The sequence below is a fragment of the Ixodes scapularis genome, unplaced genomic scaffold (genome assembly GCF_016920785.2).
Source record: "Ixodes scapularis isolate PalLabHiFi unplaced genomic scaffold, ASM1692078v2 PGA_scaffold4__175_contigs__length_147842914, whole genome shotgun sequence".
Taxonomy (NCBI): Eukaryota; Metazoa; Arthropoda; class Arachnida; order Ixodida; family Ixodidae; genus Ixodes; species Ixodes scapularis.
The window spans coordinates 74,378,321-74,450,409 of record NW_024609879.1 but is presented as its reverse complement, the minus strand read 5'-3'; the positions used below and the strand labels follow the sequence as shown (position 1 = coordinate 74,450,409).

Below are 72,089 nucleotides of genomic sequence, written 5' to 3'. Positions count from 1 at the left end.
AGTTTAGGGCAGTGTTAGAACTAACGCGTCACCTACGAAGCTAGCTAGAGTAAAAGGTGTCTGAACGACCGCGACAGCAGGTGGAGTGTCCCTGTCATCTTGAGCTTGAAAGCTCGTTCACGTTGTGTGTATTTCAACCACAGCAATTCGTCTACTCGCGGTCGCCACTGCAGCTATAATCAGCCCACAGATAGAAACAAAAAAATTAAGCAGGCGTAGTTGACAGCATTTGCGATCGCTTACCATTCTGTGCTTTCCTCAGAATGATTTGGTTCAACCTCTCAAATGATTCAAAGTAATAGAAAAAATCGTAAGGGTGCAGGCGAACTGGTGCATATTAACCATGTTGAATTAACCTGAGACTGGGGTAGAGAAGAAACATCAAAACGTAGAAGGGACAGAAAATAGACAATTCTCTGCCCCTATTACGTTTTGGTGTTTCTTCTCTACCCGCCTCAGGTTAATTCAACATGGTCAAAGTAATAGGATGGCAAATCACCTCCCGCTGTCCCTAAGCCTAATGCTCGGTTGGGGCCAACGTTACTTTGGTAGGGGCGCCGGACAGGCCGACCGCCATCTTTTTTTCCCCGAGCCGCAAACGGTGCTGGCTGCGTTCCGGTGACGACTACAGCGGCCGGAGTGGGAGAAACGGACCAAAAGAGCTTCCTGAAGCCCCCAACGACTCGCACGCTAATACGTAGTGGCGTTGCCGATGCGTTCGAGGTCGAAACGTTCATGTGGAAACGACTCGCTGAAGCTCTTTATTTTCTCAATGTCCCGAACGATTCACGTGCACATGCGCACTGCCGTCGGCGGAGAGTTACGAGACAAACCGTTCGAGTCCAAACAACCCACTAAAGCTTCATATTCAGGTAATATTGTCAAATAGCTTTTAAAACAGGGGCTTAGCAAATTAATTCGTCTTTTAGAGAAGCGTTGCAGTATTAAATGCATAAGAAACTAATATGCGATTTTTTTTTTTTTTTCATACCGAAAGTGAAGGAAGATATGTGGCGTTGAGGTCAGGGTTGCTGTGGTAAGAGTACCGGATTGCTCCGGCATATTCTTTAGTTAGAGCAATTAAGGATTTCATAAAATCGAGAACTAAAATGGCTGTCGCGCTAACAGAATTTGAGCGAGTTTTCAAGCCCACATTACAAGAAGTTTCAACACTAACGTACTTCCAGGAAGTACAAATTGCATACAGCTGTTCGACATTTAGTGAGGGTTACTTTAGGTTATATGAGTAAACACTCTCAGAGGTAACTAAAGGATGAGAAATTGAGGGAAGCGGAAGATGCATGAAAATAGCAGCTGCAATTTGCTCTTGTTGAGCCTGCTTCGTTTATATATATATATATATATATATATATATATTGCAGCTGTTAACGGCGAGGTGAAAGTTTGGTCAATATTTTTATATTTTGTTTTATTCTCCCTGAATATGTTCTATTCGTTAACAAGCGGAGTTGTCTCTTAAAATTTCTCTAAAGGTCAAAAACCGGCAAGATATTGAATTTACATGATGTTAAACCTGCAACACTTAAATATTTAACACTTGTTTAGCGACAGCAGTTTTTGCGTCACAGATGCAAGTACTAAAAATTATTGCACTTTGCAAAAAGCAAAGATTGAAATAATCTTATAAATAACAGGCCAGTTTTCACTCTGCCAGTATTTTCAAAAGCATATAGTAAAACCTTGAACGAGAGACGTTTCAGGTTTATTTTCTCCATAACTAGTGGACGTCAGAGCAATCCTTTTTTTTAACAAATCAAGCGAACTAGCTTTACTTAAACAAAAATATTATATCCTTACACCGTCTGAAAACAAATAAATTGTATTTTTTTCAATGGCTTTTCACGTAGTGGTTCATCATAACATTTTGCAAATAAAAATGAACTAATATTGTATTCGTGGACGCGTTGTATTTCTTCTAAAGCCATGTTGATATTATTACCATATTTATCATTACCAAGCGGATTTTTTCGGTCACGCACCAGTCACATAGCTGTGTTATGAGTTTGTGTTTGTGCTTTGTCCTTGTTGTTCCCCATTCTCCTGGAATTATTATCGCCATTCTTGTTCAACTCGCTTGCGCGTTTCTAATATTTGCATTCTCATCGTCACCTTAAAAATGCTGGCTCTTCACCCTTGTTGATGTTAGACAGGTGGCAGCTGATAAAACCCGTTTGCTCTACTGACGTCTAACTCCTGGTAAGCTAGTTGGTAGAGCGGTTCACTGGAAATGGAAAGGTCCCTTATTCGATATCAGGACCAGGCGGAATTTTTCGGTCGGGCACCAGTCACCCAGTTGTGCTTGGAGTTTGTGTTTGTCCTTAGACCCCCTTGATATTATTATCGCCGTATTTATCTAATCGAAACCAAGCCATTCAGGGAAATGTTAGGCGCTCGAAGGGCTAATCTGTGTTTTGTTGTTTGCCACAGGTTAGGCGTATTAGGGCAAGTACACTTCAATATTTATATTAACTATATTGTAAAACTTAGAACTACAGACCAATTTATTTTCTATGCGGATGATACTAGTATATTGTTTTCAGGCGATGACATTCCTATTCCCAAGCTTGTAGATAAACGTAATGGTACAATGAAAACACAGGAGATCTAGTAAGTCTCTATTTTCTGAAGGTAAATGAAACAAAAACAAGGGCAGTTATATTCCGATCAGAAAACAATAGCCCTTCCCCGCATATGAAAACATCATCCTAAATTTATGTCGCATACAAGAGGTAGATATCTTAAAGTATCTCGGTTTCATATTTTTCGGTGACATGCTGTGAGATGATCACGTAAACTGCTCCCTAACAAAAATTTGATATTACTGGCATAGTTGATGGTATTACATACCTTATTTCTACAAATTTTAAGTTGCTTCTTTCTAATCCACTCTTTTACCCACATATAAATTATTGCCAACTATAGTCAGTTACAGGTTAAAAAGGTAGCGGCAAATGCCCCTCAAAGGGAATCAGATATTCCTCCGCCACCTCCGCATCCAATAGCGTCCCACCGTTTCCGTGACGTCGCGGCCAACGCGCGAGGAGGGTCTTGCCTTTCTGTACATATTTGCTTTATCTTTCGACTTTGACTTAGCATTGTGGAAGCCACGAGAGAGAGATTAGAGTTCTCCCCCACCGACGGAAACAAATACGACTTTCGGGGATTAGCTTCCCCACCGATGGATACAAAGGCTGCTTCCAGGGACTCGGTTCCCTCTCCGATAAAAACAAAGGTAGCTTTCTTAAAAAGTGGGATCGGAGACAAGTGGGAATCCATTGAAGCGGAACAAGGAGTGTTTCCAGTGAGCTCTTCTTTCGACTGCGGAGAGATTTGAAACAGGCGCATCACACATGTGGGAGGAGCTTCTCCTACCTTCTTGACATGTAACCGACTATAGTGTGGGAGACAACTATTTCCAAGCGTAGAACTTGTTCATTTAAATTAAATAATCCGGCTGTCCCAAGTAGCAGCCAGGCTCTTTAAACCGACCGCAAAATTCGGTTTCTTATCCTATCGCGCTACAATTTTGTACAGCGTTGCCCAAAGATGGTGCTTTTTTTTTTTTGTAAATTTTGCGAAAAGCGATTTTACCTGAGGAATAAGTAAAGAAAGAAAAAGGCTGCGACTGCCGTCAGTCGCAAAAACAAAAAACAGGCGCGGTAAGAACAAGAAACTGCAAAGCAGACGCCATAAGTATACTACGAAAAAAAGCAGTTCACATAACCCGAAGACACAATTTTTTAATCAATTATGTGTCCGTTCAATGTGTTTCATTAGTAAGGATGATAAAATAATGCATCGGAAAATGACATAAAAAATGAAAGCCGTTTACAACTCCCTGTAACGCCGAATTAGAGCGCAGCTGTTGAGGAGGAGGAGGGAAGGGTACTGAGGTTCACGTGTTATCGGGGGGGTAGGGGTGGTCACGTGACCTTGGAGGGGTCACACGACCCCCTCGCCAAGGTCACGTGGCGTGACCTGGGGGTGTCACATGACCTCGGGGGGGTTACCTGACCTTAAGAGAAATTTTTCCGCTAGTTTTAGCGGGGAAATATTTCGCTAGATTCAGCGGGGAAAATTTTCCGCTAGATTCAGCGGGGAAATTTTGTCGCTAGATTTAGTGGGAACATGTTTCCGCTAGATTTAGCGGGGAAATGTTCCCGCTAGATTTAGCGGGGAAATTTTTCCGCTAGATTTAGCGGGGAAATTATTCCGCTAGATTTAGCGGGGAATTTTTTCCGCTAGATTTAGCGGGGACGTTTTTCCGCTAGATTTAGCGGGGAAATTTTTCCGCTAGATTTAGCGGGGAAGTTATTCCGCTAGATTTAGCGGGGAAATTTTCCTACACTGGACAAGTGGCGACCCCGCTCGTCCCGTGGGGACGAGCGGGGTCGCCGCCAGGGGGCCGGAGCCTATATATTAGGGTACCGCGCCCCTGTCGGGTCAGTCGCTGGGTTCCCGCCTCACCAGGACCCAGCGAAGCAGGTTTCACTTGGCACCGGATAGACCTAATACCAGAGTGGCAGCCCAGTCCGGAAACCTTGGCGTGTGTTTAGCACTCGCCTTTTTGCTCTTCACATGCCTCCCAAGCAACCTGCCCACCCCCAACCAGGAGACGACCGCGGGACCGATGACGACGACCTCCCGGACCCGCATACTTTCTCTCAAATGTTTGATGAACATTCTCAGCGCCTCGAACAAGTACTCGTGGAAGACCGTGCATCATCGCTACGAGACCTACGTTCGTTGTTACGAGAGAATAACGTCGAAATGGCAGCTGCAGTGGCCGACGCCCTTAGCAGGGCATCCACCATCTCCGCTGGAGCAAGCCAGACCCTCCCCCCCACCCAGCCAGCGGTCTCCGCCGCCCCGTCTGGATCTGTCTTCCCCCCCACCTACTCGGTGGACACCCAGCCCCCCTTCACCCGGGCCACGACCACCGACGCCTGGCCGCCACTTCACGCAGGCCAGTTCGAGCCAAGCGCCGGGACTCAGCACGCCGTTGCCGGGTTCCCCACTAACTTCCCCCCTCACTTCGCCCCTCCAAGACCTCCCTACGACGCCGGGACGCCGTTTGTACAGGCTAAGTCCTCCATCGCTGCCCACGCCGACCCTCGCGGTCCCCATACCACCCGACAGCGACTATTCACGGTCACCGACCCCCCGACCCGCAGGGACATCGCGGAGGCTTTCATTTTCGTACAAGTTGCAAGACATTCCCAACACATTGGGAGAAGAGAGATCCAGGAGCTTCAGCTCCTGGAGCTCTTCGTCGACATTTGGGACTGCAGGTGTATTGGCCTTCACCCCCGCAGTAAGCTCCGCGTCTTTGATCGGGTGCGGCTCCTCTACCACGTTGCCTTGTCCGGGTGGGGAGCCGCACTCGACGGCTATGCCGATCCCTCAGCCACCTTCTTGTTGGGACCCCCCGCACCACGAAGAGTGGCCACCCACCGTAATGGTTCCCCTGACCGCTCCGTTAGTCCTCCCCGAGAAACACGTCCCAACACCCGGTCTCAGCCCCAGCCTCCCAAGTCTCCCCGCAAGAACCCTCCCAAGAAAAAGTGAAGGTTCGACGCTACCCCCCCAACTTCCAGCCTCCCCAAGAGTGCCTGGATCTCCTCGACGCGGTCGACGCGCTCCCGACGGGCCTTCCCCGTCCCCTCGACCTCGTGCTTGGAGAGGCCCAGACCATCGCCGTGGTCGTCGATGGTGTTCCGACTTTGGGACTTCTCCAGGACATCCTCTTGCCGGAGGATCTCCTGGCGCAAGCGTTACGCGAAGCTGGCGTTCCCGGCTCCGCGACCCTTTCGGACCCCGCTGGTTGGCCTTCCCTCCCAGCCGTGCCCGACATTACTCCTGCTCCTTTGTCCGGGGCCTTCCCCCGGCCGGCATCGCCCTCAACCAGGGCCTCCTCCGCTTCGGAACTAACGATAGATTCTGAGGTGGCCGAGGATCTCCCCGAGGACGATAGCCTGGCGGACGCGGCCCTACGCATCCTCCAATGGCTTCAGCGCCATCAGCCGCATCCACCACCCGACCAGGACCAACAAAACGACGACAACGACAGTCGGCGGCCTGCGGCCTTCCCGCTCCTGCCGCCTTACCCGCCTGTTCGACCAAGTGAACCAGTTCCCAAAGTCAGGTGGGACATTGTCGCAGAAACTTTTGGGTACAACCCCCCGTTCGACCCAGGCCAAATCCAGTTCTTTGCTAGGAAGTCCTCTGTTTTTAACGCTCGCTCCCCCCACCCGGACCAACTTCCTGTGCTCCGACTGGCGGTAGCGTCCATGCTTTCTGCTGACATAATTGAGGAGTCTACGCGCGGCCCCTTTTTGTCTCCCATCCAACTTGTGCCCAAAAACGTCCACCGCTTCGCGGTTCGTCCTCGACTGTTCACACTTGACGGCTTCCTTGCCAAGTCCGAAGTTTCGCCTGCCCCCCGCGTTGTTTTGAAACCTGCTTCGCTGGGTCCTGGTGACGCGGGAACCCAGCGACTGACCCGACAGGGGCGCGGTACCCTAAATATAGGCTCCGGCCCCCTGGTGGCGACCCCGCTCGTCCCCACAGTAAGAGTGCGGTGGAGGCGAGAGGGGCCGTCGGCCGGGTTCTGGTCGGTGGGCACCCACCCAACCCATCCCGCTTTATTGAGCATGAGTACAGTTGCTGCTAGAGCTTCTGGTGGCGTGAGGGTGTGTCCGTGTACCCTTGTGAGGGCTTGGTAAACCGCCCGGTTGTCGGTCACAACTCTGGTTCGTGGTGGCGCTAGGAGTAGGGCGAGCAGGACGGCCCAGAGTTCTCGGAGGTAGATGGGGGCTGGTCGGGACGCTATGATGGCGATGTTACCCTCGGGTAAGCAGATCCCGATGCCTGAAGAGCTGGCGTCCGCGTAGACGTCGCGCTCGACGGGCACAATGTCAAAGGGCACGGCAACAGGCAAACACTGAACCACATACTCAAAGAGATGGAGCCAAGGACGGGAAGGGGGGACGCCAGGGGCGGCCGCAACATGAAGGGGCTGTAGGGCATGAAAATGAGATGCATAAAGTGAAAAATAAAATCCCCAGAATCCAGCTGCTCGCTGGTAAACCTTGCGTGTCTGGGGGTAGTGGAGTGCGCGAAGCACAAGGAGGAGATCCTGACGGCTCGAAGGCGTATGTCCAATGGTCCCTGTTGTTCCATTAAGAAAAAAGCCGAGGAACTTAACATGGGTGGACGGGGAGAACATTGAGTCACTAGGATTCAAGCGGATGCCAGCTTCAAGGAGCTGGTCAAGAAAAAGATCAAGTTGTTTCTTCAAAAAGTCCGGGTTGGGGTGCGCAAATAAAAAATCGTCTAGGTGTGACCAAGCCCACAAACCACGGGAGCGTGCCTCACGAGTGAGGGCCGTTGCCAAAGATTGCATAAAAAAAGGGGCGGGTCTAATGCCGAAGGGCAAAACTTTGTACCGATAGTAACGGCCGTCCAACCGAAAGGTGGTAAGGGCGCGTGTGGCGGGTGCCAAACCGAAATGGTAAAACGCGTCTCGCAAATCAAACTTGACAAAAAAAGGCCTCGCCCGCAAAGGACAGGCCTTAAGGGCCTGGGGAAGAGGGGGCAGGCGAAACTTCGTACTTGGCAAGAAGCCGTCAAATGTGAACAGTCGAGGACGAACCGCGAAGCGGTGGACGTTTTCGGCACAAGTTGGATGGGAGACAAAAAGGGGCCGCGCGTAGTCTCCTCAATTATGTCAGCAGAAAGCATGCACGCTACCGCCAGCCGGAGCACAGGAAGTTGGTCCGGGAGGGGGAGCGAGCGTTAAAAACACAGGACTTACTAGCAAAAACTGGAGCTGGCCTGGTTCAAACGGGGGGTTGTACCCAAAAGTTTCTGCGACAATGTCCCACCTGACTTCGGGAACTGGTTCACTTGGTCGAACAGGCGGGTAAGGCGGCAGGAGCGGGAAGGCCGCAGGCCGCCGACTGTCGTTGTCGTCGTCTTGTTGGTCCTGGTCGGGTGGTGGATGCGGCTGATGGCGCTGAAGCCATTGGAGGATGCGTAGGGCCGCGTCCGCCAGGCTATCGTCCTCGGGGAGATCCTCGGCCACCTCAGAATCGGTCGTTAGTTCCGAAGCCGAGGAGGCCGTGGTTGAGGGCGATGCCGGCCGGTGGAAGGCCCCGGACAAAGGAGCAGGAGCAATGTCGGGCACGGCTGGGAGGGAAGGCCAACCAGCGGGAATCGAAAGGGTCGCGGAGCCGGGAACGCCAGCTTCGCGTAACGCTTGCACCAGGAGATTCTCCGGCAAGAGGATGTCCTGGAGAAGTCCCAAAGTGGGAACACCATCGACGACCACGGCGATGGTCTGGGCCTCTCCAAGCACCAGGTCGAGGGGACGGGGAAGGCCCGTCGGGAGCGCGTCGACCGCGTCGAGGAGATCCAGGCACTCTTGGGGAGGCTGGAAGTTGGGGGGTAGCTTCGAACCTTCACTTTTTCTTGGGAGGGTTCTTGCGGGGAGACTTGGGAGGCTGGGGCTGAGACCGGGTGTTGGGACGTGTTCCTCGGGGAGGACTAACGGAGCGGTCAGGGGAACCACTACGGTGGGTGGCCACTCTTCGTGGTGCGGGGGGTCCCAACAAGAAGGTGGCTGAGGTATTGGCATAGCCGTCGAGTGCGGCTCCCCACCCGGACAAGGCAACGTGGTAGAGGAGCCGCACCCGATCAAAGACGCGGAGCTTACTGAGGGGGGAAGGCCAATATACCTGCAGTCCCAAATGTCGACGAAGAGCTCCAGGAGCTGAAGCTCCTGGATCTCTCTTCTCCCAATGTGTTGGGAATGTCTTGCAACTTGTTGTACGAAAATGAAAGCCTCCGCGATGTCCCTGAGGGTCGGGGGTTCGGTGACCGTGAATAGTCGCTGTCGGGTGCTATGGGGACCGCGAGGGTCGGCGTGGGCAGCGACGGAGGACTGAGCCTGTACAAACGGCGTCCCGGCGTCGTAGGGAGGTCTTGGAGGGGCGAAGTGAGGGGGGAAGTTAGTGGGGAACCCGGCAGCGGCGTGCTGAGTCCCGGCGCTTGGCTGGAACTCGCCTGCGTGAAGTGGCGGCCAGGCGTCGGTGGTCGTGGCCCGGGTGAAGGGGGGCTGGGTGTCCACCGAGTAGGTGGGGGGGGAAGACAGATCCAGACGGGGCGGCGGAGACCGCTGGCTGTTCATCAAACATTTGAGAGAAAGTATGCGGGTCCGGGAGGTCGTCGTCATCGGTCCCGCGGTCGTCTCCTGGTTGGGGGTGGGCAGGTTGCTTGGGAGGCATGTGAAGAGCAAAAAGGCGAGTGCTAAACACACGCCAAGGTTTCCGGACGGGGCTCCCACTCTGGTATTAGGTCTATCCGGTGCCAAGTAAAACCTGCTTCGCTGGGTCCTGGTGAGGCGGGAACCCAGCGACCTAGCGGGGAAATTATTCCGCTAGATTTAGCGGGGAAATTTTTCCGCCAGATTTAGCGGGGACGTTTTTCCGCTAGATTTAGCGGGGAAATTTTTCCGCTACATTTAGCGGGGAAATTTTTCCGCTAGATTTAGCGGAGAAAAGTTTCTGCTAGATTTAGCGGGGAAAATTTTCCGCTAGATTTAGCGGGGAAATTATTCCGCTAGATTTAGCGGGGAAATTTTTGCGCTAGATTTAGCGGGGAAAGTTTTCGGCTATATTTAGCGGGGAAAGTTTTCCGCTAGATTTAGCAGGTAAATTTTTCCGCTAGATTTAGCGGAGAAATTTTTCCGCTAGATTTAGCGGGGAAATTTTTCCGCTCGATTTAGCGGGGAAATTTACCCATAATGCACCGCGCGGTTACGCCGACGGCGACGGCGACGGCGACGGCGACGCCGACGCCGCTCAAGCCGGAAACGGGCGCCTAAGAGCTGCGCTCTAAAAAAAAACTCCCGTCGCTTTTCATTCGAAAAGATCGTTTGCTAAAGACCCCGGCAGGCTCGGCGCCGGATGCTCGTTCGGTGCGCCAGTTGGTGTCGCGACCGCTTGTGCCATCTCTTGTCTGCCATGCGAAGCGGCGCCGTGTTGTTTGAAGACCGGTGGCTTCGCGGCGTTTCCATAGGAGCTAAGCCTTTTTCTTTCTTTACTTTTTCCTCAGGCAAGATCGCTGTTTGGAAGTTTTACAAAAAACAATGCACCATCTGTGGGCAACGCTGCACAAAATCATAGCGCGATAGGTTAAGAAACCGAATTTCGATTTAGAGAGCCTGGCCGCTATACTTGGGACACCCGGCATATTTTCGACTAATCTATAACAAGCCGCACGGACTACAAAATTCAGTTTTCTTTTGTTGGTCCCCTGTGGTCAGAGCCCTCGAACAATATAAATATGGTTTGACTCTCCACTATAAATCGAAAATGCAAAGAAATATATATACTCTACTATGTAATCTGGAGAGATTTTTTTACTTTACGAGGCTTAAGATTAACTGGACTAATCTCAAGAAAACGGGCTCAGTTACTCATTGCCATATCTATTAATTATATATGACCTCATTATTTTGATATACGCACTTGTAGGTACAGTGAACTTTGCGCAGCTGTGTATAAGAGCATAAGAACGTAAATATATAGGTGTAATTTTGTGCCACTGAAATTTGTTAAATATAATTTTTTTTAATTCTCTGTTTTTCTTACTTACTTTCAGCTTTCAAATAAATTTAATTCAGGCGGATATTTGTTGATTGGTTTATGGGTGGTACTTTTTGTTCTTACGATTGAACTACAGTGGTCACCAAACTCATCTGCAAGGCAGAATCAGTATAATGCGAGCTACCAAACCTTCTGCCTTAACATTTTTGCCATATGGCATATAAAAAGCCAGAACCTCGCTTGCCTAACCCCCTTGGCGAGGAAACATTATTTTCTCCATGGGCCAATTTGTTCTTTAACCAAGACGTTCAGCGTTATCAAAATGTTAACACGAGTTACAACACAAGTAGGTAACGCGATGAAAGGTGGCAGTCGATTTTAATCGCGTGGAAGGATATCTATCATAAAACCAACAACAGAAATCATGGATTCGTTACTTTGGGATCATTTATGTTCCTATTGAATTCTTTAACTTTTTTTTACTATTGATTTATCGAGGTTTTTTGGCGCAAGCGCTGCTAAGGCCAAAATGTGCCAAAAGCATAAACTATTGTGGAAGCAAGAGTTTGGGAGAAGAAATGGCTATGTTAGCTGAAGATGTGATAAAACTATATATATCAGATTGTATAAGGGTATACAGCGAGAACATTAGTTCAGATAAATAATTAAAATCGAAATCGGTCTATAAGGCCGATGTAATCAAGAAATTTGATCACGAAATTATGCGGAATCAGCGGCACATCGCCAAAAAAATGGCCAAATGAAGCGGAGTATGTTCTTTGTATCATTGCGAAAAAATTTTTAAAACGTTCTTGGTCATATTTGGAGCTCTTAGGAAGGATGTGTGAGATTGTTAGCGGAACGTTACTGAGCTCACATTCTCAAGATTCCTCTCCACGGAAGAAGTGCCCATGGGTGTGACCTGTATGACCAATCGGTAGCCTGCAGAAAACCACTTCATAGAAGCGCTCCTGGTGCCGGCCACTTTCCCATTCTCACAGAAAGGGTTTTACTACATGTAGTTTGTTGTGTGTTTCATTACTCCCATCATCCTGCGAATTTTCTTGACTACAACGCTTCAAATGGTTTGGTAGCCCTTATAGAGTATACAGTGGAGATCTACTTCCCTTTCAGTGGCTGTACTCGAAGCACAATCGGCCTCTTCGATTCCTGGAATGCCGACGTGGCTTCGAAAACAACAAAAATAATCTCAATGTGTTCACTAAATGCACAGGATCTGGGAATGTAGCGCCATTGCCTTTCCGTTTACTAGCCGGACACAACCAATCATCAACATACAAACGAAAAAGCATATGCTTTGTCGCCTGTATGTTGGTATTTGTTAGATCTCAAGGATCTCAAGATGATTGACTACTTGGTATCGACTGACATGCCGATTGCCATTCTGAGCATTTTATATATTAGAAGTTTCGAAAGGGTCGTTTCAAGCAGCAACACCCAGATCGCTACGGAACCTCATCCTACTGAGAGCGTTCCTCGGCGAGTATAAGCGTCTTTGGCAGTGTGCATCCAGAAATACAATTTTCACTTATGCTTATGTCGCCAGATCTCTCACAATTACGTTTCTCTTATTGGGTATTTCAAGACAAGAAAATCATTTTTCAATGCCTCCAAGCACAGACGCGGCGTGTGATGGCGTACATCTTCGTACCGCAATCAGATGCAACGTCACTGGTAAGATGTTTCTTGTGTATTCTGTCCGTAGTTCGGGTCGCCACTGTAGCTGACAACGAAGAAAATCAGCAAAACAATGGTGAAATCAAGAAATACTGACTTTATATAATTTGTCTTAATTTTCAATCTTTGTTTCAGACTTGCACCGCAGACTATCCCATCGCAGTATGCCCCACGGCATCAACAGAGTGCTGCTGTGTGCTTTTTGAAAATCGGACCTATGAGGCAGAGGGGCCTCTGGAAGTTGTAGCACTTTGTTTTTGACTGGCATGGGTTTTTGACCTTCAGTACTTCGTTAAGTGTCGTCGCACATTTGTTTGTTTCGAGAGACTTGCAGGTCCGAAACACTCAAAGCTGCGCTGCATGGGCACAAAGCTGCTGACCACCCTGAGTTCGAAAAACACACAAAAAAAACTGAAGTTTTTATTATTAATTTTTTTTGGGGGGGGGGGGGGCGGGGGGGGCTTTTTTACACATGTTCCTAAACACGTTTTTCTGTGCTTGTGTAATGCATTGAAGGAATGCGTTTTATTTTTATTTTCTTGAGCACATCTATTCATAAAGGTTAAAAACCCATGCCAGGCTTTTTTTTTTAATTTATAAATATAGGGTGACCCAAGCCGGGCTCTATCTGAAATGGACCGTGAAAATCGACGCCTCCACGTAGCAATCGAAACGTTTTCGTCAAAGGTGTATTTCGCGCGTCGTTTTTTTCTTGTATAATCGCAAAGCGTAGCTGTCTTTCTATAAAAAATGGAGCCAAGAAACTTGACAGGGTCTACGGCGGGCAACGAGGCAGACGACCAAGACCAGTAGCGGGGTGTGTTTCGCCTTCGTATTGTAGATGGCGCTACCTCCTCATCGCGACGGCTTACTGAAATGTACCTTTGGTTAAAGAAAAATACATGCAAACAATAAAAGGAAAACTTAAAGTAAAAAGAGATACGTCTGCTCAACGTCGGCACGTTTGCTGCCAACTGATTTCGTCTGCTTTCTTCAGCTGAACGACTGCACCTTCGGAAGCTGCTCCCGATGCCATCTAGCAATACGAACGCCAAACACGGTCCGCCATTGGACTTGGTCGTCTGCGTGGCCGACGGCTGTAGACCCTGCCAAGTTTCTTTGCCCTGTTTTTTTTACAGAGAGAGAGCTGCACTATGTAACTTTACAAGAAAAACCAACCTGCGAAATGCACATTTGACGAAAAGTTTAGTGCTATGTGCGGGCATAGATTTTTAGTCGATTTTAGATAGAGCCTGGTGACTTTGGGTCACCCTCTGTACAGTCATTTTATTAGCACATATTTTCCTCAAGGTCACAAACCCATCCCTATTGAAAATAATTCTAAAGGGCCCATCAGCCTTGAAGGATTATGGGACCGCACAGGACTTCAAAACCCTTCAAAAATACCCTTCAGGTATACCCCTCAGAAAAAACCCTCCAGCCCCACAGCCCATCAACCCGAACCCCTTAGCCCATCAACCCTTTAGACGCCCAAATGACTGTGAACCATAGACAAAAATTCAGTTCAAAACATTTTTGAAAATTTATTGCGGACATTGAGTTTTACATGCGTATTAAAACTCAAAAAGACGATAAAAAACAACGCTTGTTCAAACCTGGGCGCAAGCAGCTGTCTACGAAAGAGATCATATCAAATAGGAACAACCGACTTCTTTATCAGAACGAAAAATATATTTCGAAGTACTCACAATGCCGTTGGGTAAATTCCTGATGTACAGTAGTTCAGCTAATAAAACGGAGCAGGCGCACCTCACGTACACATACACAGTCTCAGTAAGCACGTTTAGCGAAAAACACGAACTCGCAAGCAGATCCCGTCACCGTTGAGAAATTCCGAGCACAGTCACGGTTTCGTCCACGATGTCGTCGGGGCGGCGTCTTCGGAGTATTTTTCGCTGGCTGGATTTTTCTGAGGCCGGTCGGACGAAGATGCGCAAAGAACAAGGCGGGACAGCGGCCGTCATCCATCGTCCCAGGACCCACAGTGCTATGATCCCGGTGCGCAGGCACTACATGCGGTGGGACGCTGATCCCGACTGCCAGGCTTGCTGCGAGTAGGCCGACACCGGCCACCATCTCCTTGAATGCGCTGAACACGCTGGTGCTCGAGAGGTGCTGAAAGCGGCCAACGCCGTACTGGGGTTCACCTGCGGAACCAAGAAAGAAACGGCACGGATTAAAACAGACCAAGGGGCGAGCCCTCAAAGCAGTGCTTACCTTTCTGGATGTAGGAAACGGTCCGTTCCAGATCTCCATGGCGGGGAGAAACAAACCGCCCACGAGCGGAAAGAAAATGGCTATAGCGGCCTCCTGACTTCTTCGGCTTCCTCACACCACTCTCTCCCGCCGACCATTGGAGAAGCGTGCTGTCCGGAACTGGCGGTATTGCACCCTCTCCCCATTGCCGGGGGGAGAGAAGCGCAGTGTGTGTGTGTAGGCATTGTAAAAGGGGGGGCGGGGGATTTGAGTTGCCTGTTCGTGTTTTTGGCGACGGCGAAAAAAAGAGGACTTCCGACTCTGGTGAAAAGCATTATAGTTTTGTTTATTTATTTTTTTTTTTTTTTGGGGGGACCGTCCCCCGCGGGGAAACCGGTTCCCGGCACGAGTCGCTGCCGCTTCGCCCTCGGACGAAGCGGCAGCGATGCTGCGCTGGGGAGGTCCCAGCGCAGCGTCCCTGAACTAGGACAACGCTCCCTGCTCTCGGCTTGCCCTTTATTATTATTATTAGTGCAACAAGTAAAGCTTGTTCGCCTCAAAACGCCGCTCGGCCAACAACACTCGGCCCGCGCCTTGTCAATTCTCCACATGGGGTGATCGAACCCGTAGCCCCCTTGGCGACCGAACACCCGGGCAGTGACAGACGGGTACAGGAGACCACTCTTATTTGATAGAAGAGCGGTGATAAAAATCTGACTGTACACACCTACGATCGGCATTCCCCAAGTACTTATTTTTTTCCCGGCGCGTACAGTAAGCAGCTATGTTCTAAATTTGCGAAATGTGTTTTCTCCACCTAAGCCGTTGCCCACAGACATCTCAAGAAGCCTGAAGGTTTTCCCGATCCCATTAGAAAAGTTCTTGATAGGCTTTCAGACATTTCAAGGCATTGTAAAGGGGACTTCAGACATTTCAGGAGAGCCTCTGACGGGGCCAACGAACCCACCAGGAAATATCAGTGCACCTTTCAAACATCATAAGAATTCCTGAAGTCCCTTTCACACCCTTTAAAGAATTCCTGAAGTCCCCTCAGAGCGATTTTCAATAGGGGCTGCATGGGCACAAAGCTGCTGACCACCCTGAGTTCGAAAAACACACAAAAAAACTGAAGTTTTTATTATTATTTTTTTTTACGGGGGGGGCTGTCCGGAACTGGCGGACAGCCCCCCCCCCCCTTTTTTTTTGGGGGGGGGGGGGGGGCTTTTTTGCACATGTTCCTAAACAAGTTTTTCTGTGCTTGTGTAATGCATTGAAGGAATGCGTTTTATTTTTATTTTCTTGAGCACATCTATTCCTGAAGGTTAAAAACCCATGCCAGGCTTTTTTTTAATTTATAAATATAGGGTGACCCAAGCCGGGCTCTATCTGAAATGGACCGTGAAAATCGACGCCTCCACGTAGCAATCGAAACGTTTTCGTCAAAGGTGTATTTCGCGCGTCGTTTTTTTCTTGTATAATCGCAAAGCGTAGCTGTCTTTCTATAAAAAATGGAGCCAAGAAACTTGACAGGGTCTACGGCGGGCAACGAGGCAGACGACCAAGACCAGTAGCGGGGTGTGTTTCGCCTTCGTATTGTAGATGGCGCTACCTCCTCATCGCGACGGCTTACTGAAATGTACCTTTGGTTAAAGAAAAATACATGCAAACAATAAAAGGAAAACTTAAAGTGAAAAGAGATACGTCTGCTCAACGTCGGCACGTTTGCTGCCAACTGATTTCGTCTGCTTTCTTCAGCTGAACGACTGCACCTTCAGAAGCTGCTCCCGATGCCATCTAGCAATACGAACGCCAAACACGGTCCGCCATTGGACTTGGTCGTCTGCGTGGCCGACGGCTGTAGACCCTGCCAAGTTTCTTTGCCCTATTTTTTTACAGAGAGAGAGCTGCACTATGTAACTTTACAAGAAAAACCAACCTGCGAAATGCACCTTTGACGAAAAGTTTAGTGCTATGTGCGGGCATAGATTTTTAGTCGATTTTAGATAGAGCGTGGTGACTTTGGGTCACCCTCTGTACAGTCATTTTATTAGCACATATTAGCCCACGCCAGGTTTCTTTTTTTTTAATTTATAAATATACTAGTCATTTTGCTGCCTCATACTTTATGATGGAAGCTTTTTTTTTTTTTACTAAGGTGTTCGATTTTTTACAGTCCTTTTCATTACACAAGGAAAAAAAAAGGACATTAGAAAGAGCTGTCTCTTGGTAGGGTATTTTTTTGCCTAGTATTGCTAGTCATGCTAATTTTTGCAATATGCTAGTCATGTTAAATTTTGGCAAGTACTTCAGTGCCAAGATGGCAGTATTTTCTTTTGTATACTTGTCATGTGCAATTGTTTTTATTTTCAGTGTTTTGTAGTTATCAAATAAATATATTTCCACAATGAAAGTGAATTTTTGTCTACAGATTCCTGGTCTAACTTTTTTCCGTAAAATGATGTTGCCTGTTAAAGCATGCCTGAAAGTTCGAGCATATCCAGTCTTTGCAGGTATCATTACCGTTTAAATTAGGGTTCGACATGATGCTGCTTCTTTGGCAACACGGCTTGCTTTTCCCAAATAAAGGTGCGAGACTTTTCGGATGAACTGCAATATTTACACCTTTTAGCTGTGCATGGGAGTAAAAGGTCTGCAGTATTGAATACCTTTCTGTTCTGAGAAGATGCTTCGTGCAACTTTTCAGACGAGATACCAAGTTGCATATTCTACCTTTTCTGAATAGGAACCTGTTCAGTGCTGCAAACTTTTCACTCCTATTCACAGCTGAAGGACATCACTACTAGTAAATTTGTCTCTTAAAAGTGTCGAAAGTCATCCACAAAGGGACGAATGTTACTCTCTTGCGTGACAGCAGAGTCCAACGCTGGGGCGAAACTGACTGCGGCTTGCCACGCGGAGCCCCTTTTGTACACGCGTCGGCTTCTCGAAAAATCGACGTAAAAGGTTCGGGCATAGAACATTCTAACCTCGAACATGGAACAGAGTTCTCTAATTTACCAGAACAGTAAATTCCAAGAATAAATAACAGACGTGTCGCGCCCAGGAATCGCACCCTGGCTCTTCGCGTGGGAGTCAAGCACGATAACCGTTAGGCCACGGCCGCGCTGCCCACTTGGCCAGCTACGCGCGCGGCTATATTTGTAAAACATATTGCTGCAAAAATGTTTGGCTGGCAGCGGACAAGTTTTTCCAACGATAGATGTATTATTCATTATGGAAAACTCCGAGTCTGGGAACAGATAAAAGAATGAACAAGCATACACACTGTTTTAAAACACAGCTATATACTGATTTTATTTTGAGATCCTAACATTTATACAAACGTCCACCCTCCCCGAACGTTACCAACCTCCTAGCAACAAGATTTCAATGAACACAAGAAACAACATCCTTTGCCACGGGGTTAATTTGAACGACGTGTTTTTGGTTTGGGGTCACTCTACAAAAAATCCTCAGCGTGTGGTTGGTGGTTGCTCTATTCTGAGATTTTTAACCCGTAACTATAAACATTCATCCTGCAGTTTACTGATACGCTCCTAAACTGTAGACCATGAAGAAAACGCGCAGCTTTTTAATTGTATTCTTGGGACCAACCCAACAATAGGTATTATAACTCTGTCGGGAGCAAATAGTACCTATTTGAAATCCTATTTAGGCTACCTGTGTTTTTCTGGACATTGTGCGTTTGAGTGCGTCTCTTCCAAATATTTCAATCCTTCAACGACCCAAAACGTTCTCCATTCATCAGGGGCCATCATCAAGTAGGCATCTCTTTGAGTCGCCTACCTTGATTTTTTTTTAGGGCGCAGCTTTTAGGCGTCCGTTTCCGGCTCGAGCGGCGTCGCCGTCGGCGTAACCGCTCGTTGCATGCAACGTTCACGCAACGTGTTGCATGCAAACGGCGTAACAGCGCGTTGCATACCTGTTACATGCAACCCGCGCATAGCACGTGTGGGGACCCTCTCCCTGGCTCCTCTGCTCTCCGTGACCTTGCCGCTCCCTGCCGCCGTACTGTCGGGCGCTCCTTCATTCCCCGTGACTTTCCCGTTTCCCGTCGCCGTCCTGTCGCGGAACGTCCGAGCTCTCCGGGAAGAACGGGGCAAGCGCCCACTCACCCAGCGCTGACGTCGGAGGATCGGCTCGCAGCAAGGTTCCCGATTGGACGGTCGGCGGGACAAGGACTTGGGAAGGTCTTAAGAGGGGAACGGAGACAAAGGAAGAGGGCTTGGGGCTGCCGACTTCACAAGGGACCGGTCATGGAGGCGAGCTCGGACGGCGCTGGACGCTGGCGCGGGGAAAGTGCGGGCACTACGTCGAGTGGCGGACTCGACAAACGGATCGGACAGCGACCCTGGACGACGACGTCCCCATGACGCGGTGTGGACGACCACCGCTGGGACTCGGAGAAGCTGCTCGGGCAGCGGACTCTCCCCCGGCCTCGCTGATGACCGTCCCCCGATCCCGAAACCCCCCAAGGCAATGAGTGAGTGATTAAACCCTTTTGCCGAGAGCGAAGTATTGCAGTGTCATATTCATCCGGAGACAGGGTTTGTGGGAATCGGAGCTAGAAGAAGATGCCCGCATAAACTGGCGCCCAACGTGGAGCCTGATTTTTGATCAGGCAGGCATTCCGATTCCTAACCTGCTTCCGGTTGAATAAGGGCACTGTTTCGCGCTCTTTTTGGGGGTCACCTTTGTTGCGGGAGCGCCGCACGAAGTTTCGTTGCGGGCACGCCGCTCGCAGGTTCTGGCATGATCGCCTGCCTGACGAGGAGGCGCGGACCTTGACCGTTGTCTTTAGGGATTAACCCTTTGTCCCAGTTAGTCAGGAATTCACTTATTCCCCGTTGCGAGACACGCCATGAGAAATTGCTGTTCAGCGCACCGTTCGATGCTGGCAGGTTGATCCTGCTACGCAAGAGCGCTCTGTGCGTCGAAATTACCGCACCCCTCGAGGCCTGTAGCGTCGGGCCTCCCCCCACCTACGCCTCCGGCCGTCCGCGTCCGCTGGGTAAGGTGCCGGCTCACGCTTTGGGGGATGTGATGCGCCTAACCGCCTTTGCTCGCGTATCGATGTGATGCTTTGGAACGCTTGTTACCGATCGGACGCGTTAGAGAGGCATCGCTCTGGGTGGACAACGCTCCCATTGCGGATGGCGGTTGCATGGACTGTGTTTGGAAATTATTCCCGCATTGCATTTTGTCCGGGAGGAGACTAGCGTCTCGGTTTGACCGCATGCTAGCTCCCAGTTGGCCTTGCTTGAGCTGTCGGCGCGGTTTTGAGCGTCGTTAATTGACAGCGTTTTAAGGTACGGGATGCGCTCTTGTGGTTCCGGCCAAGATCGCTTTGAACGAGTACCTTGTGGCCAGAGGCTACATTTAGGGGCTGGGCCCACTAAATTGTGCCGGATACGCGATGTCGGGTGCGCAGACATTGGAATGCAGAAAACCACAGAGTTTTCGTGTTCACTTATCAGTGGCTTCGTGTAATGCTCCGTGGAGTCCAGTCTGACGCGATGGGCATGACCCGTGCGTATCTGGTTTTAGAGTCGCGAGGTTGATTCCGTTTAATTGTGCGCACAGTTGGTTCCGGATCCTCACACCGCCATATCGAAGGTTGAGTCTCCCGGCGGGAGTTACTCTTTAATTTCGTTTTCTCCGTTTCCGGAGGAACGGCGGCTAGCGCGCGCTTTGCGCTGCCGCCGGATACAGTACGGCTCTCGGCCGTGGTTGGGTTCGCGTTGGGACGCGAGGGCGTAGAGAGCGTAATTGGTCGTGCAGAGGCCTGGATTAGAGATAAATTATAAATTTAGGGGAGAAAAGACAGCTAGGTGGGGAAAGAGCTGTGCTCGTGCTGTGGAGAGCTGCACGAGGGAAGTGGCGGTCTTGCCAGGATGTGACGAGTGGTTCAGAGTTTTATCCTGTACAGATGCGCGGTTGGCCCGGAAAAACGTACGGTTCACGTCGGCGGGTACGTGCCCGGGAAGCCTAGAAATTATGGCCGCGGCATGGCCGTCGGCGGCCTATAACTGTTGTGCGTTGGGTCAGCCCGTCGCTGTACAAACTGCAGCCTTTGCATGAACGGGTAGCGGGTGTTGGAATGCGGCGGTAAATGCGGTAGACACTTCGACGCTGCGGAAACTGTTTATGCAGAGCAAATATAGTTTATTAGCTCGTCCATCTCCAAGACTGGCCGGTTAGATTATTTGGCATTTCGGTATCGCGCTTGTTGCGCGGAAGTTGAGAGGTGCGCGTGTGGGATACTTACATTGTTCGAACCCTGCCAGCCCTCACAGTCGCAAGAAGACTTTTCAGTCATGCGGCGCGTTGACTTGGCTGGGGGCGAGCTTTGTGCGTAACCTACTGCGTTTGTATGTGGACTAGGGTGCCTACATGTTCCCCCTCCGCTTTAGGGTGGCGCCAACTTGTTACCCTTTCCCAGATCCTCTCCCACCGCCATTTTGACCCACTTCTTATTTCGCTAAACGTACACAACGTTGAGTTTTCGTAGTTTCGACACACCGGCAACACTGTGAGGCCACTTCCGTTTCCGTTCATAAGAGGAGTCGGACGAGTCGGAGGCTCAGCGGGATGGCGGTCGTCGTGGCTGTCGCTCTCTTTATTCGGGTGTTTCATACTTTGAAGTTGCGAGCAGGAAGTATGCGTTGCGTTTATTGAAACGTGGGTCCCCTCGACAAAATGAAACGCAACAGACCGCCATCGCACGCCGAAACCTCGCCGTCGGAACGAGAGCGGTGGGCGCTCCCTAGCCCTAACGAGGATTAGCGGAGTAGCGCGAGCGCACGACTGGCGAGTGTGACAAAATGGTCGACGAAACAGCGGAGGCTGCCATGGTAACGAGGTAGGCAACACTGGTTTGTCGGCAACACGTATCACAAACGTTGTCGCCACCCTAAACAGCGGAGCGGCGGAAACATGTAGGCACCCTAATGTGGACACGTTGCTCGATTCGAGAACGTTGAAGAGTCGCGAGACGCGTTAACGGCGTACCTTTATTGCTCGATCCCGGCCGGCCTTGACATCAGCTGGAAGACTTTTTAGTTATGCGGTGTCGGGGTTTGGCCGGGGGAGAACTCTAACGTGCGTCGATGCGCTTATCGTGGTTGCCGAGCCCGTGCGGGGTTCGGTGCGGACCGCCGTTACGCGCTCGTCGCTCCTGTTGGGTGGTCGCCTCCGAGCAGTCAAGCGGTAACGTCTGGTACATGCCCAAACGTTACGGACATAGCCGTGTAAATAGGCTGTCCAATGAGATCTGCTGTTCGCACGATCCAGGTACTGTTCCCTTTGTACTGGTGTAAGTGGCCGGTACCACGGAACAACGGCCTCTCAGTAAGGTGATTACCCCTTCTGATGAAGGCGTGCTGCGTAGCTTGGCTCTAGCGTGTTTGTAGCTCGGGTAGCGTGAACGCCGAGTGCATGAGTGCCCGTCATGGGTTGTTGGCAGCGTGTTCCTTCTGAGTCGCACCTCGCGAACGGGACTGGATTTGTGACCGTTTCTGTTTTACGGAAGGTTATTCTTAGTTTTTGAGGTTTTGTGCGTTCTTCGCGAGTGTGTTGGAGATTAATATTGTTGTCAGACGTGTGCGGTTCTGACGCTCTGGTAGATTGCTTACTGTTTTAAAACAATGCGGTTGAGTTTGATAGGAGCAAATGTTCTATAGTGGGCGTATGTACGATTTGAGTATACAATGAGTGCTCATACTTTTTAGTTAAGGAATAGTTTTCCTCTTATGTACCTCTTGAACGTGTAGCGTGACGTTCTTGATGATTGCCTGCCCGTTAGTATTGAGATGAAAAGTTTTGTTTTTATTTCGTGGCATGTCCAACGATCGAAAGATTTTGGTTTCGTCTCGCTGTCTGATATAGCGTGCCGCTATTCGTTTTTGCGCATTTCGCTGTCTGTTACATTAGGGACGGAAGCGAACTTTAAGTGCCGGCGTGTTGTGTGTGCCTGAGTGCCCGTCCGTGTTGTGAGCTGTGGTGCTCCGGACCAGTTCGTGGACCGTGCTCCGTCGGTCACGAGCTTCCCAGTGAATCAACGTTCGCCGCTGACCTGCTTGGTTTGATGCCATCATCATCATCGAGGGTTCTCGTCGTCATCGGCGACACTCAGCTGAACGAGCTCCCTGCCCAGGGTCCTGGGGACCACGCAACCTCAAGCCTCCCGGGGTCCGAGCCTTGAGGGAGGGGAGGTGTGGGGACCCTCTCCCTGGCTCCTCCGCTCTCCGTGACCTTGCCGCTCCCTGCCGCCGTGCTGTCGGGCGCTCCTTCGTTCCCCGTGACCTTCCCGTTTCCCGTCGCCGTCCTGTCGCGGAACGTCCGAGCTCTCCGGGATGAACGGGGCAAGCGCCCCCTCACCCAGCGCTGACGTCGGAGGATCGGCTCGCAGCAAGGTTCCCGATTGGACGGTCGGCGGGACAAGGACTTGGGAAGGTCTTAAGAGGGGAACGGAGACAAAGGAAGAGGGCTTGGGGCTGCCGACTTCACAAGGGACCGGTCATGGAGGCGAGCTCGGACGGCGTTGGACGCTGGCGCGGGGAAAGTGCGGGCACTACGTCGAGTGGCGGACTCGACAAACGGACCGGACAGCGACCCTGGACGACGACGACCATGACGCGGTGTGGACGACCACCGCTGGGACTCGGAGAAGCTGCTCGGGCAGCGGACTCTCCCCCGGCCTCGCTGATGACCGTCCCCCGATCCCTAAACCCCCCAAGACAATGAGTGAGTGATTAAACCCATTTGCCGAGAGCGAAGTATTGCAGTGTCATATTCATCCGGAGACAGGATTTGTGGAAATCGGAGCTAGAAGAAGCCCGTACATGCAACGCGCTCGCAAAGCTTGCATGCAAAGCGTTGCATGCAAGCGGCGTAACCGCGCGTTGCATAATGAGCAGTTTTCCATAATGACGTCACGAGGGTTACCCTCGTAAGTGTTACGAGGGCTACTCTCACGAGGGTCATGAGGTTACCCTCACGAGGAACACGAGGGTTACCCTCAGGAGGGTCACGAGCGTTACCCTGACGAGGGTTGCGAGGGTTAGTTACCCTAAATAGGGTTACACTCACGAGGGTCACGAGGGTTACTCTCACGAGAGTCACGAGGGTACGTGACCCTCGAGAGGGTGTGAAGAAACTAAATGTTCAATGGGGCGAACTTGTGCCCAAAACAAAAATAGAGAAAGGCTAGCGTCGCAGGCGTTGATGTCTGCAAAACAGCAGGATGGAGCATTGGGCGAGACTGACTGCGGCTCGCCACGCGGAGCCCTTTATGTACATGCGTGGACTTCTGGAATAATCAGCGTAGAAGTTTCGACATGTAGAGAAAATTTAGGCCTCGATCAAGCAACACGATTTTCGAATATACCAGAACACTAAATTGCAGAAATAAAAGATGCGTCGCTCCCAGGAATCGAACACTGGCTTTTCGCGTGGGAGGCAGGCACAATAACCGTTAGGCTACGCGCGCTTTTTTTTTTTTTTCTTTATTGCCGGGAAAAAGAACACACTCATAGGCACACTAGAACATACACGAGAAACAAATGGCCCGCCTTGCTATGGCAAGCGTCCTGGGGTTTAAATTTTTCGCATGGTTACGAGTACTTCAATTTGCGGAAGCCACTCGGGAACACTTTCACGAGCCTTGACGAGTTCAAGAAAAGAAATAATGCTCTCACGGAAGTACTCCTGTGCTTCTCGTGCGTCACCGTCAGCGTGGCGCAAGGCCATCCGCGACCTCCAAATTCCGTGCAGACACAGTAGCATCACAAGATCAAACGGGACGCCATCATCGTTCTCCACAGATAGATACCTGATCCCGTGGGGCTCGAGCGGTAACTCTTTTTTCAATGTGCGCTGGAGGACGTCCCACCAAAAGACGCCATCCCAGTACTCTAGGAAGACATGTTCAATCGTCTCCGGTTTCTTACAAAGAAAACAGTGAGAGCCCCACGGGACTAAGAGGCCCTTATCCTCCATCCACGTTTTCACCGGTAGAGTACCGGAGTGCAATTTAAAGAAAAACGTTTTAACACCGGGTGGCGCTAGCATTCTTTTCACCCTTTTTAAAACGTCCTGACCCGGGCCAGCGGAGTACAGAGCTCTGTACATAGGAACAGGAAAAACAATGTCGCAAACATCTTTGTACAATCTTTTGCGTGTCACTTCACTCAAATATCCGTGAGAAAAACGAGTTAATAAAAAACGGCATGACATCACCACTTCTTTAAAGTACCCATGTATACCCCCAGGCAAGTAGGACGAAGAAATCACAAACTCGGGCAAAACCCGGCCCAGCCTTACTTGAAAAACAGTGCGTAAAAAAGGATCGCCAGCATCTCGAAAAAAAAGAAAACGGTTAACTACTTGACGCAAAAAAAGGTGCGACAAGCTGAGTCCGCCCTCGCGGACGCGCCGGAAAAGGTTCATTCTGCTCGTTTTCGCTCACGACGAGCCCCAAATAAAAACTGCAAAAACACGGTGAAGTTTCTGCACGTTCACTCTAGAACAATGCAACACTTGCATTACGTACTGCAGCTTGCTAACAAGAAACAAATTGCAAACTGTGGTGCGCGCGAAAATAGAAAAACCCCAACCACTCCATTTCTCGGCTTTGTCGCGGAGTTCACCAACTTGACTACGCCAGTAAGGCTCGCTATCGCGGTAATATTCGAGAGGTACACCCAAATACTTAGTAGGGGTGGATACCCACCTTATATTCGCAAACATGCTTGGTGTTACACCCCAGTCCCCGTGCCAGAAACCAAGACATTTGTCCCAGTTAACGGCACTTCCACTAACACCGCAAAAGCGCTTAACAGTGTCCACTGCTTCGACGACGCTTTCTAGGTTGGCACAGAACATAGCAATATCGTCCGCATAAGCCAATACACGGACTTCGGATGAATTTAGTCTAAAGCCAGTTATTTTACTATTTTTTATGATACTTAAACAAAATGATTCTATGTAAATGCAGAAAAGCAATGGTGATAACGGGCATCCTTGGCAGACAGATCGCTGTACATGAACACGCTTCCCTACCGACTTATTTACTATTAGCCTAGAACTACAACCACTGTACGCCATGCGCACACCCTCCCGTATAACTGATCCGACGTTGATATGATCCAAAACAGATAAAAGTACATCATGTGGAACCCGATCGAAAGCTTTCTCCAAATCTACATGCAACATGGCTACGCAACTCTGCATGGCATCGCAACACTCCAAGACTCTCCGCGCTTTATGAATATTAGTAAAAATAGTTCTTCCCTTTATTCCGCAGGTTTGATGAGAACCAACAATTTTAGTTATGACGCTTTGCAGCCTGCTGGCCAAGATCTTCATCAGTATTTTGTAATCAACATTAATTAGACTTATGGGTCGATAGGATGCAACATGCCGAAGTTTAACTGCGTCTTGCGTTTTAGGAATGAGGACGGTATGAGACGTTAAGAAGGAAAGCGGAAGAATGTTAAGGTCGAAAGCTTCGTTGAAGACATTTGCTAAAAAAGGAGACAATATATTTTTGAAAGCTTTATAAAACCCTGCACTTAGTCCGTCCGGCCCCGGGGACTTCCCGGGGTTCAAAGCTTCTATTGCCGTCTTAACGTCCTCGCACGTGATGGGACCTTCTAAAGCTGATTTTGTTGTATCGTCTAAACGCGGCATGCGAAACAAAAATTCACTTTTAAACCCTTCAACATTAACGGGATTGTAAGAAAATAACGTGCTGTAATAATCGAAAAAAGCCCTCTCGATTTCCACACTGTCGCTTGTGACTGTCCCGTCCTTTTCAATTTCTGCAATTTCATTACGACGTGCATGCTTTTTTTTCCATGCCCAGGGCTCGCTTAGTAGGCGCTTCACCCGCTATCAGTCTGACGGCTCTAGCTCGTATCAGGGCACCGCGATAACGTTCCCTATTTAGCAACTCGAGTTTTTCTTTCAAAGATAAAATATCGTCCTTGAACGCACCCGGCAATCTGCATTCCTCTTCCACCATCGCCTGCAAGTTTGAGCGCATTAACTTCTCATTTTTCTTTTCTTCATACTTAATTGCACCAGCTCTTTCCAGGGCAGTCATCTTGATGGCTTGCTTAAATACTTCCCATTTATGGCCATACGCAACTGATTTGTCTTCATTTTTCATTTGTTCTACCGCAGCTTGAACTCGATCCATAAAGTTTTCATCTTTCAGAAGCTTTGCGTTTAATTTCCATAGTTCCCAAATGAAAACTTTTTTCGATTCATTTTTACTGCGAATAGAAAACTCAACTAGGCAATGGTCGCTGAATGATACAGGACACACCCGATAATCGCGAAAAAGGGGTATTAAATCTAACGACAGATACGCTCGGTCTAAACGGGCGTGACTGACCCCTTGAAAGTGGGTAAAATTGACGACTCGCCCGTTGCGTAAACAGTCCCCAACATCCTCTAAGCCGAATTCAATAAATAAATTATTTAAACATACTGTACTTGAATCAACATAAGGTGTAGGGCTTGTTTTGTCGCTAGCCGAGCATACGCAATTAAAATCTCCAAGTAAAATAACTAGTCGCTGGCAGTTACAATAGTATCGTACGCCCTCGAAAAATGCCCTTCTCTCCTCAACTCGGGTAGGCGCGTACAAACAGATTACCCGCCATTCAAGGGAAGAAAAATCACACACCACGAGACGTCCCGAGACACAAGTGGTGACGGACTGTCCAACTGCCCCTATGCTCTGGCGTACCAACAGGACACACCCCGCCGAAGTCCCTACGGCGTGGCTCACGCAAACGTCGTAACGGGTAGTGAACGGGCGCACCATGCGCTCGGTCTGGTCCTCCCCATCGACCTTGGTCTCCTGAAGCGCGACAATGTCGAGGTCGTGCTCAACTACAAGGCGGTATAATTGCCGTTGCTTCCTACGGTCCGCGAGCCCTCGTACGTTGAGAGTCGCTAGTCGGACAGGCTTTTCGATAGAGACCATGGGTTAAAAGACCCAGACCAAGCGCACGGTGCTTACCTTCGCAGGTCGACATCGCACGGGGCCGCCCTCCGTCACACCAGTTCACGGTGTCAGCTTGTCACGGCGCCTCGACGCCGAAGATCGAGGCTTCGTTAGGCTACGCGCTCGCTGCCTACTTGGCCAGCTGCGCGCGCGGCAATATCGTGTAGTCGTCATCCAACTATATATACATTGAAATATGTAAATCAAAACAATACCCATTTTAGTGTTTGCAAAGCGAAGATTGAAAACAACAATAATATTATTTCTGAATAAAGCATGCATATTTACTTCAAACAAATGTTGGAGACGCCTAGTATATGGGAGCCATATTACATCAAATGGACACATTTGTACATAAATAATTATGTATTTATTTTCTTGTATTACATAAGGAGAGAATATAGATTAACTGAAGGGTCATCTGCAGACAATGGCTTTTTTGGCGTTATTGATTCTTCGAAATGTGTTTATTCGTAAACATAATCTACAAAAAGAAAACAAACAGTAACGTGTTTACATTGTGACATAATTAGACAAAAAAGTACTTGATAACAACTATAAAAACTATGTATTTTAGTTAATTTTGACATTTCGTTGAGGTGTTTGAGGCTTGTCTAAGTGAGGTATTTTTATTACTGAACTGTAAAGAAAGAGTTTGTTCAATAGAAAACACTAAAACGATATTATGTACCACAAACACAGCCCAAATGGTGTGTGTCGGTATGAAAACAACAATAACCGGTAACACATCTGCAACTCTCCCCGCTTATAAAACTTCTACCGATTCGTATTTTTCAATGCATATTCAATACCTCCTTGATTATTAAATTACGGAAGGTTCAACTCCTGACATTTTTTTCTAGTACTTCTCTTTTAAGAACCATCAAAAATTGTGTCATTGTCCCTTAATACGATGAAATATTTTTTTAAGTAGAGGTGTTTTAACTGAATTAACTGGAATGTCTATAAAAAGTCAAAATAAGTACATTAAAGTTTTGTTTGTCATTTAGTTGCAACTTTCAACGAAAGTTCGGACACCCTGTCTAGAGAAAGCAATTTCGAATATACAATTGAAAATCGCGCGTTAACGATAATTTTAAAAGGCGCATATTCGGTTGATTAAAAACGCCTTTGGAACTTAATGTAAGTATCCTTTTGGTTTTGATTTTAAATGGCCTTTCATAACAGGACTATATATTGTTGGGAGCCTATAATCGTGACAAATTTTCGCGAAACGCCAGTTATGTTAATACAGAATAGGTTCGAGTTAATAGTTTTGTTGGCATGTTAATCATTTGGGTACCTTTAGGATAAAAAAATGGGTAAGTACTATTTAAATACAAAATTATGTTAACAAATATGTATAGGTATATTTGGTTGAAAACTAAATCACAAAAAAATGCATAGAATAGTTTTTCCATACCCTTGTAAATGGGAAGGAGGTAGTAGTAGTCATAATCAGCCTCCGAATTTTTGTACTGTATGTTACATGTACTGAAATGAATTATTAAGAGATAGTAAACCACGCAATTATCTGCATTAGTATAGCCTCCACAATATGAGATATGATAAATACCCCAAGTTAGCGGCTTCACTGCGCTGCCGGCCTTAATCAGTTTTATAAATTATTATTACATATATTTACATATTCACAGTTACAACTTCCCAAATAAACCCTACCTAGTAGCTGAAAAGAGAAGCAACAACAAGCACGCTATTATATGACATGTGACATAAAACTTATTCCCCTCGTTAAATCCAAGACTTCAAATTTTATATAGGTATTTACAACCTACTGAAAAAGAAGAGTCGCAGCAAATCTCACTTCCTATTAACACAGTGTCATATGTCTTGTATAAACTATAGGTGACTTCATGCTCAATTATTAGGTATACCTAATATGCACATTTGCTCTCAGCTATCATCGTCATGTCAGTCGGTGCGTTTTTTATGCTAGGCTTTGTGGATCAAAAACTTGCTTTAACATCTCTTTTCACAATACTTGCAACGTGTATTTCTAGCATCAATTGTTTTCTTGTTTTGTTAGAATATGCAATTAAAATAAAAGCGGCTGCGAGGTTGTGTATAATAAACTATTACCAAAGCAAACATATTTCTTCATGAAGATGTATTATAACCCATTTTGATGGGAATCCCATTGTTTCTTCTTTTATGAAATATTGATATTGCTTACTGTGTGCGGGATGTAAAAATACACACGCACGAAGAATGAATCGAATGTAATAGTGCTGCCGCTGTTATTTGTGCAAACAAAGTGTTCATCGGGGAGCAAAGCAAGTATTACAGCGAAAAAAGTCACTGTTCGTTACACGCCGCCAAAATTGCTCGAGATAGTACAGCTGTGTCCTCGACACAACTTTACCATGCAAGAAGACGAGGAGATTGCGCTAAGGGCTAAATGGAAGACAAAGGAAACTGGCCCACTCTAAAAAACGTCTGTGAGCCTACTTTCCCGCACAACACTCGGAGAGCCAATCAGCACAACGTACGGAGGCAGCTCAGCGAGTGACGATGCCGAAACATATGTTTACGCCAAAAAAAAACGCAGTTTGACTTGTGACATTAAGCAACGCAAAACGTCACGCTCGCATTGCTTAATGTCACAACTCAGACTGCGTTTTTTGGTCTAAACATATGTTTCGGCATTGTCATTCGCCGAGCTGCCTCCGTAAGTTGCGCTGATTGGTTCTCCGAGTGTTGCGCGTGAAAGTAGACGCACAGACGTTTTTTAGAGTGTGGCACTACGTGGAGCGAGGTTTCGTCTGCCTCTTGCGCAGGGGTTTCAGTGGCGTCAAAACGGCGAGATCTGACTGAATTTGATTGGAAGGATAGTGGGTAGACCTCAATCCTAGCTGCATGACAAGCTTCCTTGAGGTCTACCCACATACTTCTAAGCAAAGCCAATCAGAGATCGCAGTTCTGACGTCACCACAACCTCTGCGCAAGGAGCAGACGAACATGCGCTTCGCATAGCAGAGCAGTACAAAAGAAGTCAACCAAAGTCTGACTGATAAATGTGGGAAACAAGATAAAAAAAATCTTCAAAAAACATTCGAGCGCTATTCCACTAATGAATACAGAAGTTAAATTCAAGTGAAAAACAAGGCGAGAAGTATTTCGAGTTAATTAGTGGGCGTACATCACTAGTTATCTTTACTAAATTGCAACTTTTTTACCGTAATTAAGTAAAGAAACAAATGAGTTCCGAAAATTTCATTAGGGTCCTTTTTTATGCTTTGGAGTAGAATCTACACCAGGTACGTTTTAATTTAAAAGTTCGTGACCAGAAACTAAGATAACGTCTCTACTTATTAATATTGATTACTTACTCTAACCACAGCTTTCGTTGATTCTTCTTCAGGCTGGTCCAGTTAGAAGGACGGCTGTAAGATCAAAACACTTTTGAGTCATATTCATTCAACGTGACTATATTGCGTCTGTTTAAATGCTGACAAACTGTCTCGTGGACTATAATAATCACGTGGAAAGTAGCAGTCGCGGTTCAGTAAGCATTCGGCATTTGTCAACCGCATTAAGGGCTTAGTTGCCCCGAGCGAATTAGAACGCTATCAACAAATATTATTCAAGCGTGGCGGTTAGTTTAGCCACTGTTCAGCGAGTGATAAGCTGCTCAGCGCCATGGACAATTCCCATTATTGCCAACGGTCAGAGCTAATGAAGCACTTACGGCGTTGCATCACCAATAGACCCAACAAGAAAACAAATTGTAGCACCAAACATAGGAGAAATGCACATACTGATCAAGCTTCAGCGCAGGAGTCATCTATATTTTCCAGTCAGCTTCGCTTCCTACTCCTTAGTAGATAATAACCCTTTAGCGCCGACCAAGTATGAGCCCTCAAATATTATTTTTTCGGTAACTTTATAATCGCTACTTATTCGTTTAGCAAGCGATTATTTGATGCGCTACTAACTTTGAAACGCTTCAGCCCCGCCTGGTGAATACGGCTGCCATTGTCACTAGACGTCGAATCATTGTAGAAGGTAGGAAGCTTGTGGTGATGGAGGGATAACTGAAGCTGCTCCCGGTTGTTATCCCCTTGTCTGTGATTACAGTGTTTACACCAGTTAGCTTAACCGAGTAGTGCATTTATAAAGGCGAAGATCTTGCCTACATTTTTTTTTAATTATAAACCAACCTTTAACTGGAAGCAAGTTCAAAATTACAGCTTTGCGTAAATCATCGCTTATTTAGTGACGGAGAAGAGACGGCAATTAGTCGTATTTACAAAGGATTCTTTCGAAAAAGAAAATAAAAATACATGACGTCCATATTACACGCTTTATATTACAACACCCATTTGAAATAGTTTAAAGTGTGTTTTATAATTATAACAAAATAGTGTTGCTCGCCGGGCGGAGCAAGCAGCACCCGGTCCCGAAAATCTAGAAGATTCGCGTTCACTCTACCTGAGGACGTAACGTCTATCATTTCGTCTTCGGTTCTTATTCTCCAAAGTTCCCGTTTATTTTCCCCCCAAACGCTCAATGCTCGAACTCTCTGGGCCGAATTTTGCCGATGCCGACGAGCAGCCCATAGCCTTGTCGAGTCAGAAGAATAAACGTGAATCTTCTAGAATTTCGTGACCGGGCGCCGCTTGCACGGCCCTGCCCGCAGCATTATCTCGCCGTCGATGAACCCCCCCCCCCCCCCCCCCCAACTTCAGTGCCACGGAATGACAAAAGCTAAGGGACGTTTTCGCCGAATACAGCGAATGCTTTGCGACGACGACGAAAGTGCGCCAAGAGACATTAACGAAACATCGCATCGTTAACAACGACAATGCGTTCCCTGTGCATAGACCACCCTACCGAGTTTCCCCGAAACAAAAAGAAGCGATTCATGAACAAGTACGAGACATGCTCAACGACATCTTTCATCCTTCAAGCAGCGCGTGGGCCTCTCCAGTCGTACTGGTGAAAAAGAAAGACAGAACACTTCGATTCTGCGTAGATTGCAGGCGGCTCAACGCGGTGACGAAGAAAGACGTATATCCGCTCCCCGGCATCGACCACCCCCTAGACCGGCTGCGCCACTCCCGATACTTCTTGTCGATGGGCCTGAAGAGTGGCGATACTGGCAGATCGCAGTCAACGAACGGGACCTAGAGAAGACTGCCTTTGTCATGCCCAGTGGACTGTACGAGTTCAAGGTGATGCCCTTCGGACTGTGCATGGCTCCAGAAACGTTCAAGCGTGTCATGGACACCATACTGGCAGATCTCAAGTGGTAGACATGTCTCGTTTACGTCGACGACGTTGTGGTATTCTCAGCCAAATCAACGATCACTTGCGACGCCTTCGGGCCGTTCTTGAGAGAACCAGGACCGCCGAACTCAGGCTCAATCCAACGAAGTGCTGGTTCGCCTACAGGGAACTGAAGTTTCCAGGCCACGTTGTGAGCAATGAAGGTGTAAGTCGTGACCCTGAGAAGACTCGCGCCGTAGCGTTATTTCAACCGCCCACCGACAAGAGGGCCGTCCGAAAATTCCTTAGACTTTGCGCGTACTACCAGCGATTCGTTCGGGATTTCAAAATAATTTCTGCGCCGCTCACGCACCTCACAAATGACGCCGTGAGCTTCGAATGGGGTGGAGAATAACAACAGGCGCTCGACGAGCTAAAGCGACGACTCCAGTCGCCGCCGATTCTCGGCCACTTCGACCAATCAGCCGAAATGGAAGTTCACACCGACGCCAACAATACAGGACTTGGAGCGGTGCTGGTTGAGCGACAAGAGGGTGCAGAGCGCGTGATCGCATACGCTAGTTGGACGCTGTCCAACGTGGAGCGCAATTACTAGACGACCAAGTAGGAATGTCTGGCCGTCGTCTGGACCATCACATAATTCCGCCCGTACTTGGACGGGAGTCCTTTTTGAGTGGTCACCGATAACACCACTCTCCGCGCTGATTAACGAGCCTAACTAGAGAAAGTCGCTGTCAGCTCCTTGTCTAGTCTGCGTCGGCACCGCGAAAATTCGGCCTGGAAGGTTTCAACATCGAACTTTCAAGCGAGAATGAACAGGCATTTTCGAGAACAAAAATACTAAGACGAAATGATGAAGGTTATGCCCTGCAGAAGAATAAACGCGAATCTTCTTTAATTTTGTTACCGGGCGGACTTGCTCGACCCTGAGCGCAGCAATATTTGTATCAGAATTGCCTTGTGTGATTTTGCGCCATAAAAGTAATTTATATTGTCACCAATACGAAGTAACAAAACAATGAATAACTGAGAAACCTAAAACCTAATCAGGCGGGCTTGTGCCAAAAAAAATGGAATTACTGGTGTCGCGGGTGTCCATGTTGGCGTAGCTGTGCGTTCAAGCGCTAGCAAAAGGATTCCTCGATGCAGCGCGCTGCGGATGCTTTTATGCACACTCCAATATACTCAAAAAGGTTGTAAACTAAAACACACGATGACTTTGCAAACCAACTGAAACATTCTAGTGAAGTAACAAACAGAAAAACAAAACGAGTCTAACAAACAAGGGTTATCCACGTACGTGAGAGCCGCGTGCGCAGTCAACTTGGACGCGCACGATATTTTTCTGCTTTATTGGACTTGGCTTCGAGGGTGATATTAATTTTCCTATTAAAGCCGAACCATCTAAGTTCTAATCAAGCAAACAAAAAATGCAACAACAGTGGTTGTGTCCTTGCATCATGCAGGTTGCGGCAGGACGAAGGTCGCATTTTAGTCGGGCAACCCCTCGAAGTTAAAACCCTTAAGGTAGCGAAGTCATGTAAGATTCAAAATAATGTTTCAGGCGTTTCTCTCTCAGACTGTGGCGCCAAAACAGTGTCCAAACCGACACGCGTTTCCCGGACTAAAAGCGAACGTTTCGTCAACAAAACATTGTACCATGAGAGTGGAACCGGTTTTGAACTTGGATTCTGACCTTTGCAACTTGTCGGACCTCCCTCGCGCGTTGAGAAATCAACTGAGCATCGTGGTTGGTGTCGTAGATTGGCTTGTGCGGTAGCATTGCGTCGAGCATAAGGGTTACTCTCCTACCGCGCCCCAGCTGTAACGGCGTCATTCCAGTAGTTTCTTGAACCGCCTTGTTGTTCGCGAAAGGTAACGTACGGCACCATTTCATATCACGCATTGTGCTCGACGTCTACTTGCACCGCAATTATGTCAGGGGTCGCCTTGTTTAGTCCCCCAGTCAATCGCTTATTCTGCGAATAGTTTTCAGCTGTCACTCAGTGGCGGGTGTGGCTCAAATGAAAAACATATCGCCTGTCCTGAGCCATGTACTCTAAAAAACGATGTAGCCATTACACCCCTCGTCACATACAGTCCACCCCAAAACTTCAGTTCGACGTGCAAAGCACTGGCGTTGAACTGACGGCCTTAACATTTATGAAAGGCTTGATGACGGTGCGATAGAACGTAGTGTAGGGACTGGACGCACCGACAAACGAGTCCAGTCTCGGCACTGGAAAAAGACAAAAAGACGCGCGCGCTAGCTATACGCTCACGCGCTCACGCGCTCACGAAGAGCAGTTCCTGACGAGACACGACTGAAATAAAACGTTGTTTTGGAACGTCCGTCTCCTGCCTGTTTCTTTCACCACATTTGGTGACCCGGACGTGATCGCCAACTAGAACGGGTGAAATGCAGTAAACAGAGCCTTCGGACCCGCCGCCAGCCACTGTCGCACCAGCCGCAGTCCGCCTTCCACCGTACTGGGACCGCAATCCGCGAGTTTGGTTCCTGCAAGCGGAATCACAATTCCACCTCGCTGGGGTCACCACACAAAGTCGGAAGTACCACCACGTCGTCTCGGCTCTTTCACCAGCTGCCGCCGACGAAGTCTACGACGTTCTGGCAAATCCCTCTCCAGCAACACCGTATGACCAACTGAAGAATGCTCTGCTCCAGCGCACCGAGGTATCGGAACGCTCCCGCGTGCAGCGGCTTCTCTCAGCGGAAGAGCTCGGTGACCGGCGGCCAAGCCAGTTGCTGCGAAGCATGACCCAGCTTCTTGGAGAGCGCTCTAACAATCTGGACGACGTATTCCTCCGCGAGCTGTTCTTGCAAAGACTACCTTCCAATGTCCAGATGGTTTTGGCAACAGCAACAACATTGGACCTCACCGGACTTGCCGCTCTGGCCGACGCCGTGGTGGAGGTGACCACTCCATCAGTCGCCAATGTTACCGTGGCTCCACAGCAACCAACAGCCCTGGACTCTGGATTGGCCGCCAACAGCCAGCCTCCCCAGGCCAACATCGAGCAGCTTTGCCAAAGTTTGGAGGAGATCGTCGTTGCAGCTACACTAGGCCGCGCCCCCCACCCTCGTGAAACCCGTCGCAGACGTTCGACGTGTCGCCGGGCACGCGGCGAATCCACATCTCGTCGGATATGCGGCGAAAACACGCGATCACCGAGCCCTTCCGGGGTCTGCTACTACCACCGCCGCTTCGGTGCCAACGCCCGGCATTGCCTCCGCCCCTGTTCATGGCAGGGAAACAAGCCGGCCGACCTCTAGAGGCGACGAGTGGTCAGGGCCTCGACGAAAGTCGCCTTTTCTACGTGTGTGACCGAGCCATTAAGAACCGGTACCTCGTCGACACCGGAGCCGAGATCAGCGCAGTTCCAGCAACGCGTGCCGACCGTTCCTTGGCACCAATCTACTTTCTGCGTGCAGTGAACAACAGCGCCATCCCAGTCTACCGAGAACAGTCGATCACCCTTAACCTCGGCCTCCGGCGGGTTTTCCGGTGGATCTTCCTGGTGGCCGAAGTCAGTCAAGGAATTCTCGGCGCGGACTTTCTCAAGCGCTACAAGCTCCTCGTGGACGTTAGAAGCAGGCGACTGATAGACTCCACCACGTGACTTTCCATCCATGGTATCGCAACGGACGACAAAGCAGTCTACACTTCTGCCTGCACGATCCCGGAAGAAGCGTTCAAGACGTCGCTGAGTAAGTTTCCGAGCCTTACTCAGTCACCTGATTGGACCAAACCCGTCTCGCACGACGTACAACACCACATCGTGACGACAGGACCACCTGTTTACTGTCGTCCCCGCCGTCTAGCCCCAGAGAAACTCCGCGATGCTCGCCAAGAGTTTGAGCACATGTTAGACCTTGGCGTCATCCGACCCTCGTCTAGCAGCTGGGCGTCTTCTCCATTACACATGGTGTCGAAGAGAAGTGGAGACTGGCGGCCATGTGGCAATTATCGTGCCCTAAATAAGAACACTGTACCGGACAGGTACCCTCTACCTAACATCCAGGATTTCACGGTGAACCTACAAGGCGCGAAGATCTTCTCGAAGATTGATCTGACGCGGGCCTACCACCAAATTCCGGTGGCCGAAGAAGACATCTCGAAGACAGCGATCACAACCACCGTTTGGACTTTTTAAATTTCTCCGCACGCCCTTTGGCCTCAGAAATGCGGCTCAGTCATTCCAACGGTTCATCGACGCTGTCACACGAGGGTCACCTTTCGTCTTCGCGTACGTAGACGATTTGCTCATAGCCAGCAAGTCACCGGAAGTGCACGCGACCCACTTAGACCTCCTCTTTGAACGACTGCGCAGCCACGGCATTGCCATCAACGCCACGAATAGTGTGTTCGGAGTTCCGGAATTTGAATTTCTTGGTCATCGGCTTGACTTCTCGGGCATTCGTCCATTGCCATCAACGGTAAAAGCCATCAAAGATTTCCCGAGGCCGACTTCGACTACCAAACTTCGCCACTTCCTCGGTTTGGTAAATTTTTACCGACGTTTCGTTCCGAACTGCGCCGAACTGTTCGAACATCTTGAGGTCCTCCTAACGAAAGAAGAGCGAAAAACGTCGTCCCTTTCTTGGAACGAAGATGCGGAACGCGCTTTCGACGAGGTAAAGAACTCCCTCGCACAAGCTACAATGCTAGTACATCTTGAGAATAATGCCCCAACATCGCTGATGACTGACGCATCTGCCACAGCCGTAGGAGCGGTGCTACAACAAAAAGTCGACGGAGTGTGGTGGCCGATTGGTTTCTATTTTAAGAAGCTCAAGCCAGCGCAAACGCGCTACAGCGTTTTCTGATGTGAGCTATTGGCTGCCTACTTGGCTCTACGACACTTTCGATATTTCGTCGAGGGACGGCCATTTACCATAGGGACCGACCACAAGCCCTTAACTTACGCCATCAGCAATTCCGGGTCTCATTACACACCGCGTGAGATTCGCCAGCTAGCCTTCTTGGCCAAATTCACAACGGACATTCGGCACGTTAAAGGCGTAGACAACATCCCCGCTGATGTCCTCAGCCGGGTTGACGCCGTGAACACCCCCGCCTGTTCTTCTGTAGACTTGCAGTTCCTGGCCCATCTACAGACCACCGACGAAGTATTGCATTCCCTGCGCAGTTCATCCACATCACTGCAACTGCGGGATGTAAGCTTTTCAGAAGGCACCACCGTGGTTTGCGACCTCTCAACAGGAACGCCTAGGCCTTTTGTACCACGTGAACTGCGACGGCAGCTTTTCGAAGCGATTCAGTGCCTGTCGAACCCGGGTGTACGAGCATCCCAAAAGCTCCTGTGCGAACGCTACGTTTGGCTCGGAATAAAATCCGACGTTCGGGAATGGGTGCGTTCCTGAATCGCATGCCAGTGCGCGAAAGAACAGCGGCATTCGGTACCACCAAGTCAACAATTCCTACAGCCTGACAGCCGTTCCAACAAGATACATCTGGACCTGGTAGGACTCTTACCGATTTCTCAGGGACACCGCTACATCCTAACGTGTGTCGACAGATTCACAGGATGGCCAGAGGCAATCTCACTGCCCGATATCACCGCCGCCACTGTCGCTGAGGCGTTCATCGTTACGTGGGTATCCCGGTTTGGATGCCCCTCAGAGATTGTCACCGACAGGGGTCGACAATTTGAATCGGCAATCTTTTCCGAGCTCACTCGATTGCTCGGAACCAACCGTTTGAGAACGACTGCCTACCACCCACAGTCGAACGGGATGGTAGAACGATTTCATCGACATTTGAAATCGGCCCTTGCAGCTCAGGGTGGTCCCTCGGATTGGGTTCGTCATCTTTCCTTTGCGCTTCTTGGAATCCGGACAGCCTTGAAGGCGGACATCGGATGCTCCACCGCCGAACTTGTGTACGGCACTGCACTTCGCTTGCCATCAGATTTTTTTGAAATCGAACTGCCTCAACAACAAAGGCAGTTGGACTATGTAGAAGAACTGAAGCAAATTTTTATCAACTTGCGACTGGTGCCTACACGGCAAGGAACTTCAAAGTCTCCCTATATGACCCAGGACCTCCAAGACGCCACTCATGTTTTCGTACGACAGTCACAAAAGAAGTCACTGCGCCCACGTTACATCGGGCCTTTTCCAGTCGTCGAAAAGAGAAGCGACACGTTTGTCCTGGGTGTCAACGGCAAGAACGACACCGTTGCATTGGAAAGACTAAAGCCGGCACATATTGAGCAAGCGCATGTGCAGGAAATAGCGCTACGTGACATCGACCAGACGACAGAGAGAAGCCAACTTCGTTGGCACCCGGATGTCTGTGTGTTTTGATCGTTCGTCCTACCTCCTCTCTAAGGGGGGGTGCATATCTGTAGGGACTGGACGCACCGACAAGCGAGTCCAGTCTCGGCACTGGAAAAAGAGAAAAATACGCGCGCGCTAGCTATACGCTCACGCGCTCACGCGCTTACGAAGAGCAGTTCCTGACGAGACACGACTGAAATAGAACGTGGTTTTGGAACGTCCGTCTCCTGCCTGTTTCTTTCACCACAGTAGTAAGCCGCTAAAGTACGTATCAAAGACTACAGACAAGAACACTAAGGTTTTTCAGTAGGGCCAAGAAAAGTCCGGAATATTTTTGCAGTTAGTCAATCGTACATTAGCTATACATACATAGCTTACATAGCGTACATAGCTTCCGCGATCACGCATGTTTCAGTTTACGCGATAGCGAAGCCGAAGCTACTCGCAAAAGCACGTCTTCCTGAAAGATGCTCGCACTGCACGAGCGCGCGTGCTTGACAGGGACGCTGAAAGCTCGCAGCTCGCTCTTGTAGCCTCTGCTACGCTGGCACTTAGAATGGAACGGAGTAGGAAAAAACTCTAGTGGGGAAGCGTATTGACGCACGTTCGAAACCCGAGCCAAATATTCTATTTTGCTCACTTTGAGCGCTGCTTAAAACTTGAGAGCTACGGGCCTATAACGTTGTAGGTATAGGCAATAGTCTATTTCACCTCACTATGCTTGCACCCCATTGCGCCTAGCGTATGCGGATCGGTAGTACACACTCTTTTACACTTGTGCCCTCTTCGAAGGACCTGACGACTTTGACATCGCCACTGAAATCGTCCAAGAGGTCGTCCCACACGTCGTCCTCGACATCGACCTCGACGTCGTCTATGAGGTCGTAATAGAAGTCGTCTTTGAGATCGGCCTAGAAGTCGTCTTAGAGGTTGCCTAGACGTTGTGTTCGACATCGTTGTTGAGGTCTTCCAAGAGGTCGTCTTAGTGATTGTTTTAGATCTTGTCTTTGAGGCCGACCCCTAGGACGTCGTCCTCGCCGTCGCCGCAGACGGCGTTTATGAGGTCATCCTAGAGACCGTCTTAGAGGTCGTCCTTGGGGCTGCTCTTGGCGTTGTCCTAGAGGTCGTCTGTGACGTCGTCCTCGCCGTCGTCCTATACGTCGTCCCTCGACGAACTCTTAGACATTGTTGTTCTAGACGTCGCCCTTTTAGACGCCAAATTTAGTACAAAAATCGACGTCGTGACGTATGCACCAATTTAGTTTCCCCGCTAACCGCTCATTCACACTGGAAGCGGATCCGCGTTCGCAAAGCGGTTGCGAACGCGGTAGTATAAAGATCCAGTGCAATGTCACGCGCACCCGATGACATCAAGTGTGCGTGCAATCGTACTGGATCTTTATACAACCGCGTTCGCAACCCCTTTGCGAACGCGGATCCGCTTCTAGTGTGAATGAGAAGGTAAGTGTGGCAAGGTGCAACGATAAATGCTATCGCACTCGTAGATAATAACCCGTTTTTTTATAGAGCGCAGCTCTTAGGCGCCCTTTTACGGCGTCGGCGTCGCCGTTGCCGTCGCCGCGTGGTTACACCGTCGGCGTCGGCGTCGCCGTTGCCGTCGGTGTAACCACGCGGTGCATATGGGACGCCTGACGTCACTGATGACGTCATCGTCATCGTTACTGATGACCTTATCAGTGACGTCACTGATGACGTCATCGGCATCCGCATCGTCAGCGCCAATGATGACGTCATTAATGACGTCACAAATGACGTCATCAGTGATGTCACTGATGACGTCATCGGCATCCGCATTGTCATCGTCACTGATGACATCATCGGCATCGGCATCGGCATCGTCACTCATCAGTGACGTCACTGATGACGTCATCGGCATCCGCATCGCCATCGTCATCGTAACTGCTGATGTCACTAGTGATGATAACGTCATCAGTGACGTCACTGGTACGTCACTTATGACATCATCGTCACGTGGCCTCATAGGGGCCACGTGACCCCCGTGAGGTCACGTAACCCCAGTGAAGTCATGTGACCCTCGTGAGGCGGCGGCGACGCCGCTCAGAGGGAGGAGTAGCAGACAGAATGAGGAGGTGGGGAGGGAGGAAGGATATACCTTCCCTTCCCAGTACCCTTCCCCTTCTCAAGAGCTGGGCTCTAATTCGACGTTACAGGGATTTGTAAACGGGTTTCATTCTTTTATATAACTTGTAAAAGTTGTCTACCAAACCACTTGTGAAAGTTGGTACCGTCGGTTCAACGTCAGTGTGCTGTACGTCGAACTGAAGTTTGGTGGCGCATGATATGCGAAAAGGGGTGTAAGAATATGCCCTTTTTTTAGTGTGTGAAGGCGGACCCATGGTTGGTGATCATGATGTCTGGAATCTTTTGCCCGAAAACAATGTATTCGACAAAGCACTTAGCAGCTTTCACGGCAGTCCCGAAGGAAGGGGCCTTCGTCTTGGTGTATCGCGTCACATATCCTGCTGCGATGATAGTACTTTAGTGGTTTCCCGACACCGACGTAGGGAATGAAATTAACAAACCTCATTGCCCACCGGTGTCCCAATGGTCCGATAGGCTAAAGATGCCCCACAGGCTGTAGGGCATCTGTAACCACTCCCGCGGGTTCGGATGTGGTAAAGGACGGACTTCTAGAGTCTCGGCCAGTAGTAGATTTCGCTAATGCCTGGTAGCTTGCGAATGTAGCCAAGGTGCCCATGAACGAATTCTCGTGGCAAGCCTTCAAGATTTCCTCACGTTGCTCCTCCGGCACAAAAAAGACTCACGACTAGTCGCCACCTTAGAAGGCATACTTGTAGAAAACACCGTTTTGCAGGCAAAAAGTAAGTAGCATACGCCCTCCAAAAAATAGAAGAACCGTGTCTTTTTGCCAATCCAGGTGTCTACCACCTCGCTAAATACCGAATCCTGCCGCAGCCCGGTCGCCATATTTGTAATTTTTAGTGCTTCATGAGAAACGTGTTCGGTGCTCGACTGAGTTTGTCCGCATCGATGGCACAGGAGGTCGACGTCGTTGTGCTGCTAAAGGCCTAAACCATAGGCTATCGAAACGTCGAACTCTTGCAGCCACAGTCTCCAACACGTTAGTAACCCCGCAGGGTCCTTGAGGCTGGCGAACCAAACCAGCAGGTTGTAACCAGGGACTACCCGGAACCGGCATTCATGCAGGTAGAGTTGAAACTTTGACGCTACCCAGACTACTGTTAAGCATTATTTTTGCGATGTCAAATCGTTGCTCGCCGCCTTTGAAATTGCGCAACTTGCAGATACGATAGTTCGCTCGGCCAAGTCCTGCTTCTGCACCAGCTCTACTCCAGGTCCTGGGTTTCTTTTTTTTATATGAATATCTGTTTTGGCATTCTGGTCAAAGTGGCCATGAACCTGAGGAGTCAATAGACGTCGCAATGGAATATCTTGTGAGGTGAATGAACAGCGAGGTGATCCAGAAGAAATTCTCAACAAAACGCCTGCAGAAGGCGCAGATACCCTTACATTTCGTGACGTCCTTTTATGGCATGGAGAATATGGCGACTATTTTTCTTGTGATCCGGACGAAAACATTCGTAGCTTTTGACGTGACCAAGATACTTTAGTTTCTCATTAGCTTCGTCGAATTCAGAGCGAGGCCGGCGCTGCTTGTATCCTGGAGTGCCGCCTTGAGGTGCTAAGGGTGCCCACAGAAGGTTTTGAAGAAAGAAATAACTTTTTTCGAGGTAAATGATGCATGTTTATGGTTTACCTTTTAAAGGGGTATTAAAGCGAAAGCTTTATAGGGCCAAAAAACGTCAGGAAGTACGCGTCATTTATCGCCCCAAATACCCTTATCTAGATGTGTGCACACTCCAACGCAACCTTGGAATAATCAGCCAATAGTGTATCACTTGGTTGATGCAAATCAACATTACCATAACAAAGTCTCTATCTTTCACCACCAAACTAAATGTTGATCGTCGCGCGTAAGCTATTGAAGAAAACCAGATTGAAAATGTTACATCAATCCAATATCTCTATTACTATAAATAAAATTGAACAAAGAAACAAGGGATCAACATTTAGTAGAATAAAATTATGAGTGTTGATAAATGTGGTTTACTCACCTGCTTTTAATCAAATTAAATAACAAAGAGCCGCTTTTCTTAGTGTCCTCTAACTTGTACTGTATAATAATGGGAACCATATCCTTGCACAAATCCTTGTATCTTGAATAGCCTTAGTAAAAAAAATCCAAAGGGTTATATTTGGCTTATTCATATGTTTTACGGCACTTAGTATTGACGGAGCTTTTTGTTGCGTCAGGCGTGCATTCGAAGTCTCAATAAGGACGTACTTCAATCATGATATCTAAAAGAAAGCTCTAAAATAATAACCACGTAATTACGATGCCCTACATACAAAACTGCGTTACCAACCTTTAAGGTATATTTTAAAAGTATTCCGGTTGTGTAGCCGCTGATTAATTATAACAGCTTAACCCGGTGTATTTTGCGTTGAAAACATACCACTAAACAAAACGGTGGCCTTGAATTATATATGCATTAATAATTTATACCAAAGAAATGCCTGTCCGTGCTTTTTCATAGCTAGTAATAAAAAACTACTCAAGCGTTTGAGCGCATGGATATCTTACAATGACGGAAAACAGCCCCAATACTTTTGCATAAAGTTAACCGCACAACACATAAAACACCTCATTGCCCAAAAAGTCGTTAAGCCTTTATCAGGTTTTATGTTCTTTTTTTTGCACTTGACCTTAACTAGATAGTTTGGGACTCCACTATTGGTACATAAATGTGCAATAAAAAACGTCCTTTTTTATTAAATACTATCTACAGCGTTTTGAATGCGGTCATCAAACTCAGGAGTTATTAACAACAGGGATGGGCAAAATACATGCAAATATGTATCGAAATACAACTACAAAATACTTCGTCAAAAATGTATTTATTTACAAATCTAATTACAATCCAAAAAAGCGTTTAAGTACAAGATACAAATACAACCAAATGTATTTGGTCTCCTCCAAATACTTTTCCAAATACATTCCTCAAAATTTGCGTCAGCGACTTCAGGGCACCTGCAACGGGTTTCTGGGTATCTCATTTTAATTTTGCATCGCACACTTGGGAGTTAGTGGGCGATGCTCTAGTAACGTAATAGAAATATAATCATCCAAAAAAAATGCAATCAGCTTGGGCGTAATAGGTGAAAAAAGTACAGAGCTTCAAGCAGCTTTTTTTTTGTTGATTACGTTTTGGTATAGACCAACAAAGAACCGAGACGACCAAGACGCGCAGCACTAGTTAGAGAATTTGTTATTGTTGCAACTCGCACCAGTTACGAAAATCTGGATGACTCGCGCATTTAGAATGTTCCGCAAAAATATGGATGGAAATCAGGCTGGAAAGCACCACAAGTTGTCACAGGCACTTATTTAGCCAGTCTGCCGGTGAACGTCGACTCCGTCACCATTCTTGCCCTGGACTAGCACCGTAATCACAAAGTCACTAAACGCTTGTGCTTGATTGAGAGACACTGCATTCGGTTCAGAACGCAGTTTTCTTCATGCTCTGGACACGTCTTAGGATGAGCAAAATGAGACGTGACAATAAATTTGAGGGATGTATTTTCGCCCACAAAATTGTGTTTAATTACAATTGTATTTCAAATACCCACGTTTTAGTATCTAAATACACACGTCAAATACATCACCCAATTTGTAATTAAATACAAATGCAAAATACACAAAGTACTTGAAATACGTATTTCAAATATTTGTATCTGAAATAATGCCCATCCCTGATTAACAATATAAAAAATAATATTATCCGATAAAACGGATCAACGTACGTGTTTTTGGATTTATACTAATGAATAGGTAAAAAGCTGCTGCAAGTGTGGCGGACCTTTCTTCGAGGTATAACAGATGTTTTAATGGCTTTACAGTATTATTCGTGGGGTATGTATGTTTACATAGCTGGATGTTATTCCAATTTTAAGGGTGTCTGGTGTCTCAACTGTAGATGAGAAGTCTCAAAATTTTTCCGGTGCAATACAACCGCTAGCCTGGTGTTCTTGACGTACACCACGCGGTAGTCATACACGACGGCATTACGGTACGATGCTCATCCAAACAGAAACGTGCAGGGGTGTAGATTAACCCAAGGATCCCTGGGCTCTGGTGCGTGAGCTTCCGCTACAACTGCTCCGAGCTGAGGTGCGCTAACCCATTCGGCCGCCGATTTCACGGCTTGTTTTATTAAAACAAAACTCGTTTAGTCTAAAAAAACAGCCTGTATAATTAACCTTGTTCCTGCTAAATTGGATGTGAGATGAACTGAATTAATATTTTTCGAAGAACAAGATCACCGACTTTTTGGGCATTTGCGATTGAAAAGCCTCAAGTCTCAAAATAAGCCTTTCCCGTGTTAGGACTGCTGCCATTTGTCTTTCATCTCGGTATTAATATTCAGTTTTTCCGTCCCTTAACAGATTCCCCGTGATGAGCCACAACCATGGAGAAAAGCATGATTAAAGTGCACCTCAGTTTTAGCATAATTATAGTCATTTTGCTACGTCGAGTGTGGTTAAGACTAGCATGGAAACACGAAAAACTCGGACGACTAATCAATCGAAGGTCAACGTATGTTGAAACCCGGCGAACTATTCTTATGCTTTCCAAGTCCTGCGTAAAGGAAACCAAGCTTTTTAACGTCTAAAGCGCTCAAACATCCCAAATTTCAACCAAAATTGTGTGGTTTTGTTTCTCAAGTATATAATATTCGGATTGAGCCACCTCTGATGAAAACTAAGTTGCGCTGCGTGTGGTGTTTGTTGCATAGGGAACGTCATTGGCCGGAATTCCGAACTTTTGTAGACATGTCCTATTTCTGAAGAACGAGCACGATGATTTGGCATGCTTGGCCATGTCTTCTGCGTCAGTTTTATAACTTCGTGAAGCCATATATCAGCATAATATTTTGGGAAATATTAAAAAAAATCTTCATTGAGAACACCGATAAAATTATGGGTTCAAGTTTCAATATTTATTTTGACCTCACACTTTGTAAGACATCCATTCCATCAAAGAAATTTCTGTGTACAAGTTATCTTATATAGTTAATAACGTTATAGCCCATGAAAGCCAGATGTGACTACAAAGTTCTGTCTAATTTTTATAAAACTGCATCGAAAATACTGCTACACAAGGAATGTCAATATTAGTGTTGTTCGCAGTGCATTATCAGAAAGGACCAATTAGGAGTGTGTAAAAGTCTGGCATACCCCAATCTCCCACGAGAACGTTCTCCTAAAACCTCAAATTAAATACTGCTGTTTTGAATTATGTGGTTCCCCATGTACAAACCAAGAGAAATGCCTAACTTGGCCCAAGTTTGGCAACCTTAGGGGCCGAACTTAGGCTGAATAACCTAGGCAGTATGCAAGAATATTGCCTACCTTTGTTCAAAATCGCCAATTTTAAGGGCCTAACTTGGGCCTAATAAATTTTTGCTTCAATTCATTAGTTAAAGCCAAACAACTTCTTTTTTTAAATAAAGTAAAGATATTCGAATTCCAGCTTTTCCTGCTAAGTCACATAGCTGCCGGAATGCCGGACACGAACTAAAAAAGGCGAGTAAATACCGTACAACTAGCAATGAATCCTAGCTCTAGAATTTGCATGGGAAGTAAGCCTAATGGTGCCACATAAGAACCCAAACAAACAGGCTGTGAAGCCTAACTATGGCACTTTGATTATTTGGGGCCAAGGCTTCCAGTGGACAACCGAGATTAAAACAGTAAAACCCAACACTGGCTCTCGTTTGGTAATTTAGGTCCAAAGCACCCAGACTTTGGCCAAATATTGTCAAGTTAGGTTCTACCTCACCCTCTTCTGACTTTTCTGATTTTCGATTATTAAATTGCCTGGCACAGGGCTATAACCCTGTGAAAAGGCTGAGAGTATCAATAAATGAAAAGAGATGAATGAAATAAAATTAAATGCAGTCCAGAAGACTGTTACTTGGCGGTTTCGTTTTAAAGCGTTAGTTAGGTTTAAAGTACTTTTTTCTTGCTCTAAATAACCAGAGAAATGTCGAGTCTGGCCTTTCTTTGGTATGCCACAAAACTGCCAAAGTGCCAAACATGAACCTAAATTTAGGCAATGACCAAACAACCAGAGAGTGAAGCCGTAAAGACTTACTCGACGATTCAGGGCCAAGATACCCAGGCTCTGGCCAAAGAATATCAATTTGGTTGTGCACTGGTTTCTCATCAATTTCAAAGGCCTAGATTGACAAAATAAATTGTTGCCAAAAAACGATTAATTGGGTCACTACGCTTAATTACGCGGTACTAATCCAAATTGTTTTAAAACATTTGTTTACTTGCGTTTCATCTCCCTAATAACTTTGTTAATGTCTACTAAAATGCATACGTCTATCAAAATGCATCTGAAAGCTGTTATCGGTACTATTATGACGTTATTGACATCACATAAACGTATTAGCCGATAAATAAACAGAAATCTATACTGATTTTCTGCCAAATACTCACCTTGTTCAACGTTTAAGCCTAAGCCATTATGGCCATATGGTGTGTCCCTGAAGAAAAAACAATGTTGCAATTTTCATGTAGCACGATATACCGATGGAACAATATTATTATGTTTTAATATGTTTTTATTATTTACTACGTCTAGACGCTTGGATCCTTGTTAAGATAACACGTATGTATTTTAATTTTTTCGCGTAAGCGTGGGAGAGAAAACTAAAGCCGCTCGATCAGACTCTGAGAACATTTGCACACACAGAAGCAAACACATATACACTAAAAAAAAAAGGTCCCGCACCAGTTACCCTCTCCCAGAGCCGTGGAATCAAGTCAAATAAGTTAGCCCTAACTGCGGCAGTTCAAAATATTTTACATTCACATTTTATCATCTATTATTATATTCCAGAGATGTGAAGGCCTAGCACGCACAAAATTACCCGCGTTATATAAAACAAAACCTAAAGGAGACATTAATAGGAACCGCAGTAGCTCGATAAATATCGTGCAGCAGTGCTGGCAAAATATTTATATTAAGAGCCATTTAAACAGTAAGTAACGTCTCCTTACTATCTTGTGTTACTTTCTTAGTCACTGTGGCATCCATGCTTCGTTTAACACGTGTAAGAGTGTTCATTGAATCTACGACCACGCTTCATGCATGGCACGAATTTCCCGGTGACACCCGGTTGCAGCTCGATATAACCAGACGTTAAGCCCCCATAATGTAAAAAAGCATAATTAAAACAGTGCTGTGCGAACTGGCCTTTCTATTTCAATCAGTATTTGAAATATCCGCCGTTGAATATACAGAACGACTTCACTAAACAGTACGAGGTGAGTTGTTATTATATTTATTTCATCCCACACTCACTCCACCACAGACATTCAATTTTTTTATTCAAGCGTAGACTTTCACTCGTGTACTTGTCTTATCTCCGTGATTGTATCAACGCGCTCTTTACTTTTGTACGGCTGGACGTGTTCTGCGGAGAGTTTATTGCTGTGTCACCGGCCGAGCTCGCTTTATTAGCCCGCATTGGAAGGGGCAGAAATAGACCGAGCTGTTGGACGGGAGAGGAGGTTCTAGGTTTCGACGGAAAACGCCTGCAAATTAATGAATTATGATATCGTGACTAGGAAAAAAAACTCCCTAAGGCGAGAAAGTGTTATAAATGAAAAACCGAAACTTCAGTCTAAGTGGATGTGCAGAGAAATATTGCATTTTGTGTGCGTGCAAATGGCATGTGCTACAACCTCTGCCTCGCCGCATTTTCATAAAGACAAAAAACAAATAGTGCAAAAAGTGATACGCCGCTTTGTTAAAAAATTATATTTCTTTCTTTCTAAAGAATACAGATATACAAATTTTACCCTATTATCAGCGATGCAGAAAAACGCGCCATGCCTTGAATTCAACTCCAGTGCCCCTCCGCCGCACTTCAAACTATGAACAATGAACCAACTAGCCCAATTAACCAAATTTATACAAACTTAACATTATACAAAAATATATTACAAATTCTATCAAGATGACATAAATTAGAGCTCTTAATCATTTTTTCTCTCCTGTTGTACGATCCAATGGCAGGATGTTTAAGACTTTACAACTTAGCGCACCGAAATATTAGCTATTACTTTAATGTCAAACTTCATACTTCCAGAAAACTTGCGAGTTTGTTCTATTGATATCGGCTCATTTATAATTAACATTGAGAAATTGTTTTTCTTTGCCGTATGGGGTGATCACTAAGTTTTGCCTCCTAGGCTATAACTTTTTTTATTAGGTGATGGAATTGAAACATGTTACGTTCATATAAAGTATTGAAATCTCCACTTTCATAGAACCACATAACTTCTCAATATAGTCCCCACTCGCGGCGATTTACTTCCCTTGTAAGTGCGCTCCTTTTCTCATGCCATCATAGATTATTGAGGGCGGCAATTGAGAAGACCAGCGCCGCACCGGAAGACCTGCAGTTCCAAGATGTTTTTGCCTCATTCACCTTACAGCCACAACTTTACGCCATCAGCATTTGACTATTTCAAAGATAAAGTAACATCTCAAGGGTGCACGGATTGAGTCCGACGACGAGGTTACCGATGCGGTGCGACGTTGGTGTCGTCAAATGCCGCCCTCAATCAACTACGACGGCATGAGGAGAGTAGTGCACCGGTAGCGGAAATGCATCCCCGCCAGTTGGGACCAAACCGGAAAGTTATGTGCTCCTGGGGAGAAGAGAATCTCAGTTTTCATTTGAATACGACACCTTTTAATTCCATGCCTTAATATAAAAGTTACAGCCTAGGAAGAAAAACTTATTGACAACCCCTTATCATTGGATCGAATAAATGAAATATTAAGAATTTTATAACAAGTCATTCTCACAAAGGTAGAAAATCAGGGTAAAAAAAAACTCTGCGTATCTAATTAACCGGTCACAAATTAGCGAATGTTTCTAGCGGTGTCACATTTAATGGCATCAATTAAATGTCTGATTCAAATGCTCTACTCACCTTGTTACAAGGCAAAGAATATCAGGATTGTAGCTCTGAGAAAAATATGCTTTCATATAATCTACAACCGTACCGGCGTGCATATATCCACCAGTCGCCCATGTCTTAATTGCACTCAAAAATTGATCACGAGGCTAAACAAAAAAATTAAGGATATCGTTAAGTACATTTATATTAAAACCGCTATAAGTGTGGCGAAAGAAAAAAAACGGTTTGGTATATTTATATTAGCACACTTACGACATTAATGTCTGAAATTTCAAGTGTTATGTCCATGCCCAAATTCTTCTTCAACTTGGCTTCGGCCTGCAAAGAAATGTAATGAATGAACTAATATTTCATTTCATTTCATTTCATTTTATTACCTTAAAGACCCCCTTTTAGGGGGTATTACATAAGGGGTGGGGTTACAAAAATAATCAAACATAGGTGCTGGTCTTCAGGACGAGAGATGATTGGTAACATTTTCGAAGAAGATTGATGGGCAGGTGATGGCAGCAATGTGGTGGGGAAGGCCGTTCCAGTCTGGAGCTGCTCGGGGGAAGAATGACGCAGAAAAAGTGACAGTGCGAGCGCGTGGGCGAGCAACCTGGAGAGGATGACTGGTGCGGTGAGATATGCGTGTGGGAGGTACGATGTAAGGTGAGATACAGAGGGGGGAATTAAATAACTTGTGAAACAAACAGACGGTAGCGATGCGGCGACGACAAGCGAGACTAAGTAAACCTGATTCAGCTTTCAGGGGTGATAAGCTGGTATGGTACGAGTATGAAGAATAAAGAATATAAACAGATGCGCAACAATTACTTGTGGTCATAGTAATGTTTTAGTTTATTAATTTGTAATGCATTATTCCTTAAACCAACAGAACATATATAGATAAGCACTTGTTAATCTTCCCTTACTCCCAATATCAGGGTGTTGAACCGAAATGTTTTTCGTTCCGGTTTTCGTTCCGTTTTTGGGAAAACGGTTCAGCTCCGGTTCAACTCCGGAGTGAAAAAGTAAAGGTTCAAACCAGTTCGAACCGGTTCGTACTCATGTGCAGCAAAAACAATTGACGGCAGCAAAAGATAAACTATGCATATTTTTTTAAAGTGTTTCATATAAAAAATTGAAAGCCGTTTACAACTCCCTGTAACGCCGAATTGGAGCGCAGCTCTTGAGGAAGAGGAACGAAGGGCACTGAGGGGAAGGTAGACCTCTCCTCCTCCTCCTCCTCCTCCTTCTCCTCCTCCTCCCCTCATTCTTCAATATGCTCCGGGGGGTCACCTGACCTCGGGGGGAGGGGGTCACGTGACCTCGGGGGGGGGTGTTGCCTGACTTCGGGGGGGGGGGGGGGGAGTGTCGCGTGACTTCGGGGGAGAGGGAGGTCACGTGACCTCAGGGAGGGCGACCACGTGACCTCGGGGGTCGCGTGACCTTAAGGGGTCACGTGACCTGAGGGGTCACGTGAACTTGGGGGTCACGTGACCTTGGGGTGACCTTGGAAGGGGTGACGTGACCTCGAAGGGTCACGTGACCATGGGAGGGGTCACGTGACCTTGGGGTGAACTTGGGAGGGGCCACGTGACCCCCACGTCACCCCCGAGGTCACGTGAGGTCACGTGACCTTGGGGTGACCTGGGGGGTCACGTGACCTTGGAGTGACCTTGGGAGGGGCCACGTGACCTTGGGGGCCATGTGACCAAGTCAACGCAATAGGGTGGTAACTAGAGGCACTATATCTGTCTTTTTCTGGTTTTAAAAAGGCAATTATGATGGGTTGTTTTTCTTCACTCATTAAGTAGCTGCATTTCTCTCCATACGCGATTAAAAAATCACATGATTCAGTGAGATGGGTTAGAAAGATTTAATCGACTTTATCGGGAACCTGGGGCTGAAGGCTTTCATGATGTAACAGCATAACATAGCTCATCAAGTGCAAAAGTTAGTTGCACTCTTCGTTGTTGTTGCCAGTAGTATCAAGCCTAACCTTCTGTGCCCTTGCCTTGTGACTTAAGAAGTTACTGTTGTAATTTCCACATCCTGATATTCTTTGGAACTGCTTGCCCAGAAAGCTAGCTTGCTCTTCCAGCAAGCAGGGAGTATCAGCGCCTGGTGACGAAATTAAGGGAATATAATACTGACGGTAGTCTCCGTCTCTTTTCCTGACCCTGCCCCAGATGACCTCGATAAGTGTTGAACTATTGATAAAGCAGGCATAGCCAATCCAGTACTTTTTTGCCTTCTTTCAGACATAGCGTGCTTTCGCACATTTCTGCTTAAACGACAAGATATTTCGAGGAGTTGGATATTGACGTAGAATTCACCAAGTTTTATTTTATTGTTTTCTCAGCTTCACAGCACCACCAAGGCTTATAATGTTCAAGCAAAAAGGCTGTCGTTTCGGAAATAAAAACCTGCGCTGCCTCTATTAAGATTGTACTGATATGGTCGTTTACTTTATTGAAAGGAAGCATGTCAAGGAGGTCATGGGAAAACAAAGCAGTATTTTGAAAAAGCACCCAGTTTGCAGTTTCAAGCTTCAACCGGGAAGGACGTGACGCTAATGTAGGCAGAAGTTGAGGCCAGGTGAACTGGGAAGAGATCACTGTCATATTGGTTATCAATCACACAGTACTGAAAAAAGGTAAATATATCCGGGGAACAAATGGAAAGATCAATACAAGAAAAAGAGTGGTGAAGTGAGCTGAAATATGTTGGTTCACCAGTGCTAGGCACACATAGTTACTTTTGATGAAACGTAACGCTCAATCACGTTTACCCGAACCGTTGACTCCCCCAAAATGGGTTGTGTGCATTAAAATCCCCAAGTATAAAAAAGGGCTCTGGCAATCGACCAGTCAACAGATCAAGATCTTCTGTTGATAAGAAAAATGAGGGTGGTATGTACAAGGAGCAAACAGTAAGCAGCCAACCAAGTAAAATATTACTGCAACAGCCTCTAGAACGGTGGCTAGAGTTACTTCACGGGCTGCAACATCACTCTTCACAACAATGGAAACTCCTGAAAATCAAGCGGAGGTTAACCGACCCTTTGTTAAAATTTGGCACGACTTTCAAAAATTGGTATTCGATAGTTTTAAGTTTGTTTCTTAAATACAGAGTGCTACTGGCTCATTTTTTCTGGAGCAGAAAATTTCCATCAACTAAACCTCGAAAAAGCCCTCTGCAACTCCATTGCATAAGGCCTTGGCCCTAAAAACCAAAAACAAGAGCACTGTGACTTATGGTCCAATGATCCTGGTCATTGTCTTCTTTGAATCCCTACTCTTGGGTGGGTTTTGAGGCTCTACTTGAGAGGAGGTACCTTCCGTCTGCGACAGGGTAACCTTAATCTCCTCAGCTAATGTCTCCGAGCCTTTCGTGCGTCTCGGTGTATGTCCACCTTTTTTTGGTGAGTTATGCGAACCACCCTAAGAAGAGGTGCCTTCCGTCTGCAACGGGGTGGCCTCCATCTCCTCTGTTGAAGCATCAGAGACTTTCCTATGGCTCGATGCAGCAGCTGTGTGTGCAGCTTAGTTGGAACTCCCAAGGAGTTGGAGTCGCAACCTGGTACGTGGGAACCTAAGTGGTTGCGTAAGCACCGAGGACACTTGCGTTCCCACAGTTGCCGTAGGCGATGCAGGTCCCCAGCGCACCACCTCGACAAATGAACCTCTTTTAAACCAAAAGATGCGTCGCTTCGCTTCAAGGTAGGTAATTCCTTCTGTCACTTTCAGAGTCAGAATTTCGTGTTCTTTCTTGACACGATCACAAGATCTGAAATATGCCAGGTAGTTTTCTTTATTGCTAACACACCAGGGACCTTCGTGGCAATCATCAGCAAAGTGCTCGCTGCTTCTGCATTAAGCGCATCTCTCCCGACCACGGCAGGAACGCAAGCCGTGCCCAAACCGCTGGCAACGGCAGCAACGGATAGGGTTTGGCACGTAAGGTCGGACCCTACAATTCAAATATCCTGCGTCAACAGAGGACGGTAGGCTATTTAGTTAGAAGGTGAGGATGATGTGCTTTGTAGGGATTTCCTTTCTATCCCTTCGGATGGTGATATATACGTTTGGCAGCGACAACGGCCTGGCCATGCATACCTTCGAGAATTTCTTCCATGGAACAGTCTATGAGGTCATTCTCTGAAATAACACCGCGGACGGTGTTCAGCGCGGTGAGCAGACACGATAAACTTTGTTTCCTGGATAGAGTTAAGGCCGTGCAAAGCCACTGCCTTTTTTTTTCGACTACCTCTAGTAAGAGGTCACCAGTAAGCATCTGTTTTCAGTTAAACCATTCCCCTAAGAATCCTTTCAACACCTTTGCAATAAGGAAAGGTGACTGACATTTTAGACAGTGCTTGGGTGCGTCCTCGGCATGAACTACGATTTGGTGATTTAGTCAGTGTTACATCGTGACTCCGAAGGAAGAAAGGTTTCTTCGTTGCGGACCTTTTCCAGGGACCGATCAGAGATTTACTTTTGCTTGAAACCCATATAGATGAGAAGGAAAGTTCAGTGCCCGAGTGCACCACCCACCACAGAGCCAAACAAGAGGGTAGGTAATGTTCCATGGCAAGAAGGGCTTGGCTGAAACAATTACACTACCAGTTATGCCCGGGCACTATAGCCGAGTGTGGTTGCAGGGGCAATTCCTGTTTCCACTCAAGGTTGGCCCTTGCCGCCTAAGGTGAAAAAAGAAGGAAGAGACTGTAAGGGAAAAGAGAAAGTGGTGGAAGGAAAAGTGAGTGGATGAAAGGGAGGGTAGAGAAGGCGACTGGCTGAATTATCCTGGTATGGCCAAGCCAGGACACCCGTCTACGAGAAGCAGGGTCCAAATGTACCCCGAGCTCAGCTCAACCACCAAGAACCCTTTTTCCCCGGAGCGGGGTTAAGCCACGCACAGCCAAGCGTAATGGGCGAACCCACATGACTCGGAGTTCGTAGCGACGCCACTCACCAAGCACCTACTAAAGCAGGTGCCCTTGCGTGCGGTAAGGTGGCCCACGGTGTTGGGGTCCGTGGTTAAGCTACCCATCAAACACCTAGCACCTAAGGTGCAGGTGCCCCCCGCGGGGCTCGGGGTACATAGAGACAACTCTCTCCAATCACCTGCTTTCAGAGGTGCCCCCTGTGGGGATATATATATATATTCTTCCAATGCTTGCCTGCGCCCATTCTTTATGAAACCGCAATATGCTTGCTCATCACTTTAGAAGAAAACGTAGAACTCAAGCTGCGTAATGTTGATACACAGCTAATCTGAAATAAATAAAGGCAGTATCTTCTTTGCATTGTCACTAATTACTGTGGAAGTGACGAATAATACAAAATGTTACGCATCATACACATAGTTTAGTACTACTTATAACGACTGTTTACTTATGCCTCACAAAAGCCCTCCGTATGGGGTAGCCCATACCCGGCTTATTGTTCGCGCCTCACTATTCGGTGCTAAACGTGGCCCCGTTGAAGTACTAAGTGGCTGAGCCAGAGTGTTTCCTTCTTTTCTCTTTCGTGAAAACTCCCCATTGGAGCCTAAGGGCTCCAATGGGGAGTTATGACCAAAAACGTAGCAAAACGCTGTGGAGAAGGAATGGCCTTTCAGGAAGCAGAGTTTTGGGACAAAAAACGTTTTCGCATCGCGTTCTGAAAATGTCGATCCTACACTGAACTCACGAGCAGGAGGCATATTCACACTTTGAACGTTATTGTTTTCTACTTAGACGAATGCAGAATATTAATTTTTTTATAAGGCGAGCGGTGTTTTAAAGCGGTCAACGGCAAGCCGACCCCAACTACACAGCGTATGTATGGCTACTAAAAAGTTAAAAAGATGATTAGCGAATTTTAGTTAATTAGGTTACTAATTGCATGTTTATACTCGTGTACCATCGTCGAGCGTATTAGTTTATCAAAATTGTTCTTATATCTAGTATATTTTTCGAAGTTTTTTTCCGTCCTAAGAAAAACACCCACAAGAACGGTTAGAAATAAGTAATACATTTGACTCTAGCACATTAACATTCCGAAAGCGCTGCGAGACATTACAAAAATATTAAATCAATAAAACCAACAAAAATTGTACCACACGTCTGAGTAACAGTTTTGATTTAAGCGGTTTTCGCAGAGGGTAAAAAATGTTTCTCTATTTCATTTTCAGAATATATTGTAGCATGCTAAAACACTCTCCAATAGTTTTGCTGCCTCGTGTGCTCCGTCTTAGCATACTGGTGGACATGTTACCTGATTTGTGACGTTCGCCAGCCATTTTCCGACTTCGGAGTCCAATCTTGCGTCTAGTTGTGTAAATCCATCCAATTGAAAGCCGATTGTAATGGTCTTATTAGCTATATATTTTGATTAAAAGAAACACAAGGCATATTGTGAATTAAAATATATTTTACACTTAAAGGGACACCGACAGGGTATTTATACTCGCCGAGGTTTTTAGTTGTACGTGACATATGAGAGCCCAACTACCCAGAAAAGAATTTGCGGCTCGAAATTCGGTTTCTTTCCGCCCGAAAACTGGCAATCAAGAACTGGCCGGTTTGAGTCGCGCTCATTCTCTTTTCCGTGATCACGGGTCGTTTTCTAAGGTTTCGACGCCACCACCAAATTTAATCAAAGTCGTAGGTCACTGTAGCCACACACTCAATACTAAAAATAGAAAAAAAATAGAAAACCAATTTTTTTGTGGCTTTCGAAAAGCTGCAAATACGTGGATTGAAAACGAAAAAAAAAGTTGCACAGACAACCGTAAGCATTCTGTGCGTTCACTGCATATAATTCTCAACATGGCGTCATTTCGCTTTTTGTGGGACTCGCGTGTGGCAGCGGACGACAGGCGTGGGACCTCTGCTTCAGAACTGTTGTTGACGTTACCGGCGAATTCTGTCTTCCTTCGAAAGAGAAATTTTGGACCGATCAGAAGAATTGATATTCATCCCATACGACACTCGCAACCAGCAAGCCGATTGCACGAAGACGTCGCCGAGCCGTCGTTTCTTCTTGTGGCTGAAGACATCGCTCGCTCAAATGTCAAGCACGAAGTGCGTACATCGAGCTGAATACGCACGCGTACGGTTTCTTTACTGGTGCGAATGTGGCCAATCCGTGGTGCTGCCCTCCTTCAAGCCGGGAGTACATGTACTGGAGGGAAATCGGCAGCAAACTTTACGACATACAGTAGACCGGATCAGTGCCTCCTATATAAGGTGCACTATGCCTATGGGCTGGCAAGCAGAGTTCGGCATTTTAGGTCGCCCTCACTCACCCTCACCCTCACAGCCACACTCACCTAAGCCCTTCACTCACTCTCACCCTCACAGCTACACTCACCTTCATCCCCTCACTCACCCTCATCCTCACAGTCACACTCACCTTCAGCCTTCACTCACCCTCACTGTACCTCACGGCCCTCACGGCCCTCACACCCCTCACACCCCTCACCACCCTCACAGCCCTCACGCCCCTCACCGCCCTCACGGCCCTCACGGCTCTCACGCACTCATGGCCCTCACGCCACTCACCGCCCTCACGCCTCTCGCTCACTCATGGCCCTCACGCCCCTCACGCACTCACCGCCCTCACGGCCCTCACACCCCTCACCGCCCTCATGACCCTTACGCCCCTCACCGTCCTCACGGCCCTCACACATTCATGTCCCTCACGCCACTCACCGCCCTCACCGACCTCACCGCCCTCACCGCCCTCACGGCCCTCACGCACTCATAGCCCTCACGCCACTCACCGCCCTCACGCCCCTCACGCACTCACCACCCTCACGCACTCACGGCCCTCACGCCACTCAGGCCCGCTTCAGATGGGGCAATTTCGCCCAGAAACTTTACGTCGCAACACCAGCAACACGGGCCACCCGCGATCACACGCAGCAACCAATGGCTGCAATTTGCCATCGTCATCATAAAATTTATTTTTCTTGCACTATTTAGACACAGTTACGCGTTATAAACGTGTTTTTGTGCATCTAAATCTCGTTAAGAATACTAATGCACCTTTCTGAAACAGTTTAGTTCCAAAAACGATCGATTTCAAACCAGAACCAAGTCTTTCGGTGTCGTCCTCTCCGGCACGAGGTATCACGTGAAAATTTTGCGTCCCTGATTGGATGCAGCCGCTTCAAACGCCTTCGAATTGCTCCGAGTTGCTTGCTTATTTCGAGCCGGACCCGATCTCAGCAATTCGTGCTGATCTAGGGAAAGCTAGAGAACAACCCTCCATCAACACCAAAATTGCTGAGAAAGATGCTCCATCTGAAGGGGGCCTCACGCACTCACCGCCCTTACGCACTCATGGCCCTCACACCCCTCTTGCACTCACCGCTACTATTTCGTGTGCGCTGCATCTCCTGCTACATATCATGTAGACCGCTCGGATATTAAATCATCGTAACCTTTTTACGCTAGGGCAGTCATCGTGCGATCTCCTGCGCAGAGACCTTTTTTTCCATGAGACGAGCGGTGGCGTTTGGGATCAAGCATCAGTAATGCGTCTCCTTGTCGCAGACACTAAACGATCGAGACCCCTAACTACAGCGTGCCCACAAATCCGGAGGAAGCTTTTTGAAGTGACCAAATAAATCGGCTTGATCACGTATCGCGCTACGATTTACCACAACTGCAACAACCTATTTCGGCGGCCGCTTCTCGTGGAAGACCTTTGCAAAAATATCGCTCTGACCGCAGCCATTTTGCGAATCAAGCGACCCCTATCAGCCAGAAATTTCTGGCCACAAGCCTGAGCTGCGGAAACCCGGTCAGCGTGACTCCCCACCCGCATTTTGCATTCGGAGTTCACCGGCTTTTCTTGGAAGTTTTTACTTTATTCGCATATTTAGGATGCTTACCCTTTGTATGTTATCCTCCACTGTGTGAACGAGAGAATACCAGGGCTCGTAGCCTGCTCGGCCTTCGCAGGAAACGAACGAAGAGAGCGAACATCAAGCAGCCCGCGACGCAGGCAGTTCGACGTTCTTGAAGGATTATTTCCGTTGAGATAATCTCCAAAAACCTTCCCGGCTGTGTTCCGGGTTTTCGCGACAAATAGCTGATAGGGTCGGGTCCGGGGTGTGGGGACAGAATAGACACGTTCGTTCACTTGCTTTGAAACTGTGCAAAAAAGCTGCTCTCTTCTAGGGAGCGCACATGAAGGCTCCCTACTCCCTTCTACATGTTCCCCAAAACACGCCGAATTTTGTCCGATTGTCGTGAAGTGACTATCGCCAACACTGTATATCAGATATGCTGTGTTATTTGACACCATTCTCAAATCCTGTTCGGATAACGCGGCACCGTGGGGTACGTACAATATATGTTTTTTCGATTGATGAGACTCATTGAATTTCATGTTGTGGGCGGGGAATATCCATGCAGTTCGAATATCCTGCGTGGTCAAATATTTTGACCTAAATAGATTGACACGGCTGAGTGTACGGTGCCGTAAAACGATGAACATACAATGAAACAAACATTCCAGTTGCATTTTTTTCTGTCGCACACGAACTCACCAAAACAGCTTTCATTTCTTTGTTTTTGTTCCCAGAAATAGAGCACTGCTTTCTTAAATACCTCTATAAATTATTTTCGCCACAGAACACAACATAAAAAAGAAAACGCGGCAAGTCAGCCACTACCAGCGTCCGGAATTGCGCATACGCAGGCTGCCACAGCCCACTGACGAGAAACTCCACAGCTCAGCGCAGTCGGGCAACACTGACATACACTCTCAAAACCAGGGACGCGCGCTGTAAATCGCGTCGTTCGAGACTGCCGCTGGAAAGGTCTGTAGAGGAGGCTATGGTTCAACACGCTCGTCCCTTCCTTGCAGCTCGTATGGCAAACGCAACCCATGACCCACGCTCAAGCTTTCGTATTATATCATCCCCGCTAGCGTCACATTCTTACTGAGTTTCTGCTTGCTGGAAGCGCAGTTTATTTTATTTTTCAGGCCGACAAACCTGGCTTCATTTTCTTGATCAGACTTTATACTTCGTTGCATCTTATGTCCGAACGCAACCCATGCCACGTGGCGCCAGGACCAACCGAACTCCGGCTTTAAAACGCATGATTTCATCTCTGCCATGTGTGTCACTTTGCGCGGCGCATCAGCCGAATATCTGAAGGTGATGATTTCGTCTGCTACAGGAGAATCGACGGTTTTGTCTGTTACAGCTTTATAGGTGTTGTTTCTTGTTTTGCGTTTTTTTTTTATCTGTATCAGGAGCACTCACGCTTGATGTATTTACCAAGCTTAGCTAAATTTTATTTTATTATTTTATTTATACATACAGCTAACCTTTTTTCGGTGGGTGTGGTAGGAGGAGTCACAAACTCGTTGATGCACAACAACTTATACATAAAAAATACATGCAAGGAACTGAACAAGAATACGCTTGGAAATGCAACAATAAAAACAAAACAATACAATAAGAGCGCGACGGCAAGAACTTTTAACGAACAACTCTCCAGTAGACTTTAAAATATCTCAGCTGATGACGAGTTGACGTGGTCTTGAGTAAGGTTATTTCACTCCAGTGTTTGTAAGAATTGCTACGACAAAGGTACGGAACGAATGCTAGTTATGCAGTTTGCGCGTAGCACGAACCAGTCAGAGAGTTAAATACCTTCAGGTATCAATGTTAAAACTACCTGTTAGCAAGTAGTATAAGTATTTAACCCTCGCTCTGCGACGCCGAGTGGTTCAAAACTCATCTGAGCCTTTTCATAGAGTAGCGTTACAATTTCGTTTCTTATATACTGGTCGAATAATTTATTTATTTATTTATTCGGGTTACCTCGCAGCGCCCGAAGGCATTATGACAGGGGGAAGGGGTACATAGTTAGTACTGAAGGTAGGAATACACTCGTGCGTATGTACCGTAAAAACAAGGAAACGCAGGCACACAGGAAAGTAACCTCATAAACAAAAGCGAGCCCGGAATAACATAGGACCGTTCAGATAAGATAAAAACAAAACAGCGCAAAGACAAGGACGAAGTAGAAGCAACCACAGGACACAGCGCTGACTTTCAACTGAACATTTATTCGTGTAGGCGTCTGAATAAATCTTCAGTTGAAAGTCAGCGCTGTGTCCTGTGGTTTCTTCTACTTCGGCCTTGTCTTTGCGCTGTTTTGTTTTTATCATGTCTACTTACCAACTAGCATAAACTTCTACGTTCACCGTTCAGATAACAACGGTCATTCGGGTGTCATGCCCATGATTGAGTTTTCAATAAAACGTTTATATAAATAAGAAAAACATGCATGCTCACACAACTAAACGGACCTTCCTACTGCAATATATTACCTTGTTTAAAAAACATTAAGCACGAATGGGAGGAAGTATGACAACGATATTTTCAACTGCGCCTAGACGCAACTTTGAGGGCCACAGGAATTAAAAATACAGATTTCTACATAGTAAAAGTGTTTAAGTGTAGAGTGCTCCTAGTGCTATATTTTAGTTGGATAAGTTTATGTATGTCTATACTTCAAGTAAAATAACGCACAAACTTGTAATCTTGCGCAATTCTTTCATATTTACAAATTCGACAACGTTTTGACTGAGTGCAATTGAATTTTTAAGCTGAAACTTTTTGCACGCAATATTTCATGCTTTGTTGACTTTTCACAAAAAGTTAGCGCTCAGCTATCGTGAGTGTTTTGTTTTTGTTATTTTCCTTGTGCCCTGCATTTTGTTTAGATATAGAAAGACTATATTAAGTCAAAATCGTGAAATGTTTTTTCGGGAATAAAAATAATATTCATTCTAGATTTTCAACAAACTTCCTCTGATAAACCGTAAATTGAAAGTCCGCAAAAACATGCGAAATTATATTATTTTAAAATAAAAAAAAAAACCTTCATCAGGTCGATGCGGCAATCAATTATCGTTGGGGGGTTTCTGTTTCAACCCGAGCAGCGCATCGACAGTGACCGTTCTTTGTCGCATTTTCGGCCACACAGAGATAGCGTTATTAAGAAAACCTGCGTTATTTTTATTGGTGATGTGGCTAATGTTGCCTAGGAAAACTCAAAATTGCGGCGCGTTCGGTCCTCAGGGTGTCGTGCATGGTTGATGGCGCTGCAATTCGGTACCCTCTCAGAGCAGTACTACAATATGGGAAGTCTGCTAACAAAATGTTTCGATTCCTTTCCCTAGACATCATTATGCTCACTTTCAAATTACAATATACAGTAGTATGCGTAACGAGTCATGCCAGCCAATTCAACGTACCAAGTGACAAAGCGACAGTGCACCCCTCTTGAAGGTCACATGACAATCAAACGTGTTGGATCTAGTTGTATGGCTTGTAGCATTCTATTTGGTTCATTGTAATGTAAATAAGAGCATGAACATAGGAACGTAGTAACATAGGAGCTTAAATACGTAGGAACGTAGGAGCATAGGAAACAGACCATTATAACGTTGCGCAGCCGCGCGATGCATACCTCCGGTATGCATTGCCTGGTGTCTGAAACGTCACTGCCGATAGGGTAATGTTTACACCACGTAAGAAGGCTCGCGAATGACAGCGCGAATGATAGCGTTAATGATAGCGATGCCGACGGACGTCTGCGGCACGTGCTCCGTTAGATTCTACAGCAAGCAGCAGCTTTTACGTTGCGAGGGCTCGTGCAAACGATGCTTCCATTGCGAATGCATTGGCATGGGTATGGAAGAATATAACTTGTTTATGGCAGAGTTATAGGAGCACCTAGAATGACTCAGGGCTGAAAATGGCTTCTTGCGCTCCGAACTCAGCCTGCTCGACAAAAGGGTGCTGGAACATCTGTCTCTTGCTTCGAGACATCAAGCATTGTATACAGCGACCACGGTAGCCTCTCCTGGCTTGTCAGGTGGGCCACCTTTCGCCTAAGGAGAGGTTTGCATGTCTTCTACAGTCGAGGCGACAAGCGCTGCCCTGACGTGCAGCAACTGGGAAGACTCCGACTTTCCCGCAATTTCTGCATAGCGACCGGACCTAATGGATTGACGCTTGTGCAGCGAACGCGACGCTCTCCGGCTTCAGCTGGAGCTCGGTGGGCTGAAAAGGCACTTCCGGTACCCCGCCGATCGTCAACCAAGGCGCTCTTTGTATCTAGGTTTAGTCTGATGACTACCGTGTGTGACATAACAACAAACCTGTTACCGTTACCAAGCTACAGCCGAAATTTAACTCTTACTCCTCGTTCCACCTTTTGGGGGAACACTCGGTTTTCGATAGTTTGAACCAGCCGGGACTCTGGCCTGAGAGCTCAATATTTCATCAGTTTCTTTTTCTTTTTTTTAAAGCTGGACAGCTTGAAAGTATATAGGCCCGAATATGTAACAACTGAAACTTTTTCGGACACTTGAGGTCTATCATTAAAAATATCAGGCGCTAACGTACTAAGTCAGATGAGTTTATGTCAAATATGCTGCTGAATTTTTCTGATATAATCTGTTTGACCGAGACTTGGCTTTGTGCTAACATCTTCAGTCTCAACTATTCCCTGTCTAATTATGTTCTGTATCGACAAGACAGAGATTATGATACCACGGGAATGAAACTAGGGGGTGGGGTTGTTGCGGTTACATCCGTAGTTCAGTCTCACCGAAGGAAGAACTTAGAATCCTATTCGGAATGCACCTGGGTTGAAATACCTACGAGAGATGTTTTTAATTACTTAAATGGAAATTGTTATTTCCCTCCCCTCTCTGATGAGGCAAAGATCATAGCACACCTTCGAAGCCCTCCAAATTACCATAAACTGGTATTGCTTCTTGCTACTACTACGCATCGCAGAACCAACCTCGTACTGCTGTTCAACGACGATCATCCGACCATTCCGATTAAAAATAGTGCGGTCCCTACACGCCGTTAAAGTTGCATATAGATGTTCAATACGATTTGTCGCGCCTGACCTCCAGATGATCCTATGCGAAGACAGTCTTGAGGCCCTTTGGGGACGACAACTTCAAAGCACGTCGCTCGGCTATTGCGGGCGTCGAATCACGCGGAAAACCCATCTGGAAAAAAAGTGCTGAAACTGGGTCGCTGAAGAACGGTGCGCTGCAGTAAAAGAAGCTCCAATGTTGCACGCAGGCATATGTTTGCCACGTGCATTGCAAATATTAAAAAAAAAAAAATCATGGCTCTTTGTGAACATTTTTTTAAATGGATTCTTAGCATGGAATTAATAAAATATTTTGGAACGTTTACGGAAGAACGATAATTTTAGTTTTTCTAATTGTTTCTTTGGGGGCTAAATTGAACTGTGTAGGGAGTGATATTTTCAAAGTTACGAACTGTCTTACAGTCAACCATTTCGTCGTTTACCCTGAGACTGGGGTTTTTTTTGAAGAGCAGAAGTGACAGAAAAAACAGACAGGTCTCAACTGTCTGTTTTTGCCAAAGACTGTACGACGAACTGTCTTACAGTCTTTGGCTGGCAATCGGACCCAAGATGGAACAAAGTATGGCTGACAGCTACCGATGTAACCAAAGGGGAGGGACTGGGACGGCCGCCTTATGGAAAAATAAAAGCATCTTGCCTTTTGGTTTTAGGCGCTACACCCTGAGGGTATTCGAGAAAATAGCCGCCAGCGGCAGAAAGTAACCTTAGCATCTTTCGTATTCGGCCGCGGCCGAATTTGATTTGGCGGCAGCGAGTTTGGCGCAAAGGCAAGCGTGCCATTTGGCGCTCTTTGGGGTTTCGTAATTTCTATAAGTAGAGTTGGGTCGGTGATTCGGTCAAGATAGGTGGTCACTTTGTCTTCGATTAAAGTCAGAATTGACAGCGGTGTTAAAAATTGAACTACCGGTTGTAATCGGTTAAATCTTGTGAAAATAACAACAGCTTGCCGTTTTTCTTCGCGGAAATATTGAATTTAAAAGTAGTTCACGTTTTGTATCGTAAAGCAGAAAGGTGTCACAATAAGGAGGAATGAAAAGGCTTTGAGTGATCACGTTTAAGATTACTCAGACTTTAACCGATGTTCGAACTTGCCGTCCGTTACTTACAAATACTTTCGCATTAGTGTCCGTGTGAAACGTATTAAAGGTTATCAAGTTGAGTAAACTCTCTGTCTTTTTCTTAGTCTATCAGGAATTGTTTTACTAATAATCGCTGCTTTCTACGTCTGAATGTTTCTACGTCTGAATGAAGCAGTTGCCGAAGGAAATTATGAAACATTAAATATTTACGTAAGTACATCTCCGGGTTTTTCTTCATAAAAACACCGGAAAACCTCAAGTCTGCATATAAGATATCTAGCGCCAAATCGGTCATACCAAAACGCACGTCGATGCGCTGAACAGTGTAAAGTAGCGCAAACTGTGGAAGGAAGCATTTAAAAGCCAAATATTTAGTTCTAACAAGTGTAACGTATTAGTGATTATCGGCCTACGGAATACCAACTTTTGAATCGCCGTCCGGCGCTTGAATTGTGTTCGTTTTCGTTCAGACGGATAAACGCTTTCTTTGGAGGGCATATCTCGCTACAACCCTTTAGAAACAAATGAATGGGCTGCAATCAAAGCTTTTCAATCGTCTTCATTGGAAGCTTTTTTTGCTCGTTACAAGTTGACAAACTTTGTGACTCTGCTTAAGTCCACTAAGAGCGAAAATTTCAGAAAGGCCATGACGCGGTAACAGCATTAACTACAACAAGCCATGCTTTTATATTACAATCTACTCTAAAGTCCGGTGCACAGTGAAAGACTTTATATCAATCATCTTGCACCCCTTGCACACTTACAACGGAAGCGCACCTAAAGGGACTTTTTTTCACCGCTAAAACGCCCCTAATGCAATCCTAATTAAAAGAATACGTGTAACACTGCTTTGTTTGTAAATTAGTCGACTTACAAGTCTTTCTGTTCCTTATTTATGCCAAGCATCTTCCAAATGGCTGTCCGTGAGTTATTCACTTGAATATACATTATGCTTCTTTATGTCTTAACCTGTAGTTTTACAAGTTTTCTCAGGGAACCCCATAATGATATAGGTTTCATTAAAAGCACAGTCTTTTTTTTAAGTTTAGAGCCCACCGCTCGCGTGGCCAGAGAGGGCTTCCTGCCGTGCAGCCCGCTTTTATCATCGGCGCTCGCTGACTGCGAGGTTTTTGAGATCAAGGAGGAATTTCGGCTCTCGCGTCGCGTTCGCCTTGATAACTAAGTGGAGCACAATGGCTGTTGCACCGTGCGTCTTTCCTGCGCTCGTTGCGTGACACTGCAATGCTGAGGAGCTGCCGTAGCGAGTGATGGTGTGCTGCCCCCAGCCCTTTAAGAATGAAGCAGCGCTAGCTGTACTGTGAAATTGCGTGTTTGTCTTCCGTCTCCTTACACTAAACGAAGTATTATGTTTTACGGTGGATAAGCACGTTGTATCGCTTTTTAAGTGCACAACATCATGCACAATATTAATATATTCAAAGCACTTCTGCCTCGGCGCTGACTTGAGCGCGGATTTTACAGCAGAGTAAACCAATGTCAAGTCGAGCAGCTTCCGGCTTTGTAGACGACTATGGCGACCAAGAGAAAATCCTACTTTCTTCGCAAGCACTCCTGTCTGCAACAGACTTCCCAGCCAGCAGCGCGGCAGAGGTGCAATAAATGCACTAATATGGTGAATGATGTCAACCCTGCACACGCGACGGAACGTGTTTATCCACAGCGGAACATAATAATGTGTTTAAGGGAAGACAAATCCGCAATTTCACTGTGACAGCTTTATAAAGCGCAGGGGCAGCGCACCACAAATTGCTAAGGCGGCGCCTCCGAACTGCAGCGGCACGCGACGAGAACAGCCAAGACGAACAGTGCACCCTCTATTTGGTGCAACTTTGTTATAAGAGCGAGCGAGACGCGAGAGCGGAGTTCACCGTCGATCTTAAAAATCTTGTACCCAGAGAGCGCCGACGATAAAGGCCCGTTCACACACTTGCAACCGGGTAGGACCGACTGAGAGAAGACCGGTTTTTAAAGTCTCTTGCGACGGCTTAGGACCAGCTCCGCAACATCGCCTCCGGCGCTAAGCTGTCGAAAGTGGCCTAAAACATGGTCTTGGTCATACTCGGTTGCAAGTGTGTACACGGGTCTTAAGAGCGGCGCTGCACGGGGGCGAGCCCGCGCCGGCCACGCGCGTGGTGGGCTCTAACCTTTAAAGAAAAGATTGTACTAACCTGCTCTAGCAAAACGTGGGTCGTCGTTTTCACGCAATATCGAAAAGATTTTTTTTTCTTTTACAAGTTTTTGCTGCTTGTGAATATTGCTAGAAACGACAACAGAGTTACTCAAACGTTAGAAAAAGTCAGTTGCCGCTGGGAACAAAGCATGTTCAATGGGCTTGAATCATTTCCCTTTGTGATCACGTGTAAAGAAGGACAGTTTTAGAATAAATGAAGGTATAAATTACCCACCTGAGTTTCGGTTCTTAAAAACCTTTATAACCCTTGCTTCAGCAGAAAACCAAAAAATGCATGATGCGAATGCCAGCGCTCCGACAGTAATCCTCATGTTGGATTGCTTAGAAAGTCAGTAGACAGAATATTTTGTTTACTTCATGAACACCTTTTTATGTATGTGCGATGCGGAAGGCTCCAGCTCTTTTCATTAGTAAAACTTTCGAAATATGCAGCAGCTGTCGTCATTTCCGTCATTTTAATGGTTTCTTTTGATTTGTTTTGGTGTCTTGTGTTCGAACAATGACGTCTATTCAAAAGGAACTCGAGTTGAAAAACATGTCCAGGCGGAAGTAATTTTTATACATATAAAAATTACTACCGCGTTCGTTGACTTTATAAGAACTAAATTTTAGATGTAGGTATCTTAAGCATTCCTAGTCTATCCGCATCAAATCTACGGTACTAATACTCCAATAAAATAATTCAGTTAAGGCAACTTTAGTATTATTCATCAAGTAATGAAGAACATGTTCACCGATCCATGTTTATACTACAAATAAAAAAATTGATGTTGGTGTCAGTATTACCTTGTAATGAGAGCCTAACAACTCCCGTGTTCTCCAAATACACAACAAAGCGATAAAGTTTACACATTTTGTGCCAGAGATCAAAGGCCACCATACAGGGTGTTATTTTTTTTTATTGTTTACATAATGTTCTTTAGAAAAAACGTCAAACCAAGAGCATTGTGGCTTGTGCATATGAGCTGAACGACGAGGCGCACACTACGTTAGAGTTAATGCATATAAAAGATCAGTAATTAACTAAGATTCACAGATTAACTTTTTATTAGAGGATATAGAGCGCACGTTTTGACTGAGAAATTGAACCCAAGAGAAACATCTTATACGTATAAGAAATGTCTTAGTCTAATAAACGCATATAATCAAATAAGATCATATAAGACCATCCAAGAACCTTATGAGAACAATATTGTATGCTTTTATATGATCTTATTTGATGATATGTGTTTCTTGGACCAAGCAATTACTTATATGTATAAGATGTTTCACTAGGGAGCCAGTCATAGAAGTTCTGAATCGAGTGCAGAGTCCGAGCTATCCATCGCCATAATTTACTCTGAAAACTGTCCCAAGCCAAATCCAAACTTTGAAAGCGCGCCGGAAGGACAATCTCTCTTTTTTACCAGAGGCCCACTTGGTTATGACGACATTTCATCACCTCCTTTTCCTGACAGAGAAAAGGAAGTGATCCCTCGTCTTACTCGATGACGTCAGAACTCGCTTTCCGGAAGCGAGTTGTTTACTCCAGAGTAATTACTCCCGCTACCCTCCTCGATCGGGGGGTAACGTCGGATCAAATCGAGTAAATACGTCACGTGATCTGTTCGTCGTTTGCTTTCTGCGCCGACAGTCGCCAAGGCTCGCTTGCTCCGCAGGCTTTGGTAGCGGACGTTCGAAATGACAAAGAATGAGGTGCAGCGATTTATGCGTGGTTTTTGCGATTTACTGTTTTCAACCTGGAATTGACTGCATTACATCCAGGCCGTGCACCTTCACCGAGAAGGTATACTTGTTAATGTATCATAAAAGTGCAGCTTCTCCGCATTCTCGCCCTCGGCGTTGGAGGGAATGCCGTATTCTCACGTTCAGGGTTGAAAATGTTCGAACGCAGTAAATGATGAGGTAGTATTTTTGTGTCCCCCAGGGTATGTGTAATGAGAGGATAATACTAGTAAAGCAGTGAAGGCTTCGAAGATTTCATGTATATGATCAATCAACAAGCCCCCCTCTCTCTCCCTCCCCAAGAAATTGCCTATAGCGGTTTGGAAGTATTTTTTAATCATATTCGCATCAAAGCGAACATAAATTGCCTGTCACTGTTGAGAAAGCCCCCTGCTTTTTTACCGCTACACCATGTGAAGCTATTTTTGCAAAACGTAATCGGTTCAAATTATGATGCGTGGAACATATGCGTTTAGGGCACCTGGACTAGATTTACAGCCATCGCGCTGATTAATAAAAACAAATTATTTCTGACTAGCTGATCTCAATATACAGCGGAAAAGGAAGGTGAGCAAGAGGAGCTGGTGGAGCCACCTCAGAAAACACGGCGTCGTCATTAATATTATCGTCTCTTCGAGTGCTTTCTCCATGATGAAAAGAGATCGTCTGCTATTTTCTGCCGTCGTTGCTGTGTTTTATTTTTGACATAGCCCAAGACAAAGCCAATCCGCGTAGTATCCAGGTGATTACCCTGGCGTTTCAACATCGAGTCGCGGATCGTTTACTCGCGATGTCACGAGGTCTGATGACGTAGGAGACAGGTCACTCGGGTAAGACTTGGAACACAGCCAGGGACGGTCGACGAGTTCCCAGGACCGACCGGATTCTGGAATTGAGACTGGCCATTTTCGCCCCGTGGGGCGCTGACCTGGCATGCCAAGACCGGTGTCCCGAGACGTTCCTGCCACAAGCCGGTCTTGTCTGTGCTGCTGTACGCATGCCTTGCCGGTAAAACAGCAGCGACATCTCTATCCGTTACCGTACGGAATAGTGAAGAGAACGCACAAAATTGTTACCGTGAGGTACTTTATTGGAAATCACTAGGGAGCTACTGCTCGGTATCACCCGCGGGAACAAAGCAGGCTGGATGAAAGTGGTTGTGTCTCCAGGAAACGGGAGTTTTCATCTGTCTCTTCGCACTTCAGACCTAGGCAGGTAACAGCTTAGCTTCTTCTCAACCAGGTCGATAATGCACCTCAAAAGTCGAGTCCTCAATTAGAGCGCATTCAAAAAGAATCGTTGGATGACACAAATCAGTTGAATTATAGGGCAAATCAATATCTTGAAAACCAGTTGCACACAATGCATCAATCTCTTGTAGTGCAAAAAATACTAAAATTAAGTAGTAAACAAAGGTTTCCAAGAGAGGGTCCCGTTCAGCAGTGCGAAAGAAAGAAAAAACAGTGCTGGTGGTTCATTTATGTGAAAAAGTGAAAAGCCCAAAGAGTGGTAGATCTTAGATATACCAGGGCAGCCCATGTAAGAGCAAAACTTTTCTAAATTATGCCTTAAATCAAGTCCTCTGAATTACCTTTTTAGAGAAGTGCTCTGTGCATGCGCAGGCTCACTTTACGAAGCAGTGAAAGCCATAATTTCAACCAGTGCAATAATTGTGTTTCCTCATCTGTCCCTGTTTCAATCACATAAATTGTCGTTCTGCTCCCAGCATAGCATGGCAATTCAAGGAATGTCGGTAAAATTATTCACACCTGCGTGTGTGGCAGGCATCTTTAGTGAATTCAAGATTGTACGAAGTGAAAATAGGAAACTAATGTCAACCTCAAGCCTACGTCTGAAGGCTTTTTTTTGGTGTGGTAGGTTAGCACATTCTAATAATCAAGCTGTCTAATACATTGCATCATCTTATCGTTCTTTTGGCATAGTGTGTTGCAAGTTTAACGCCAGTGGGAACTGAACACATTTCTTTTATTAGTTCCCTTTTTTTTACTTTTGTGGCATGTTCAGAGTTTAATATTATAGTTTAAACGCCACTGTTTAAAAAAAAAGTGTAATTTATCACTTCCGCACATCAGTGGCCACATCTTCGTCGTTTTATATTGACGCTGTGTAGCTTGTTCATGGTTAAACATTGATGCCATAAAAAGAATCTTTGAGTTCTTCTTAAATTATGTGCACCCTGATGTCAAAACTGTAGCACTGTTCATGTTCACCGCCTTCAGGACATGACCTACCTGAGTACTGATGGAATTTTATTTCCCTTTGACCGATTGTTTCTAGACAAACTATCAATCTGTGTGACTTGCTTACCGTGGCTCGGCGAGTTATCCATGAGCCGCAGAAGTTAACTGATTTCGATAAAAGTGGATATTGGAAAATAAGATTTTTTTTTAATTTATTGTTTATTCATTCATTAAACAAGTAATAGGCCTGGCGATTTCATGCCCTCAAGCCATCCACGTTTCATCGGAAAGCAGAATGGCTACAGTGAAACCAAATGACGGTTGTCGATTTGGCAGGAGAAAATTGGGCAAAAGATAATTTGGCATTTGAAAACACACTGGAGGATGTTATTGTACACAAAACATGTCACAAAAACTTTTAAATAAAAAATAAAATTAACGTTGTGTGGTGGATTGAAACCAGTAAGACCAGTAAGCAGGGCATTTGACTGTTGAAGAAGCAGTTATGTACGTGTCAAACCAAAAGCCCTCTATGAATCACTGTACCCTTCTGAATGGAGTGTATGCACGCAACACTCAGTGTCGTGTTTATGTGAAGAAGGTGCATTGTCTTTATTCACCTTTAACCTGAAAAATAACACAATAAGCAGAGCAAATTACCACCGGCTTGCACCAAGATGTAGCTTCT

At 46.6% G+C, this 72,089-nt stretch overlaps 1 protein-coding gene across 1 annotated transcript; it reads right to left on the bottom strand.

The window, feature by feature from the left end:
- Nucleotides 1–28,826: 28,826 nt before the first annotated feature.
- Nucleotides 28,827–67,786, bottom strand: LOC120839910. The gene is made up of 9 exons (XM_040210307.2): nucleotides 67,690–67,786; nucleotides 56,506–56,609; nucleotides 50,507–50,572; nucleotides 50,267–50,400; nucleotides 47,756–47,802; nucleotides 43,300–43,411; nucleotides 30,936–30,989; nucleotides 29,009–29,079; nucleotides 28,827–28,888 (listed from the first exon to the last, which is right to left on the bottom strand). The coding sequence occupies exons 1-9, from the start codon at nucleotides 67,784–67,786 to the stop codon at nucleotides 28,827–28,829; spliced, it is 747 nt and encodes a 248-aa protein (XP_040066241.2).
- Between the last annotated feature and the right edge of the window lie 4,303 nt (nucleotides 67,787–72,089).

Coding starts and splice junctions, on each gene's coding strand:
- LOC120839910 (XM_040210307.2), bottom strand. CDS start 67,786: ATGAGGATTACTGTCGGAGCGCTGGCATTCGCATCATGCATTTTTTGG. Junction 50,401..50,506: donor AAATTTCAGACATTAATGTC/GTAAGTGTGCTA, acceptor TTTTTTGTTTAG/CCTCGTGATCAATTTTTGAG. Junction 30,990..43,299: donor TTTAATTTGATTAAAAGCAG/GTGAGTAAACCA, acceptor TTGATCTTACAG/CCGTCCTTCTAACTGGACCA.